The following is a 72,089-nucleotide window of genomic DNA, read 5'->3' as shown; positions in this document are numbered from 1 at the left end:
CATTCTGGGGTGACGGAGGGATCGTATCATTCGAGCCGTTTTTTTTCATGTCTTTCCGGGGGGTCTGGAGAAAGCTGCAATCAATAGGATTTCCCTAATCCTCCCTTCCCGAAAGGAAGAATCAGCCCGACGGGTATAGTTTTATATCAGATCAGTATTCCTAGGATTTTTTATTTTTCCAACAATAAACAAAGGAATTAGCCCTGTTTTATAACAAAATTGAGAACAAAATTCAAAATGGTCAACTATAACTAGGTTTGAAGATGATCTCACAATCGGCTAAAAGAATAAAAAGGTGGTGCTCTTAATATCAAAATTAGAAATGGATATGATATGCTTAACGTTTTAAGGTTTTAAGAATATCAAATTTGGAAGAAATTTTAAATATTTTTTAGTAAATCAAATAAGAACTATATACTACATAAAATATAGAGATGGCAATAAAGGCGGATACCTACAGGGCTCAATGGGACAAGAGAAAATGTGGAGCGAAGGGGGGCGAGGACAAGGGAAGTTTTTCTCCCCTCACTTTTAAACCGGACAAGTGGCAGGGGAGGATACCCCGTCTTATCCCCTGCTTTTTATTACACACACACACACACTACATAATATAATATAATTATATACATGTAATATGAAATTGATAATGTGATATTTTCTTATAATAAAATAATATAATTTTTCTTGTTAATTTATTGTGATTAAATAATGAACTTGCTGTGTTAGTTTGCCTTTTTTTTCTTACGGCATATTGTCACTAAATTATTTGAAATTTCTTATTTGACCACTAAACTTTTTATTTATCCAAAATTGTCATTCAACAATTTAAAACTTTCGTTTTGCGACTGAAAATTCATTAGTTGAGTAACTAAAAATGTAAATTATTAATTGAGTGACCATATATATATATATATAAAATTTAGTGACCAAAACAAAGAATTCTATTTAGACTAATGACTGCTTTTGCCATTTGCTTGGAACAAACTCTTCCTTTTCCGAGAAATGGCACCTTTTATTGATGATCAAAATGTGCATTCCAAACTCCACAATTCCGACGACTATATTTTCTTCTCAGAATATAATGCCAACTAAAATCAAGCACATCGACCAACAACATCGCTTTTGTGGTTTTCTTTTTTTAAAAAAAAAAACAGAAAAACAAGATATTTAGGGGTTAATGAAGAATAAAGATTGGTCCTCTTTTTTCAAATATCAAAAAAAAAAAAAAATAGAGACGTTCACTATCCCATCAAATTTGCTAATAACAACGATCGGTTGCTTGTTAATTGTTTCTATGTGTACATACATGATCGATTTGAGGCCGACTTACAAGTAAATACTTAAACTCATCCATAGCTCCAAGTGTTATTCACTTCAAAAAATCAGCAAAAATGGTCAAATTTCTCTAAATTGTTCTGAATGACGTAGTTGGGCAGACATGCATTCTAGCCCATGGCTGACTAAGTCTGAAACTGGGCCTGTGGTTTATCTGATTCGTAAATTAAATGCAGATGGGTCATCTTGGCAAATCCATGTTTGGTCTGTGGAGGACCTATTCGGCACGACCAGGGCCCATTGCTTTTCGGACCTGTGGTGAAGACAGGTCATTAGACCAACAAAAGTGTGTAAGTCACAGACCTAAATCCTATAAACTGCATGCCAAACCTTGCATGGACTGTCATTTTTTTGTGTTTTACGTGAATACTTTTTCTATATATTTTTCAATCATCTTTTTATTTCACATATATTATATCTTTAAAAGGGACAGTAGTAATTTTCCAAAAAAATTCCCTAGAAAATGCAATCCAAACGGGAAGTATTCTCAAGTACTAGAAAAACTGATAATCAATTTTTTCTTGAACTAAAATTCTCAATAGAGTAACATTCTAATAAATCAAGAGGAAAATTAGTTTCTAAAAAAATTATTTTTTTAAAAAAAATTTGGAACTTTGATTTTGGAGTTAATGGTCTAATTACAAATTATATTTCTTTTTGGAACTCTGATTATCCATGACACAATAACATAAGGACCATTGACTTTAAAAAATCGAAACGTAGAAATCGATTTTAACCACAAACGACCCATAATCTGCCTAATGGATCCTCGTTTAAGATGAAGAAGACCTTGATCGCAGATTGTTAATCATGTTTATTAGGCTTCGAAAAGTTGGTTTAGGAGTTGTTAACTCATCTGTTTAAGACCAAATCCACAATTAGATTAATTGGGAGGACAAAAAGAATGAATGCCTTAGGGAACTTCTGAGGGACAATAGCACATGCCCAAACAGCTCTTCTTAAGGGCATGCAACAGTGATTGTATTGGAGTGGGGTAACACATAGTACCAAAATATTCAAAAACAAACACAAAAGACAGCTTCCTCTAGCTATGCTCCCAAATAAAAACTGTGCTCATCAAAATAGGTTTACTTAATTATTTAGCATTGGGATAGTGTATATCTTCTTGTTTACTAATCAAGATACCAAAAAACTGAACACTTTATACCTGGTGCATGAACTTAAAAGCCACAATATTCCAAAGTGAACTGGTGTATCCAAAATGCAGACATCAAATAATGAACAAGAACAAGAAAATACATTGCACAAGCTGGCAAATAATACTTTCATGCATGTCTGCCCAAAGATGAGATACATACACATAAATGATTCCCTAGATATTTATTTCTAGTGGTAAATCAAGATTCAGTCTGCCCTTAACGTTTAGTTTGAGATTTGGTCATGTCCAGCTAAATTTGTCTAAGGAATCATTCCACTATTTACTTAACAGTTGAAGCCAAGTAATGTACTGAATAATAGTGTGCTTATGTTTTAAGTCTGACTTGATCATAATCCCTAAGGTATTAATATCAATATGGGACGTAATCGTGGACTTCTATATATCCATTTAGCACTTGTCTTAGTGTGCTTTGTAACTCCATGCATCATTTAACTTAGGATCAAGGGCTTCTGTGCAGAGTTATGTTAATACCTCAGTCCGATTTAGGTCGTTCAATCGAGTTATTTAAATCGATTTTAGGTTTTCAAAGTTGATGACTCACGTCAATCCGATTTAGGCCGATAATTGTAATTGCAAGCATTCCATGTAAATTAGGATTATAGCCATAGTATTAACTTCTTGTTTCCTACACCCTCCCCTCCAACCACACCCCTGTATCTCTTTCCACAAAAAAAAAAAAAAGTAATTAAAAGAAAAAAGAAAACAATGGCCTTGTTTGGACAGCAATTTTCTAAAGAAAAATTATTACGTTTTCCACGAATACATTTGTCAATCACTTTTTTACCTTACATATATCAAATCGTTACAGTAATTTTTCTACAAAAAATCTAGAAAAATGCAATCCAAACAAGGAACATTAATGAGAAAGAAAACTAAGATATGAAAATAGAAGAATCTTGCAATGAGCAAGAATTAGGCGTATCAAAGAGATACGCTTAAAACAAAAAAAACAAGTAGTTAATTGGGTCGATGTGGATTCAACTTCAAAAGAAGGCAACTACTCATTAATTGTCTGAAAAATAGACATGAGAAATATTATGTAGTTGATGTCAAGATCACAGAAGTACTACTATACAATGCAGATGGCCATGCACATACAGATGAATGTTGTGTATAATCTCTGTTGAAGCCTTATTTAAGTTGGGGATTGTTTGCTTGAAGAAATGGACACTTCAACCCCACAAAAAGACCTTTCCACATGTTCTTTATGTAAAGCAGACCTGACCCATAATAACCGGCAAGAATCATGATTTTGAAAGCTCCCAACCAAGGAAGAATCCTTTGTTTTTAAGAGCAAATCCTTCCTTGGAATGAGAGAGATTGGGACCATCCAATTTAAATCGGCTATAAGTGTGCAAGGGAGAATGCATTCTCACTACTGTTAATGTGCCGCTTATTGACTTTTATGTCTTTATCTTCTGTTAGTCCTCATTACACACCGCTCCTTCTTGACTTCTGTCATCGAGCCATCTAACTGATTTTTCTACCCAATTAATTGCATGGTTTCTGTAAGTCTAGTTCCTCGATTTTACTTGTGAGTTTTCCTAATTTTACTTCTCAAATTATCATTTCCATTGAGTGTTTTTGTTTTTCTTTGGAAAGAATTTACACTAAGCCTTCCAATTAAATTGCATGACTACAAATGTTATGCATATGCTACAAATTATTACGTTGATACGTGCTATGAACATTTTTCCTGATACATAACTCTAGTAATTTTTTATTTTTATTTTTTAAAAAAGTATGTTTAAGTGTCAAATTCGACGTGTGTCATGTAATATCTATTTGTTCCTCTGCATTTGCAACTATCAAACTATTCCCACTTTAAAAAGCTCCTTGCAAAAATAATCTGATATGCAGCAAATTAACATGATATTACCATGGGAGAATTGTAGTTTCTTGCCAAGTTAACTTTTCCTTTGCCCAGCTTTTACACTCTAAAATGACCTAGCGCGCGGCCGGAGAGGGAAAAGTTAATTTTTTAGCTACAGAATTTCGATTTATGGGTAAAGGGTACATGCTTCAAGTTCACTTTCATGAGTTCATCCTACTTATCAATTTTAAGCTTTAACAGAAAAAATGTGTGGATTTCCCTTAGCAAGAAAAAGGAGACAGAGACTCCAATTTTGGTTATACACAAGAAAAAGCAACTGGGGCATGCTCATTAACTGATTTAACTAAATATTGTCTCAAAAGAGACCATAAAAAGACCCTAATCAACTGCAAGAATTGACTTGCTTTATGCACAGTAAAAATGAGTGGCTCGCTGGCTGGATATATATGGACGCAATTTCTCTTTCATTTGCTTTCTTTCATTTCTCCTTTTTCAGTTGAAATGATGGTAGACGTGCTTCCTATAACAAAAGCCTAGTTATGTCCTATAAGAATGAAATGGGGCATAAACGAATTCCTTCCAGGGATAAGAAGGAAAAAATATTTTTGCGCAATTTCTTATTTGATGCAGGCCAAGAATAGGATATATTTACCAGAGTAAAAGGGCTTTTACTGTCATCACTATGTTACAAAAAGATGGACAAGTACATATAGGTAGTCAAGATGATTGATAATATATTAATAACAAACTAACAAGTGAGACTTTTAAAACAAAATTCAGTCTATGGCGCAGTTTTCGAAAATTTTGCAAATTAAACGCTTTTAAATTATGATTAATCTTTCCTATACTAACAGTATATGCACTGTCAGCGTTGGATGAATGACAATTATGCAAAACTTGAATTTCAAATTCAATTGTTGCACATATATCATGGATCCAACGGTGATAGTGTATGCACTGTCAGTATATATAAGATTTAGTCTTTAAATTATGATAATTTTGTATAAGAACTTTATGCTTAATTGTACGCTCTATGAGTCTAGGTATATTTATACATTGGAAAAGTTTACATACATTGGCGATTTTTCTCATATTGAAAGTTGTTGTCAAAATTAAAAATTTAGAATAGTTAGTTGCAGTGTAATATCTTAAAATGATGATATCTTATTAAGAAAAATATGAATGAAGAGTATTTTAGTGCTTTGTCTCAAATCACATAGTGAAAGAAAAAAAAATCACATAGTGAAGCACCTTTTTAAACTTCTTACTAGCAGTAATATGTGTTTCTTTGTTAAGTTTAAGAAAATGGAAAAACTAGGGTTTTCTCGATAGCCATTTCTTGATATGTGTACACTTTTCCCCAGCTAACATGATTTGTCCATTATAACCATCTCTATGACCTAACAACTGGAATTAGTAGGTTAACAAATATGGAGTACAGCCTTTTTCTTGATTTGTAGAATCTCCAAGTTGATCTTCTTAAGAAAACAGTATTTCTTAGTTGATTAGTTTGTGGTTTTGCATGCTTTATACACTGTATCTATACGTTGATGACATGTATAAAATGTTTGTGATAAATCCTCAAATACTGATAGTTGCACCTTCCCACTAACCAAGGATTATGTAATGTTACGATATACTGATAGTTGGCGGTAATATTAATTCTTGTTACGTAAAACCAGACCAGAAAGAGCCCATCTTTTCAAGAACCCGTGAACATTTCTATGGAAAGTATAAAAATATCAATAACATTGTCATTCTTGCCATAAAATTACACGAAGAAAAACAAAATTGCACCAAAAAAAAACATTCTAGATTAACGTTTAAACCATTAAATACATGGTCCTGTTCTAGAAATGTTCACCAATCCTATCTGGTCCTCCTCATTTTCTTTATATATATATATAGTCTAAAACGAATTCTTATTTGCCTAGTAAGCGTATTCATAAGTTTATGTTAGCGTAAATTGTATGTTTTTTTTTCACAAAGAAATTAAAAGAGAAATTTAAATCCTTTTGGCACAAAAAGGGCACCAGACGGCCATATAATTGCCAAAGGCATCAATATTGTCTCTAAATTTAATCGAGTTTCGCTAAATTTTTGAGGATTCTGTAGCTAAATTGAACTACTATTCTGCTGACTTTTTCTTCTTACTAATAGCTAGCTAGCATGGTTTGAGTGTGAGATTCGTTAAGTTTCTAATTTTAAGAAAACAAATGCTTGAGCTGTGATGTTAGCTTACAAAAATAATTGAAGTTGGCTTAACATGACACTCAATGAAGAATTCTCTCATCCACCTAAAATATATTAAGCTGCTTCCTTTGTTTAATAGTGCCATATCAAAGAAGATCTCAAAGTACATGTGTATCTCTTAAAAATATTGTTCAGGATGGAGGGTTCAATGTATATATCACCTTAGAGATGAATTATAAAACACAGTTAAATCACAATTAATCAGTACTCTAATCTCTCTCACGTCCACTAGTAGGGATGTCATGTATAGTTCAATAATTTCTTGTTAAACTTTCAGAGAAGATTTAAAACACATTTCTTTCCATCTAATCCACTTGTATAGTATTCTAGAAAATCTGCAATTAATTAAGCACTTGCTATGATAGTCTACCTAATTTAATTATTTAATAGTTAGACCAAATGACCCTAATAATTCAATTTACTTCAACCCTAGCTACAATCCATGATTTATCAGTTAATATTTCAGTCAAGGACCTCAAGATAGGACTCCTAAATTATTTAAAGATACAAGAATCTGTGGTTTGAATGGCTAATAATTCAACTTATTCAACTTCCATGTTGCCAACTGATCATATATATATATATATATATAAGTCTACTGGACAGGTATATATAGTATCTTGTTATAAATAAAAATTGGAACATCAGCTATAGTTGACAATGACAAAATAACTGAATTAATATAGCCAGCTTGCAGAAAGTCAATCATTATAATACTGCTTGCTTAATGCTCCCATAAACAAATACGTCACCCCTTTAATTAACTTGCGTTTGATTCCTCAACAAAGTCTTAATCAACCAACTAATTGAGCTACACTAATATGGGAGCACTAAAATAAGGGCTGACTTTCGAACTGATCAATGAAAGGTTAAATGTCAAATTCTCATTCCTTTGACACCTTTTTTTTTTTTTTTTAACTGTTTGTCAAATGGATGGCTTGATCACTTTATTCCTTTCGAAATTGGCATTTGACCAACATCTTTGAAGCAACAAGCGATATTATTAGAAGAGATGCATCTTTCAATAATTATACTTAAAAAATTTGTTCGGGCAATGGAGAATATGGAACTTGTTGACGAGTGGAGGTAGGAAAACCGGTCAAATTTTGCTCTTCTTTTTGTGGTTAAAGGGTCTCCATTGGAGAGGTGTATAGCTATTGTAGGCTAATTTTTGGGAGATTCCATAGCACATAATTTCAACTTCAACTACTGCTTTTAAGGTGAGGTTCGATCACTTGTATATTACTGCTATTGCTTTTTCAGTTCCCCATTCCTTAGTCTTTTAGAGCTTAAAAAATTAGTTTTTTGGAGCTTGATCATAGTCTATTTTAAGTACAATTGACCTAGTGATGCCAAAAATTGTTGGCCTAGACGATAATGATGTTGACTGCATAGACAACAATTGACATATCTACTACGACTAGAAAACTATACAACTGAACAAACTCTTGCAATTACAACAAGATCAAGATGTTAATTTTACAACCTATTATATATATTGGCATAACACCGTCAATTCTGGAAAAACATTGTTCAAATTAAAGTATCTGGATGTTGTTGAAAGAAAGATTAACATGCGAAACTATGCCCTCTAAGAAAATGCCACTCAAAGGTGTGGCATCCCTTTGTGCGTCTTTGTTCCCTAATATGGCTTTGATTTTCCAATCAACTCAACGTGTCACGGAGGCATAGTTTGCTATGCCTTTTACTTGGCAAAACAAACTTGGAGGTAATTCTTGTTTGTTTCACTTTATCATCTAATGAATTTAACTTTGTCTCAAAACGACTATCTCTTTCACTTAAATGTTAAACGTGACGCATTTTATCAATCTTATGCATGAGGGCATGAGTCATGTATCGTTTTCTCTTTTCTCCACGTAAAGAAGATTAACAGTAGTTCTTCACCTATCCCTTGATGATTCAGACATATAACCTCTTGATTGTAGGTGAATAGTCTTACTACTGAAGTGTACTTCTTCAATTCGTTGTCAAATAATTTATCGTAATTTGTAAAGCATCATAATTAGTGAGTTTTTTGATGCACAGAGATCACACCAGTCTTTTTTTCTTGGTTTTTCCCGACATCAAATCCTTTGCCTCCAAATCTATCTCAAAAAGGGAGGAAGGTAAAAAAGAAAAAAAAAAAAGGAAAAGAAAAGAAAAGGGAACTTGGGGGGGTGGATGGATGATGAAGATTTTGACATGGGGGGCCATATACCAGCAAATCCTGGGGTATATTGTTGAGGGGACCATATATATATCAAAGGGCCAATGTACACGTTTGTGTGACAAACCATGTGATAATGAGTAGCCTCGTGTAACTTTAATTTTTATTTCAGGTCCCAGCAGCTGATACACTTTTTGATTTTTTACCTTATTTCACTGGTTAGAAACTTTTTGAGTGAGTGAAACATATTATTGCAAAGGGCAAATCAAGACAGAAGCCAAAAGGAAGAGAGAAGGATTTGCTATCCATTTTAGACCCTCTTTGTTGCTGGTCTTTGAAGTCACATATGCCTTTGAAGAGAGCATGCATCGAAAAAGGAAAAGCAAAGCCAGAACAGTTGGGAACAGTACTAGAAATATTGCCCAGTTGATATAAGTTGATTGGAACTTTTTTGTATTGTCCCTGATGATGTAAATGACCCTGACAACCTTTTAAGACCATAAAAACATTTGATCCGAGATGCTTAATCAGAGATTATCAGTTGTACTTTGATTTTAAAGTTTTGAATGTCACAGTACCACTTTTCACGAATTCCATGAAAGACAATCTCCTCTTTTTGAGCTTTTTGAAGTTCTCGTTAGGTGTCTAATCTGATTAATCCACACTTTAGTCAGTACTAAATTGGGATGCACATTTATATATGTATATGTATATATAAAAGTTGCTAGAGATCAGTAGTAAAGAATTCTTTAAAAAGAGAAAACATTTATAAGCTGTGTTTGTTTAGTATTTGGTCTCGAGCATGCATGGAAAGCAGTGGAAATTCACCAATTTGTCAAACAATATGTACGTCAAGGTCCTATTCCCATTCATTACACCCCTCACAAATAAGCTTAAAAAAAAAGGGAAAACAAATTAATATATTAATCAATGGCCATAATTAAGTTTAATTTAACAAGATGGACAATAACTAAAATTCACCAGAATTACTGATGTGGTTGGATATTGAATATTTTGGGAAAAAAAACATCTCTATTTACGTTTTCCAATTAAACACCTTAATTTCTATATTTTCAATTAAGTACTTTTTAGCTTGCATATAATACATCATTAAAAGGATAATTGTGAATAATAAATAGAAGGTTTTTCCAATTACTGATGTGTCAGAGGAATTAATTTTTTTTAAGTTTACATTATTATCTTTCTCATTATATAGATAAACTCTGTATATATATATATGTGTGTGTGTGTGAACTACAATTTTGTCTTAAGCAAGGTATTTTTAACGTGTTGAAAGTATATGAGGAGGCTATCTTGATGTTCTTTAACATATTAATTTTTTATGCATTTTTTAACGTATGGTATATAAATTTATTAATTGAAGGAGAAAGTCACATTTATAGAAACTTATTTTCTGGTGTAATTCGTGAGATTTATAATGTGAAGGAATTTCATTTGTAGTCCTTCTTTTGTGCTTTTCACCATGCAGCTACTAATATGGTTCCATAGCCACTAAAAATTTTAGCAGATTCAGAAAACCTAAAAAAAAAATCATTAACTACTTGAAAGTATTTGGTTGTCGTTTTTACATGTGTATTATATTCTATTCTGATAAATGGAACAATAGAAATAAAATATTGACGAGGTCAATTACGAAAATGAGAAAATGACATGCATCATACAGCAAAGGCTAGAATCACAAACCCGAATATATAATTTAGCTGACAAAAAAATAAATTTGGCCGTCCTACCCCTACTAGAAGCTTTGGCATCAACCAAATGACAATGTTAAGTTTTTCTAATCATGCTAATCAAAATTAGTTTAATCGATCTTCACCACACTTGGATTTACTCCTAATTTGGTCTTTGAACTGCCTCTTTTCCTGGCACTCTCAAATCTGTCTTGGTAATTTGCTCACTAAAAGCATTAGGTTCTCATGGCATTTTTAAATGAACTTTTTTAGCAAGATATCCTCGGTCATCAATGTTTATTTTTGAACCTAAATTTGTTTCAAATCACCTCTTTTTCGTAGCTAGTCCTAATGGGGAAAATGCTTAATTTTCAACACGATTTTTTCAAAGCTATATATATATATATATATATATATATATATATATATATATATATATCCATGCAATGTTCTTAGTTATTTGCAAATCGTAATTATCTGATGCAACGCGCATCGCATCGATGATTCCTGTTCGAAATTAGGGTTTTTTTTAATATAGAATTAACGTGCCTAATGTGTACCATGCATGTTAAACAGATTTTAAAACCAGATGAAGACTAGATAAATGAATTTAACCGTGTCATAAGTATTGAAAACAAGAAACATCGAATTCGAATAACATACTTGAAATGGAACAGTCAATTCAAATACCACATATGAAATGATAAATGTTCTTTCAAAATAATTATGTCCGGCACAATATCTGGAGCTAGATTTATAGGTCCATAAAACATGCGAATGTTTACAAAATATTGGTAGGGTCAAAAGTGATCATGATATTTGGAAGCTGATCAAGAAACATGTAAAAGTTCCAGTGGGGTAGAGAAAAAACTGCTGGAATCTAAGACTGTTGCATGGGGCTGATACTCTTGTCCTGAACATGAAGAGGATAGCTATTATGTAGTGCCCTTCTTGCCTGCCTAAGAAGAGGTCCACCTTGATCAGTATCAGTAGCATTTCCTTTTATTAAGACAATCACTGAGACCATGTAACTGTATGATCTCATGACTTTCCTTCATCAATTTAGTAAGTACTAAGATAGGGACTAGTTGATTTTTCTTCATGAATTAATATGTGAAGGGAAATTTTTGAATATTGTCTTTCTCTTTTGTGTGTAATCAATTAATTATAGGGGAAATAGAAGAGTTGGCAAAAAAAAAAAAATGCAAGATCCATAGTATGTTGGTTACGTTTAGGAGGTAAAGTGCAAACTGCAATTAACCCTGAATTTAATAGAGCAATCACCAAATGTTGATTATCTTATTTTGGAGATTGAAAGATAAATTGAATGATTTAGGAAATGTATGTAAAGATATTTTGTGATTTTCTCTTTGTATTGCCTAGGACAAGTGTGACATTTTAATACTTAATTTATGTATACTAGCCCCTTTTTTCCTTTTTTTTTTTTTTTTTTTTTGGAAATGTAGCACTAAATCCATCCTCCCAAATCCGATCTTTTCTATCCTTCTCCTATACTTTTCTTCCCAAATAGTCTCTCACTCCCAAAAGAGCTGTTATTGTTCTCAAAGTTGAAAGAACTCCAAATCTATGATGATCACACTAAAGCATGTATACAATGATGTAACGACAGTTAAAGGCAAGTGTAGTTAAATAGATTTGCTTGCTTGATGGCATATTTAACGGAAAAGAGGAAAACGTTGGCATCCCAAGATTCAAAAAATCAAGAACAAAAGTTCACTTTTTGGCACAAGAAATTAACAAATCCAATAGTAGCCATGCATGTTAGTCAACAATCGGAAGAAATCTTTCCCTTGTGTGTCTTGAAGATTTATGCTATTTTTGATGCTTTGTTATCCAGCCAAAGTAACTTTAATTTGCTTAAAATTTTATAAACAATGATGATATATGGGGCCAATGGATTTTCTTTAAAACACATTAAAGGCCAGCAAATCAACAGACATTTAATTCAGAGTAATCAGGTGGGCAAGAAAGAGATGTCAAGTTTGGTGAAGGGAATACGTATCACCATTTGAACTCACAAAATCGCCACCAAGAAGATCAAATGCGTGTTTACTAATTAAGCATGTAATTAAATCAGGAGAGATAAAAGCTTAATAGCTTAGGGATTACACAAAAGATTTTGCTTCTCTTGATAGGAACCATGCATCTCTTGGTCATTAACTCGAATGATTTGTTAACCACAATTCATGGGAAAATATTGCTGTGTTGAACTACTTAAAGTTTAATTTATTTTCCCCTAAATTAAAGTTTAACTCATTGATATGTAACTTGCCAAGAGAACTTCTTTTGGCAAAGCAAATGCAAAATAAGGAAACTTTGATAGAAGCTGAAAAATAGGAGTAAATTGTATAGCATCAGCACTTGGGATTCTCGGTTACAAGTTTTCTGTGCCAATCGAATGCCACCTATAGTATTGTGCCAGATGAGGACCAAGAATATGAGCCTCCCGGCAACGGTGCGGTAGGGTTATCTTTTTTTTTTGGGAAAATGATCGGTTTCATCCTTCATATTTTACAAAAATATTCTTTTCATCCCTCACTTTTAAAACGAAGCAATTTTATCCTTCACATTTAAAAACTGAAGTTCTTACATCCATGAACCCAAATTTCAATCTAAATCAAACAACCAATTAACCTGATTACAAATTTTGGGGGTGTAATTGGTAAATTACTTGATTACCTCAACTTGATATTTATGTAAAATTTAATGAACTCAAAAAGAAAAAAGAAAAAATTATAACATAAAAAAGAAAGATTAATCTTTCCTACATCATCATTGTATACACTGATAGTTTTATGTACCGCCATATCATTTCAATTTAAATTTAAACACCAAAATTTATATTTATGATACACATCTAGATTCGCAAGCGGATATACTATCGGTGCATGAAAAGATTTACCCAAAAAAAAAACTCTACTATTCCAAGACAAAGAATGGCCTTTTATGTTATAATTTTTATTTTTTTGGTTTAATAAATGTCATGTGAATATGATGAAATTGACCGAGTGATCTATCAATTCTATTTCTGAAATTTATTACTGGGTTATTGAATGGTTTGATTCAGATTGAAAATTAGGTTAAGGGATGTAATAGCTTTAATTTTTAAATACCAGGGACGAATTTGCTTCATTATAAAAGTGAGGGATGAAAAGAATATTTTTGCGAAATGTGAAGGATGAAACAGGTCATTTTCCCTTTTCTTTTTCCCAGTGGTTGCCATCCAAAAGGAATCCAAGTGAAATTAGACCGGTCAGTTAATTTTGGTTCAAAGTTGTAGAGGTAGAGAAAAATTTTGTTAAATCAAATCAATTTGAATTATTAGAAAATTAAAGTACAAATAATAACAGGACACTTGGCACAATGTTATAGGTGGCATTAGATTGGCACAAGAAACTTGTAACCGAGAATTCCAAGTGATAGCATCAGAGGGTTTACAATCTAGCATCTACAGATTATGATGAGTTATATATACTTGAATTAATTATTAACCATATTAATGTTCCAAAAGTTTAATTGTATTGGAATTTCGTAACACGCTTAAATTGTTAATTTCGGTATGATGCAGCATTATAAATCTCTTTCTTATATTGTTTTTAATCTTACCGTATCACTTGATAACCATTTTGTAACAAAGTTTCGATAAGCTAACCATTTTCTTTCATAGAAAATATCAATTTGGTGTGTATTTTGTATGTCAAGAGAAATGGCTATAAAGGAATAGTAGTATATCTTTTGTATCAATTTTGCAATAATCTTTTTGGTTTTTACTTGCTTTTTTTTCCTTGTTCGAATGTAATTTTTTCTTATTTGAGGAAACTAGAAGTCATTTTTCCTCGTCTTAGAATGAGAATTTTAAATAACCACATCTAATTTTCTTTCTGTCCTACTAAAAAACAATACGAGAAAAACTAATTTGGGGCGAAAAAACTTCAATCACTTGAGAGCTAAGTCTTAGAAGCCATAATAGTTCTTTGTTGATATGCATTATTACCTTTAAATCCTCAATCAATATCTTGCATTATCGAAGTAAAATCCTTTTGACTAGAGTAGCTATTTCTAAATCGTATTATCCTTAAAATATAACGTTAATTGTAATATATTATACTTCCATTAAACTATCATCTTTTCCACTTTAGAACTTGAACTGTTAACTTTAGTGTTTCGACACCTTGCATAATCAATCTATGCCACATTGTTCAATTAGGTTGAAAATTAGTCAATTGTTCTAGTATTATTTTTGGATGGCAAGTAATTAACTTGATTTTTCACGTCAAATTAGTTTTTCTGATCAGCAATAGACAGCAGTACTGCAGGCAGTGATCACAAATTATTGTTGTATATATCCTTCCTTGTAAAGGTGGCCCCTCATTCACAGAACTCTTATAATCTTAGCAGTGTGGATTAAGTGTGACAGGTTGTACGAGATGTATTATGGTCTGTCGGGAATCTTTGCTAGCAACAAAAGACACTGGCTCCGGATTACCTGTGATCTTGTGCCCAAATTCCAAATTTCTGACGCACATTACAAAGACACACACGCATACATACATATATATATATATATACACAAAGACACGCACATACATAATATACATGTATATTGGTTTTTGTTATGTTAATCTCAGTGACTTATTTTCTTTTTTACTAGTTCATGTGATACATATATTGATTCACAAAAAGAAGAAAAAAAATTTTTTTTGGCAAAGAGCACTTTTTATGTGGAGGAATTTAATTGCAAATCATGATTTATTAAATTTAAGTTCTGAAAATAAAAAAAAATCGTTTATTAAATTTAAGTTGTCATGAGCTCGAATCTCAGTGTTTGTGAGTTTTTTCTCCGACTACATGTGGTTTAGTTTGTAATAATTTTCAATTGTAATTCCCACTATTATGAATTCATTGTAGCCTTATACAAAAAAAAAAAAAAAGAATTAAGTTGAGGAATTTGCAAATCTTGATTTGCTAATTTGGGGAGAAATTTCATTCTTGGATGGTAGTTGAAGGTCTTATCAGTTTAGAAAATAAAACGATGGTGAAATCTTTTGAGCATATATTGAGAAAAAGGGCAAAATATATGATTACCCAATTTAGCCTGATGATGAACATTTCGTCGTTGCCAATAACTACTTTTTTTTCCTTGTTTTTTACTTCCATTCTGGCCAAAAGTAGAAGAATAATAAGAATCAGGAACGATTTTCAAATGTTCTTCCACAGTGTTGTTTGCCACTACAAGAGTGCCCTTTCACAATCAAGGTGAGAATAGAAAACATATCTTGGTGAACTTTGCAAAAGACTTTAACAAATTCACTGTTAAAGATTTAGAGAAAAATACATTCAAGTTACAGTGTCTCTCTTTGCTTTAGCAATTAGTGTACCCCACTAATAGGGGTTAACTCGTTAATCTATCAATTAATGTTCAACAGTGCAAAAAATGTGTCAATCTAGTCTAGATATGGTGTTTGACTCTTTCTAGATAGAAGTAGGTGAAGAAAATGCATTGATTTAAATTAAAGTTGGGGTTTGATACCACCAAGTTAAAAACTTAAAACGGTTGGTTAACGGATGTCCAATAAACACTCATGCAGGATTTCAGATGTCAATTTTCACAAAGAGTGTATATAATATAGATCAGTGTCTGAATATAGAGGTGTAATAATTGTGATTATATATATTCACATGATAAAGTAAGTATTATAATTTAGTTGTGCTAACGAATACATCACTTACAAAAATAAATGCGTATTACTTTTATTCTAAAGTAATTAAGCTTGGAAACAACCTATGCTCATTCGGAACGAAGAACACCATTTGACTGCTTCTCTACTTGTTTTAATTATGTTTTACTTGATTTATACTCTTATTTCCTACTATCAATCAGCAGAAATCCCCATCAAAAATAAAGTAAAATAAAATAAAATAAAATAAACAACCTCCTACCCTTCAAAAGAAAAAGAAGAAGAAAACAAAGCAAATAAGTTCCTCTTTGGTGGGGTGGACAAATTTAATTTCATGGCATCTCCCCTTTTCCTTTTTCTTTGGTGGATGTCATGAATGGTTTGGATTTTCATCAAACTTTCATGATATCAAAATCGGGTAAACAACAAAATAGCATAACAAGAAAAAGGAACAAGATGAGATATGTATGTATAAAGTTCATGTGCTCAAACTGCTAATCGGTCCTAATACAAACAAACGTTCCAATTGCTTCACAACAAAACAAAAAACAAAAGAAAAAGAGAATACCGCAAATACGAAGGCAAGTACAAAAAGTAGAGGGAGTGGCTCGTTTTTTTCTCTTTAACCTACTTTTCACTCATTTCCATATTGAAGTTTGTATTATGCATGATTCAAAATGTTGAATTAGTTAATTAATTGTCTTTGGCTGAATCTAACGGATCTTTTGTCATGTAAGGTTTAATCATTAGATTCATTTTGTATTCTCCTCTTCTTGCTAAAATGCAGAAAATTAAATCGAAAGGAGATGAGGGGTCTTGCAGGCTAACGCCATTCCGAATATTGAGTTCCCAGGAATTAGAGATCATAGATCAGAGTTCAGTAAATGTAAATCGTAGAACTGAGTTGTAATATTGCCGAGCTAGCATATAATTCTACGATTATGGATCATCGATTGTAATCTTACAAAAGCAAAAGATTATAGATTACATGCAATGCCCATAGTCAGCATATCATTAACTAGATTTAGCTAAGACTAATAGCCGAAAGTAAAATTTTAAAGTAACAAAAAGTTAAAAGGGCACGAAATGGCAAAATAAGGAAAAGTACCATAGAGAATGGCATTGCCCCTTATAAAGGTTAGCTGAAAAACATCTTCTATATATGGTGCTTTAATTTCTAATCTTGTTTGGGTTAATGTGTTGCTCTAAACAATCCAATACTAACTAATAGAAGCTTCAAAAAGTACATATATGAACACAATCGTTGAATACATCAACCAAGAAAATAGTAATAATAGTAATATGAAGAAATATTTCGGTCAAATTATGTCACCATTTTGTGATCTTTCCGTGAGTTTGCAACGTTGAATTGAGAGGACTTGATCTTGATGACTAAAAGTAGTCTTCTTCTAGCAAATCTTTTGCGGGCCATAGGCGTTTACGTTTCTTTCTTCATAATCTTTTTGCAAGACCAAAATTTTTTTTTTTTCCTTCTTTATGGGTCAACGACGCTATCTTCCTTTTGGTTACCAAAGTAATCAAGTTGGACAAGAATGAAAATGAAGTTACGTTCACATTCATTGGGCAAATAGTGAGTCCTGTTTAACCAAATCTCTCATTGCATTTCTAGAGGGTCAAGATTTTCTTGTCATCCTCGGGCCATGAGATCATGGTATCCGATCTCTTGATAATTACATCCATCTCATTTGATTACATAAAAAGGATATAATTCAAATGGATTTTCACCTTTCATATGTGACATTTGATTCATCTATATGATGAAGTTGTTCGAAAATTCTAAACACGTTATTTGACCATCTTCTTTTTCTTCTTTTTTTTTATCGCATATGCACATGTTTTGATAAAGCCACTATAGTAAAGGAATTTATAAGGACAAAATTAAAAGATTCACACCGATTTCACTTGAGCAATGCGCCGCCTTCCTAAGATTGAACAAGAAACCATGACAATGAGAGCCCCTAGCTAAGAAGAAGAAAAAGAGAGAAGATGTGTAATATATGGAATTGAAAAATGAACTAAACTACTCAACGAGACTTGAATCGTGTTTGATTTGGTAAGAGTTCGTTCGAATTTGGTTCACTAACTAGTCAACTCAAATTTGAATAACATTTTATATTTGATAACATTCAAATTCGATAAAAAAAATTCGTTCAAACTCAATTAGATAAATAAACAAATCAAACTTAAACAAAATTTCAAATTCGTTAAAATAATCAAACAATCTTGAACACTAGAATATTTGATTTAATTAGACTCGTTTACACCTCTAGTAATATATATATATATATATATATATAATTTGGATTATACGCAGAACACATGTAGACATGTAAAAGATAGATTATGGAAGTAGATTATGATCCGTACTAATTGATACAGATGCCCAAATGAACAAACAAACTTTCGTTGGTAAATAGAAATGTCGTTTTAGGAACTAAGTAGTTGGGGTTAGATAACTAGCGCAATTACTTGCATTAATGGAGTTTGATAAGGGGATTAGTTGGATGGCTGTCTGAATCCCCAACTGAAGAGTTTATTTTGCCAGTACTTAAGCCACTTGACATGTGCCAAAATCATTGTATGGATTAATGGACTCATATTATGATCCCAGAAACAAATTCTGTACGTTTATGTACATTATATATATATATATATACTTTAAAATGATTTTAAGGTAAATAAATAAAACAAAACTTATGACCTTCCAATTGTTTGTAGCGTTACTTGCAGAAAGTAACCATCTAATTACAAGTATTTTAATGTTAATCATTCAATTAATTTAGTCTAAATGTGCATCATATATATACTTTCAAAACACTACAAAGAAGATGATAATGTATACAGCGCATTCACTAGTAATCTAGTTCTTGGAAAACATTTTGACATTCATGCCACATTTCAACAAAATTTCATTTATCAAGGAAGCTTTGGCAGGAAAACACCTCCGCTCATGCCAAAAGTACTCATTAGTTTTGAACTCTTTTCAAGAAAAGAACAATAAGGAAGCACTCAGGCACAAACACATGGTAACAGGTATAGTTACCTTACTAATTATGTTTTTGACAGCAAAAATTTCATACTAAGGCCGTTGGATTCATTCTAAATGTCAATCAATATTGATTGATTACAATTGTGAATGAGTAGATATATATTTTTTTACAGAAAAACAGAGAAATTAGCGTTTGAAGTCAGAATAATTTTTTTGCATTGGATGAATGACAACTATGCGAACATGTCATGAATCAAACGATGATAGTGTATACACTGTCAGTATATATAAGATTTATTCTTAATTTTTTTATGCATTCTCAGTGTATACACAAGTGGTATTGAATGTATATGTAAATTTTTTATTCAATTTTTATCCATAATAAAATACAACTACTAAAAACTTGTTTCAATAAAATTATTTAGTACTATCATGGAATAGAATACCAGCTAAATACTAGGGACTAAAAGAGAGATTAGGGACAGTAGGGGGTCATTGAGAGAGTGAATGAATGAGACATCCATAAAAGCACAACATGGGATGGGGTACACAGCTAATGGCCATGGGAAGCAAATCTTGAAAGGGAATCAAATGAAATTGCCCTCTCTTTGCACCACTCCCCACCTGCTCAAGATATGGTAAGTGCACATGATTTCACACCAGGAAAAAGGCACCATTTGCTGACATCACCTGTATCTCTTGAGAGGATTTTGCTAGGCCCCACATCAAGGCCCCCACCTCCCCGCCCCTATTCCCCTCCCAAGACTCCTCATCTTTTTCTTTTTTTCTTTTAAAATTTTTCTTTTCTGCCATTCCCAATCCCAAAACTTTCCCCCTCTTCATCGTATAAATGCCATATGGTTTCTCTCTTCACCATATTAACAGCATTAAAAAACCCATCTCCAAGAATCAGCACCCCCCAAAGAAGCCCATGTTCTAGTTCTTTCTTTATTCATTTATTGCCTTTGTATTTTATTCATTTTTGATTATTGGTGGTACTTACTGGCTAGCCTTTTGCCATTGCTTGCCTTGTAATTCAAAATCAAGTTGGAAGAAAACTTGGAGAGTATCTTTGGATGAAATCTGGTCAGATCTTGCTTTGTGGGTTGTGGATTTTGGTGGGTCTTTCTCTCAGTACATAACCATAATCTTCCCCACCTCTTCTTCCTCTCCTCCTCATCTCACCTCAGCTCATACAAAGGAAACCGACTCTATCCCACCAAAACAAGAAACCAACTTTCTCTGTCTTTTTCCCTCTTCCTCCACCTCTTACCTATCTCAATTGTTTTGGTATTGGATATTGGTGACCAGAAATGGTTATGGCAGCAGCTGAGTCCCAGTTCCATGTTTTAGCAGTTGATGACAGCATAATTGATAGAAAACTGATTGAGAGACTCCTCAAGACCTCTTCTTATCGAGGTACTTGTGGTTTCTTGATTCTTGGAAGGATGAAAACAGAGGAAGACTGATTAAAAAAAGTGTTGTTTTTTTGTTGTTTGAGGAACTTTAATGGACTGTGGCCTTAATCTTGGTTGCATTTCTCTTATTAGCAGTTACAACAGTGGATTCCGGGAGTAAAGCTCTGGAATTTCTGGGATTGCTTGGAGATGATGACCACGGCAATCCAAATCAGCCTTGTATTTGTACAAATCACAGCCAGGTGATTATTCTTCTTTTATTTCCATTTCTGGTTTGTGGGATTTGTCAGCTTTCTTGGATTGTGGAACAAATTGAAACAAATTTGGTAGTATTAGTACTAGCAGTACTTTCTTTCATTGGGGTAGACTGTAATTTTTGTTCTCTTGCCTGGGATTTTACAGGAAGTGGCAGTAAATCTTGTCATCACAGATTATTGTATGCCTGGGATGACAGGTTATGATTTGCTAAAGAGGATCAAGGTATGATGGCATTCTGGCTTTGTATTCCTTTTGTCTTCTTTTATGCTAGCTGTGCTCTGTTTGTGTCCTCCATATCTTTCCAACTTTTTACATCATTTTCCTTTCCTGGAAAATAAATAGACCTAAGCCCCTTAAGTTAGGCAGGGCAGAATTTTTCCTAACCAAAGTTGTGAGATGATGTACTCAATGTACTAACATGAAATGCTGCCCACATCTGTCCTTTTCATATGCCATTCATTTCAGATCAAAGAGAATCTGTGAAAGAAATCTTTCCCCACCTAACTCTGCATAATTAGGCGGTTGATAGGACAATTGCTAATTCTAGATAGTTTTGCCCCCTATGGTACCCTCATCATATTGTTATGCTTGATCTTATGTTTTCAATTTTTTTTTGGTAATTACAAGTTTCCTGAATCAAATGTAATGCCTTCATATGATAGGAATCTTCATCTCTGAGAAACATACCGGTTGTCATAATGTCATCTGAGAATGTCCCTTCAAGAATCAGCAGGTAAATAAGAGCACATTCTTTTATGTAATTAGGGGGCGTGGAATGTTAGATATTTGAGTAGTTCTTGGCTGATGGTGAAATTAATCCTTTGGATTTGTCTTTGTGGCATTTTCAGATGTCTACAGGAAGGGGCAGAGGAATTTTTCCTTAAGCCAGTGAGGTTGTCAGATTTGAACAAGCTCAAAACCCATATGATGAAAAGCAAGTGCAAGAATCATCAAATGCCAGAAAATCTAGAAGATCCAGAAAGGCCAGAAGAATCAACAGCAACATCATCACCATCAGCAGAAACTTCAGAGTTTCAGTCACCACAATCACAACCACAGCTAAAGCAGCAGCAGCAGCAACAATCACAGGCTAATAATAGTAATAATAACAAGAGGAAGGCTGTTGAAGAAGGGCTGTCCCCAGATAGAGCAAGGCCAAGATACAGCAATGACCTAACTGTGGTCTCTAATTGATGCCACTATAGTAAAATCCTTTTTTCTTGATTTGAGAGCTGATATGATGACCCTTTTTTTCTTCTTTTCTTTTCTTTTTCTTTTTATTTTTTTGCTTCCTGTTTTAATCATAGAATTGGTCAATACAACACCTAGTGAAATGTAGAGAAATGAGAAATGACAGAGGGAGAGAGATGCCATCGTTATGATGGGAGATTTGTACACATCTTATATCAACAAAAAGTACAAAAAAAATCCAATTTTGTTTGGTAATCTGAAAATTTGACAAAAGAAATCATACACTTTTTTGTTTTTTTTTTGGCTGCAATTTGAAATGTGATAACTGAAAACAGTTTCAGATCACTCCTGCAACCCATTCATTGGGGTTAAGACATACGTTACATTAGACAAGTACTATCTCCTTTTGTCTTAATTAGCTCACTGAATTTCATTTCCATGAGTTATTGACTTTGGCTATCATTTGAGGATAAGGTTCTTAGCTTTTTGTAATTCTGGGCCCGTTTGGCACGTGAATTTTTTGAAGAGTGTTTGTTTAAAAATTTACTGTAACTTACCGTAGAAATTATAGAAAAATTTTTGAAGTGTATAAATTTTTAGATATTTTAAAGTGTATAGTTTAAAAACTTTGAGAAGTTTTTAGAGATTATTGTAGCTAAATTGTTAAAAAACTTGTAGCAAACAAATTTAGCCAAAAACTTGCTTACCAAACAAGGCCTTTGTTTGGTCACCTGCATCTTGGAATCAACTAAATTAGCAGTTTTTTTTTTTGGTTCGTGTGTTAACCAAAATATTTTGGTCAATTGTCTTGGTTATATGGCTTTTCAGGTTTGCTTTTTACATCTTAAATTTTCTAGACGTTGCAGAGTTATGAATTACAACCTCAAACGTTAGTTTAGCGTGTTAACTTGTCAAAACGTATTTGGAGCTTTTACTCATTCAGAAATCTTATCCAGAAATTGACATCACCAGCCCACAAGAGTTTTCAATTTCTCAACTGTCACCAGTTTGATTGTAATTAAAATCAAGATATTTTTGAGATTACCACATAATGGCTTAACAAACACATTTGAAAAATTGCAAATTAGTAGATAGCTAATTCATTTTTGTTAGAAGGGCTTCAATAGTCCCTCAACTTCTATTCATGATCTCATTGGGTCCATCAACTTTTGAAAGTGTCTACTAAATTCCTCAATTTACAAATTTGTTTCTAAATGATCCTTCCAACCTAAATAAAAGAATGTATAATTCAACTTTGCCTCAAAAAGTTTGATTCATTTCTATTTTCTTCCCCTAAGTTTGAAAATTAGGCATGTCAGCCCCTTTTATTAATTATTTAATAGTTAACTAATTTGAGTAATAAAAAATGACAATACTATCCGTCTAAAAATGTATATAAACTAGCAAGAAAATAAAGAATAACTCATCAGCTAATAACAGCCTTAATAGTACCATATATTCACAAATTTTCACTAACATTATTATTTATTGTCTTTATTGTCGTCATTATAATTTTTATTTGATTTAAAGCCTAAAAATTTGAAAAATGAGTCAGAATAAACATTAATCCAAAAAAAAATGAGAAAAATTTGTAAATAGAAACAAAAGAGATTTTTTTATTTTTTATTTTATCAACTAAATTATTTGTGTAGTTAACAAGATAAATATTAATGATAAAAAGATGACAAAAGATTAAAAAAAGTTATGTTGGTATTTAATTTGTTTGTTTTTATGGTATAAAATTATTTACTTTTATTTTATCTATTTTTTATTGTCAAATATTATCATTCACTTTAATTATTAACCACTCATAATTATTATATTATAAAATCCAAAAGAACTCTCTAGTTTATTTTCCTAAATACCTGATCTTATTAGTCTTGGATTAAGGTTTATCTTAATTTATGTCTTTGTGTATATTGTTTTCAGTTTATTAAAGTTTAAATTGAACAATAATTGTGATGATGCCAATAATAAAATATAAATAAAATTGTAAAAACTTTGTAAGCGTAAGGTAATATTAAGATTTTTATTTGTTAAAGACTAATCTTTTCATTTTTTATTTATGTTTAATTTTTAGAAGGATAAATTGCCATTTCTGTCAATCAAATTAGTCAACTTCTTAATACTTAATCAAAACTGTTAAAATGCACTCACCCAAAAAACAAAAACTATTAAAAGGGGCTAACATGCCTTATTTTCAAACTTAGGGAAAGAAACTATATGTGAACTCAAACCTCAAGGGGCAAAATACAAATTATCATACTTAGATTTGGCTTGAAGGGATGATGATTTAGAACCAAATTATAAGTCAAGAGTAGTAGTAGACGCTTTAAAAAGTTAAAAGGCCGAATAGAATTATTACTAAAAGTTGAGGGACTAAATTGATTTATGCCATTTGCCCCTGTTTTTTTTTTTTGGTCAAATATCAACTTCAATATATAGCCATTTGCCCCTGTTAGAATCTCGATTCTTGTCTTTATGATTAGCCCAACCGTTGCTGGGTCGTTAAATTTTCTATAAAATTAATTCTTGTGATATATATATATATATTCTACCAATAAAATAATCTTTAGATAATTTAGATTCCAAATATTATATTTGATCAGTTTAGACTATATATATTTTTCTTTTCCTTCTAATCTCTAGTAAAAAACACAAGTTTATGACGCCTTAAAATTTTATAAAATTATTATATAACGTCAGAAAAACTTCGATTAACATTTCATTTTTCAAACATGTATTTACATATATTCTGATAAACTATTGGCCAAAAAAAAAAAATCAAATTCTATGCCTAGTATCTTTTAGGAAAAAAGTGAAGGGTAAAATTGGAACAAGAAAAATGGAGGCATCAGGCATGGAGATAAGCTGCCACGTTACAGGCATTATATATTGGCACAGTTGTGTTTAGCACGTATTGGCCTAGTCATAACTATTATTTTTCCAAAAAATCTTTAATCGCTTTTTTACTTTACATAAATCAAATTGTTATGATATATTTTTTTATAAAAACTCCTAAAAATAACAATCAAAACGGATAATTTGAAAAAAATTCCAAGTGAAAGTCCTAGGTTTGCTGGAGAAAATGGTGAAAAGGTATAGAGACGGAGGGAAGAGTGATGGCCATCTTGAGCTATTTGTGGGTCGGATTTTTATTTTTTTTTTAAAAAATAGTTATGGGTTGATAACTATTTTCATGAGTTCTAGTCTTATAATAATATTTCTGAAACCGTAAGACATTTGGTGAATAGATTGTGATCCCATGATTTTCACACTCAATCATATTGTTTGTTTAAGAATAATATGTTCATTGGTTTTCTCGTAAAAAAAATTTTACATTTTTTATGAACATATTTTTTAATTATTTTTTTACTTTACATAAATTAAATATGTACAATATATTTTTTTATAAAAACTTTAGAAAATAGCAATCCAAACCAGCAGGCTTTCCTTGATTTAGGCTCAGGTAGCCCTTAGTCTATGATTTCAAGTAGGTTCTGCAATTCCAATGAGTGGACAAAAGTAATTACTGGTCTATGAAAGAGTGGAAGAATTGAGCCAAAAGAAAGGCACCTAGTCTTGATGTCAGGAATGCCCTCTTCAAAAGGAAAGAACGCGTTCTTGTCTCGACTGGTCTGAATGACTCATTCTCATGCCTTGCACGTTCAAAAGTGAGTTCACTTTCCCTCGCTTCAACGACTAACTTCACTAGGTCAAAAACCTATCAGGCGCAGAAGATTGAGCCGGAATTAGAATGAATATAAATGCAATTCACCAAGTGGAGGTAACGGTTGACAAATGTAAGTGTGAGAGAAGAACAATAAGATACAGCCTCCGGAAGAAAAAGTGTTGCTAGTGTTGATTTTGCTTATCTTTTCAACAAGTGAATTTTAAATTTCAAATTAGATTACGTGACATATATCTGTATATCTCGTGTATCTATTGACAGTATATAAAAAATTTATCTCTAAAGTAATTGGCCCGAAACTGGGAATTCTATAACGAAAAGAAAATTTGCTGGGATATGAAATATAACAAAACTAGTAGGACGATGATCTATAGAAAAAAAAAATATTTTCATTTTTTATCACGTGCATATTTAGTTATCCAATAGTAGCAATTCTTTTTTTTTTTTTTTATTTGGAGAAGAACATCTTCATTCACTTTCTTATATCGGTGTAGGAATATAGTAAGAGTTATGGTACTATTATATTTTTTATGATATAATATAATGATCGTGTTCAAATAACATATTTTAGATTTCTTCATCTACTTTTTTTTTTTCTCCAATTAGATGGTACGGACGATTTAACCAATTTCTTCTTCTACTTAGGTCAAATGAATTCAATGTGTTTCATATTCTAATTTTAGTTATACATTACAAGAGTGTGAGTAGTCAAGGAAAAATAAAGACACAAGAAAGCAACACAACACGGAAAAATAAAGACACCAGAAAGCAACACAACAAGGCAAATAGATGATGGAGAAACCAACAAGTCAATTTTTGTTTTGTGACAAAGGGAAAAACCACAAAACGTTTTCACATAGTTGATATATTACAAACCATCTTATAATTTCTATTTATAAGTATAGAGATAGAGGAGATTGTTTTCATCGATAAAGATGAATTAGATTTCTCAAACTTTATGGAAAAATAAAAAATGAATTTGTTGCTAGGTAATTACTTTTTTTGTCATATTAAGCCTCTCTACTTTAATGCTAATTAGAAACATTTGATGCAACCCTAGTTTTGCTTTTGACCTTATTTTCTTCTTCTTTTTCCTTTTTTTTCCCTAACAATGAGGGGTTTGGAAGACCCCTACCACTTTTTTAAAGGATTAATTTCACTTTGTCCCCCCAAATTTTGGATAATTACCCACTTCAGTCCCTAAACTTCAAAATGGGACACTTAAGTCTCTAAACTTATAAATACGTCCCACTTAAGGAAAATTGTTAACAAATCCTGAATGCCGTTGGTGGTTGAAGTGTCCCATTTTATAAGGGTTTAGGAATTTAAGTGTCTCATTTTATAAGTTTAGGGACTTAAGTGGGAGGTATTTATAAGTTTAGGGATTTAAGTGTCCCATTTTGAAGTTTAGGGACTGAAATGGGTAATCGTCCAAAGTTTGGGGGGACAAAGTGAAATTAACCCTTTTTTAAATTACATCAAAACATTATATAGAAGGGGATGGACATTTTATTACATTTTTTTGGTCTTTCTCTTGTACCATCTAAATATTACATGCAAGCCAAATGGTATAATATTTTCTCCTATATGAATATAATGCTAGTACTAATAAGCTAATAAAACAAGATAGGATAGATGGAGTGGTTGGGCTTTAGCTTATTTGAATTAATAATATATAGTACTTTTCAAAAATATTTTTATTAAACAAGTTCCTATCTTTTTTGTTATCCCCACGCTACAACCAAAATGTGTTAAAAGTGAAACAAAAGTATCTCCATAATTCTTCCATCATCTATCCTCTCAAAATTATAAGTGTATTGTATCCATGCATAATCTTGTATTCTTAGTTGTAGCATTTATTATTTCCCTTACTATTAGTTATTTTTCCTGTCAAACTTCACTTTTTTTTTTAAAAAAAATAATTAACATTTATATTTCATGATAATGAGTGCTTTTGGGCCAATGGTTACAAACCCGCCTTGCAAACATGCCACAAATTCAAGAGGCTATAGAATTGTACATAACAATGTATTTCCATTTAAAACTATAAGATAATAACATGATAAAATGCAACATACTTTTAATTATTACTTAAAATTGTGTCTCACAATTCTATTCATCCAATTTCTACTATTAATTGCACTCTCAAATCATTGATTATAAAGGCTTGTTATCAAACACTCACGATTTTTTATTCCTTATCTAATTGACATAAGAAAAATTTGCATTTAACGCAGCTCCAATCTTCCCTTAAAAAATCTTTACCTTTTGAGAATTTCAATAACCTAATATTGTTGAGATGCAATGACGCCATTTTACTCAGAAGTAATTTTGTTACTGTTCCTTTTCGCCGAGATAGGAGGGTAATTTGGTAATTTTACTCGCTCAAAACGTAACACCAATTCGGCCCTCAATTGCGAGAGCTAAAACCAAACCTGTCCAAATTATTTCTGCAAGGACCACAAAGCAAAAAGACCGGGCTCAAACTTTTGGCGGGCCTTATCCAAACCAACCCAAGCAACCAAACAACGGAGCCCATCGCATTTGTCTTTTGTATTTTAATAACTTCAATCATTATTATTTATCCATCCGGCTATCCAGAAAGTAATAAATTACCTTTTCTGCGCCCATGCCATTACTTTCTCTCTCTGAAAAATAAAAAAGGAAATTTATTATACTGTCTCCCTAAATTTTCTCAAGCGTTTTTAGAATCTTTGAAAATCCAGCAGCAAAAAGACGTAGCAGTCTCCAACTCGAACACTCCAATTCTTTCAGGTGAATTTTCGTTGTTGAACAAAATCTTTTGTTCTATGATCGTTAAATTTTACGTAGACACATGTTTGCATGCGCGAGGTTAATTTAATTGCATAGGAGTCTTGTGTACAAGAATTTGAGGAGTTTCTAGGGTTTTGTATTTGTAATTAATCAGGTTTATTTGTGTTTGCTTGTGTGAAAGGTATGATTTCTTGTGAAGTTGATTTGATGTTTGGTTGTTTGATTTTTGTTTTGGTTATGATTCTGAAACCTGAATTATTCAAAGAATTTTGATTGGAAAAAGTGATTCTTTGTGAATTTTATTGTTTTTTTGGATGTTTGATTATTCAACTGTAGTGTGTTTGTCATTCTGAAACCTATATATAGTGAAAGAAGGTGGCAGTACCTGATTGTGGGCCTAAAAGTATTGCATGTATGAAATTTATAGTCTTGTATGATTAGTAGGTTGTTATCTTCATATACTTGAGCGGAGAGAAACAAAAAAGGCCCATAGCATGATTTTAATTGTGTTTTATGGGTTGTTTTCCATGGTTCTCATTGATTTATTTGCATGGAGAGCATATGACTTTGCTTGTGCTGTGGTTGTATTTCCTATCCCCCAAATCCCCTGGATTTCCTTGCTGTATATGTGTATTTAAATACTGGATAAGGATTGATGTTTGTTAAGTTCATTGAATATTAATTTCGAGGGAGTTAAAGACTGAAAACTGTGGATAAAACTTGAGAAACGGGCACTTGTGAGAACCATGATGGAAATATGACGGAAGATTGAGGATATTGTTATGAGCATTAAAAGTCTTATTCCTTGGTTAGGTATGTGAAGTGCTGATGGGTGATTGTACCGTGGCGGGGGTTTTGTTTACATGTCAGGAAAAAAGAACCCAGGATTAAATTGGAAGAGTAAAAGGAAAACTGTGATGTAGCCAGGAAAAGAAAATTCGGGACCTTATGGTTTATCACAAGATTTTAATCGAATTGAAAGAAAACGAAGTGTACATTCTTTAGGTGGGGTTAGGTATCTATGAAGAGTGAAAGAAAGAACACTATATGTTGTAAGATGTGTAATCAATTCAAGTTTGAAGATATAGAATCCAGTTTTGATTCAGATTTATGATTTTTATAGGAAAGTAATCAGGTTAATGATGGAATAACCAGGTCTTAGGCATCATGCCATCTGTTTTTTTTTTTGTTATCCAACGTCGCTTAAAAGGCTTGCTAGTATTCTTCGGTACTGATTTTATTGTACTCTATGGGAACCCCAGATTTTTAAGTAGAAGTACATTTATTGCATGTCGTGTCATCCAAAAGATGTTTTTGTAGGTAATCTTTCCAAAATCTCTTACATGCAAGTAAAAAGCACTGTTAACGTTTGACTTCCAACTTTTATGATTATTTGCATTTGGACAATTAGTGTGGGACATTTAATAAAAAGGAGGAAAATTGAAAAGGAAAAAATGAGTTTTTCTTTGTCTTTATTCTGAAAATGAAAAATCTATCTAAGAAACAGTACCTGCATACGTGTCACATCCTAAGGTTAATTAACGGAGCACTCTTGTATTTTCTCGACAATTCAAATAAAGACATCCCACAAGCATAAGGGGACAACAAAATGAAATCAAAGATATTTTTTATGTCTTTGGTTTAGGATTAAGTGGTGCTTCAAATGTTGGAATAAATAGTGCTTTAAATGTCTTCTTTGACGTTTGAAATGATGATGAAATTTTAATGGGCTTGAGTAATGGACTTGCAGATATAAAATCTGATCAGATCAATTCCAAGTTAGATTGCAGCGGGATCAGTTATTTTAACTAACCAAAAACAGAACATTATGATGCCACCTCTTTTTACAGTTTCAGTGTTGTATCCAATTTCTCTTTTGTCTTATAGGACTAACCAAAAACAGAACATGATGATGCCACCTCTTTTTACATTTTCAGTGTTGCATCCAATTTCTCTTTTGTCTTATAGGACTAACCAAAAACAGAACATAATGATGCCACCTCTTTTTACATTTTCAGTGATGACGTTCCAATTGCTCTCGTCTTTTAGGACTAAGTAATTGGCATGTTTGTTTCTGATGCAAAATCAAGGATGTTGAGCATGGGTTGATTCATAATGATTTTGTGATCCATGTTATCTTTGTTGCTATGCTCATATCAGCTACACTTATTCCGTTATTAATGAATAATGTGGATTTGCTTTGGAATAGTGCATTTTACTGTGGAATACATGAATAGCAGGTGGTATACAGTTGGTTGTCTGGATTTGCATCAAGGACATTGGAACACAAATTGGTTCATTAATACCCTGGTATGTAAGGTAAAGGACGTTAAAATATTTGCAGCATTCATCCAGCTGGAAACTTGAATTATGGCTAGTGGAGAGGATACAAAAGTTACACGTGAAGATATACAGTTGGTAAGTTGTTCAGGTTTTAGGCTTCAGGTTTCTTACCCATTTATTTGCTAAGGAGTTAATTCTACATAGTCAATTGATGGTCGTGGTATATCTGAATCATAAATATATCTCCCTTGTAGGACTTACTGTATGATTTACTCTTCTCTCTTTTTTTTTTTTGGGGAATCTTTTCCTCCTAAAGTGTCTGGTTTGGCTTGAATCAGTGTTGAATCACTTCTTTGAACTTTGTGCGACTGTTTAGGATGTGCATATTGTTCCCAACTTGTTCCAGGAGTCATAGACAATCTCTAGCATCAAGCTTCAATTCTGATTAGTTATTTATTTATTGGTTTGGTCCCTGAAGTTTTAAACTGTGGCTTTATGGTGAATTTTTTGTTTATAGTCAGTATGCAGTGACCCAAACTTAGCTTATTCAATTAGTGTATGAGCACCAGCTTGAGCACATCTCGCATTTTCTGCACTTTAGAAGAATATTTCGGCTATCATTGTACCTGTGGTTGAATGTGTTACTTTTTCCACTCTTTTGAAGGATACTTTCTGCCCTTGTATTGCATGGCTTTCATACATACTGCTGCGATGTTAAAGTGAAATATCACATATTCAGATGTATACAACTTTGTATGATATTGTGTACATTATCGTGTGAACAAAGCCATGACTTAAAAATTTCACCCCTGCTGTGCTCCTTTAGGAGATTAGTCTTGCGTTTAAGCTGAAGCACATTTGAAATTGACACAAGTTAGATATGCAAATGAGCTAAGTAAAGAGTCAATTTCTTTTTTTTTATAATTTAGACTCTCTGCAAGCTTTACATTTCATTCACTGATGTGCTTCACTTTTCCTTCCTTGTTTTGGCCTTCTTTGGGATTTTTCCTTTTTTTTAAAATAATTTTGGGGGGAGTTTTTTTGTCGACCTACTTTTCTGAAAAGGAGGAATTGTGAAAAATAATGACAAAGTGGAGCTGGCACCAAGTAATTGTACTGTTGAATTTTCTTGACAAAGACATCTTGTTTTATGCATCTGTCATTTAGCCATTTGCCACTTAGATCATAAGGCAGTCGAGCTTAACCATCCTAAGGTATGACTAGTGTCTTGACTGTTTTATCATGTGTTTCTTTCCATGTGAATGAGACCGAATGACTTCTAGTTTAATGGACTCTTTTAATTCCTACTTTTAGATGCCTGTCTTCAAGGTGTGTCATTTTTACACGTATATCTTTGATGGCAGGTGCAAAATCTTATTGAAAGATGTCTTCAGCTTTACATGAGCCAGAAGGAAGTTGTCAATACCCTTCTACATCAGGCTAAAATTGAGCCTGGTTTTACTGAACTAGGTAATGTAATTTTGTCCCTGAGATTCCTCTACTAGCATATTGTAATTGAACTATGTTCAGTATATATAAGGAGATTAATGCTTGTCCCCATGAAAGGAAATGAAAGGATTTTGTCCTTTTGGTTTCTGATGGCAAATGCATTAAGTCTCAAGTATTCTTGCTTCTTTATCACTTGAATGTCTTGACATGTCCTTTCCCTATTGCGTTGAATTCTTTTTATCCTGATGACTGATGGTCTTGAATGCTGAATATGCATATTGCCTATTTTGATGCCTGTTGAGTTTCAAATTTATTATCTCCACTATCCTTTTGTTGTGCCCGGAAAATTTAATCTGTCTAAGAAGCATATCTTAGGGGAAGGAGTTCTGTGCTACATTATAAGACAAACTGAAAATTAACCTGTACAAAATTTAAAATAGGAACACTTGATGGTCAGCTCTAGGAGGTTCTGGTTTTGATTTGATTTTTAATAAGTTCCTTTTTTTTTCATGGTTTAGTTAACGTGATTTATTCTTACAATAGCTAAGATGGTGGGATGCACCCATCTGAAATCAATGTGTATCTTCGTAATGCTAGTGGTTGTGTGAGCAAATATTTCCTCATATTGGAGGGACTTCTTTTGTCATGGACAAGTTCCATAATTCAAAGAAGGAATAAAGATGCTAACAGAAAAAGAACAAATAGAAGGATTAAAAACATGAGAGTATTTGAAAGGTTTTAATGCCATGCCACTTTTGCTTGAGACTTGGCATCCTTTGGTGAGATACGAGCTTTTATTTTTGCCCTTGCATAAGATGAATATACTGTTTTCCAAGTCATTTTCAACTCTGTTATCAGACATAAAGGGGGAAGAAAGGGGTTGCTCTTTTTTTTTTTTTTGGGGTTGGGGGGGTTGTAGAATCAGAATATACTATTCTCAAGGAAAAGAGTGAGGTCTTGTTCAAGCTTTAAGTCCTGCTTGTTTCAGGCCTTTGGAAGGGTGTTTTGCTAAAATGTGCAGTCAAAATGTAATTTCCTTGGACGCAGTTTGTTGTTAGCCATTATTTCTATCATTTATGACATGTAGGTTTTCATCTGTAGGGCAGGTTTTGGGAAGGGAAGCTTGATGGCAGTGTTCCGGAGTCTTATGGCTGGCAAATTAAACCTGAACCCAACAACCTGCCCAAGCCACCTGCAAATACAGAAGGTTGGGTCAGTTGGGTTATGGGTTTTGGGTATAAGAAACCCAAATCTTTTCCAAGTGGGTTGGATTTTTAATTGGGCAGCCAAATAAGTCAAATATAAAATCCAAGTATTCATAAGAGCAAATAAAAAATCACACACCAATTGCCATTGCCAAGCTGATTCGGGTTTCAGGAGCCTTTTGTCAGAGGCAAACGAAATACTAAAACAAATTCCAAAGTACCATACACCTGAACCACCATTTCCTGATCCATGTTTATTGCAGTCTCTTTAGATCAAATTCTGGCTACCATTGACTCTTTCTCTACTTACTTGGCTTCTTCCATATGCAAGTAGCTACTTCTCTCTTGAAACTCTCTGACTTTTTCCGATTTGTTTGTTTTCTTCTTTTCTTTTTCCATTTGTGGAAACAGGAAAAGTGGTAAAGCCAAGGTAATTCAGTAAATTATTTTTCGTCAAACCAGAATTGCTAGCCCCCATATTAATGGATGGATCAAATGCAATACAAAAGGCTTTACAGATGAATGAAATGTGAAAATCTGGTCTCTGTGTGTGTGTGTGTGTGTGAGTAGTAAACTGTGTCGGACAGAGTGCAGGTATTTTTTCCAAGCGAACGTGTGTTAAATGATGTGTTTATGAATGTAACAGTGTGAATGTTGACAGTGCATAGTAATGTATGGTGGGTCATAGTTGGGTCTATGGGTTTTGTGTTGACCCAACTAGACCCAACCCAAGATTAACCCACTTCATAGTTGGTGGCTTGGGTTATGACCCACTTGATTAAAACCCAATATTGACCTGCCCAATTGCCACCCTTAGTACTTATGTCATGTTGTTGGTCTGTGTGCTCAATCTGGACAAAAAATTTTAGTTCTGAACCTTGCAAAATTATAAATGTCAAAGTTATGTTAGATTAGTGATGGTGTCTTGCTTCTGAACAAAAACTGTTACCATGAATTTTAGTTTCCTCCAGATTGTGATCTTATAGTTGCTCAGTCTTTGGATTGATGGAGTTAATAATTCGAATGCAGATTTTCTGAGAAACTTTTCATTGTTTTGCTTTTTTCTTGAGGTTCTGGTGGGCAATTTAGCGAAGTGGTTACTTCGTAATCTTTTTTTTTTTTTTTTTTTGGCACAATTGGAAACATTGATATGCAAGGGAAGAAAATTAATGATTTTTCTGTAGCATGTGCAAATTAAGTTTTGGTATTTGGAAAATCTGGTTCTTTTAAGATCAAAGTTAGTGATATATTTTTTAATTGTTGTACCGAACGGAGCCTGTAATATTTTATTTAGAAAGTCTGGGAATTTGGTATAATAAGCTCAATTAGAATTCTAATCCAGTTTATATGTTTAGTTATCTAGAAAAATCTATGCATGCAGTTGCAGATAGAAATTTTCTTCCTGAGTGAAGATGCAGATTTTGGAGTCTGCTTAAGCCTCATACTGGTTCTTCTATTTGATTAAGGCAAAAAGAAAGTTCTTCCTAAAAGGAACTTTGGCAACACAAAATGTACAAGAATTGCTCTCTAGCTAAAGTTGATTTCATAAGGCATTTCCAGCAGGGATGCTGACCTGATGTTGTAGAAGGCTTTTTATACAGATTTTAAAAAATAGATATTACAGTCGCCATCATGTGGTTAATTTGAATCACTCCCTCAGGAAGAGGGGCCAAAATTCAAGCCTATATCTGAGATTGCCCTCCATTTAATACGATATGTATTTCTGAGTTCACAAACATAAGATTTCCTGAGCTTGGCTGTCATATTTGGTATTGTATGTATCGATGACCTTTTGCTTAGTTCAATAAGAAGCAATACAAGTTAAGTGGTATGACAAGTGATGTTTATGGAGCTCCACTAATTTGCATAAATTATAATGAATGCCAAAGCTAATTTGATTGCCTATTCAGCTTGCCATAGTTGTGCTTCTTCTTCTTTTTTTGTTTTTTGGTTAACTGTTGTGATGCATATAACATCAAGGCTTTCTTCCAGTGTGGCAAAAGCTTGAAGAAGAAAACCAGGAATTTTTTAGGGCGTATCATCTGAGGTTGATAGTGAAGGATCAAATATCAAGATTTAATGAGTTGCTGGAAAGACAGGTGGAGCTAATGAGTCAGATATGTCCAACGGGAATTGCTTCGATTCCCATGTCTAATGGCTCTCAGATTCCGTCAAGTAAGAAAGATTTTCATTTTTGACATTTTAATTTCACTTTAACCTGTGTTAGAGTGTGTCAAGTGGGGACTTTCTGGTATTCCTATTGTTGCACGTCTATTTTCTGATGCATTCGAGACAAGTTAATGAATCTACGGAGATAGGCCTTTTATTTTATGGATGTAGTCTCATGGTTGGTAATTATTTGTATTGATCTTATCAATATATCCTCCTCCTGTTTGTTAATGTTTTTTATTAACATGTTTCTTATTAATTATTTACAGAATTTGCACATTGTGAGCTGACAGTTGATAACTGTGCCTATACGGTTGTAGTTTGACTAATAGTTGGTACTATAATTTGGACAGTGAACCACAATACGGTGTGCCCTGCACCCGAACATACTGTTGGCATCTGTAAGACAGAAACAATGCACCAAGATGTGAGTACGAGTTTGCATCATACATATGATAATGGTGCATCCTCGTTACCACAAGGTATTACAACCACCATTGACTTTTCGGCCCATGCCCAAAGGATTGACATACCACCAAATATGCTTTTGGCCCAGAACTCAAATGTTGGTATTATGCAAGGGATGAATGGTGGGGTAATCAAATCAGAAGCCGGCTATGCAGGAAATACCCCCTTTATGTTTGGTCCTAATGGCAATGTCTTGGAGCCCCGTCCTGCAGTTGGAGATGTTTCTCTTTCATCTTACAATAATACAGAATCCAATGCACAACCACTAAACAGGGCAATCTTGGATCCAGAAACTACTCCTTTTGGGTTCTTGGGGCAGATTCCGCGGAACTTCAGTCTATCAGACCTGACAGCTGACTTCTCTAATAGCTCTGGTTTGCTCTCTCTCTCTCTCTCTCTCTCTCTCTCTCTCTCTCTCTCATGTCTGTGTATGGTTTCTTGATTGTGTTTTCTTCAAGTGCCCTTGTGCATGAACTTTCAGTATGAAGCTTCTTTTGGATATCTATACTCCTTTTAAAAATGTTTTAAACGTCCTTATAACTTCAATGATCTATTCTTTTTAGATATTATATTAGAGAGCTACTCCAGGTCACCCTTCCTTGCAGCAGATCCCAACAGCTTCCAGGATCCTCGTGGTAGGGGAGAACATCAAGGTGAGATCCTCGGCGAGCTTTTTCTGTTTGAGATGCCTGGTAATGCCTTGAAAATATTTTGACTGTCAACACCAACTACGGGATAGACACCATGTCAGACAGCTTCGGTTATGAAGGTTTTGAATGCGATTGATCAAATAAGTTGCATGGCACTATTTTCTAACCTGTAACATGTTATTTCCGTAATTTTTACGTGACTGTTTGTAAAATAACTTTTATAGGTCTATAGAGTATAAACCACTGCAATAATCTCTGTGAGTGGTTGAGTTCCTGGAAGGCTTTTTCTAGTTTTTGCTCCTTGTACCTTTTACTGCTGGTCTTTGTTTTCTCCTTTACCACAATAGTATAACCTTTCTTCTTCCTCTCTTTTTTCTTGTAGGCTCAATTGCTCCATAGGATAGAAGTTTTTGTACATAGTTTTTGCAAGTGAAGTTATTCAGAATTTTGAAGTAGTTATTCGTGCACGCTGGGGGAATAATGTGCTGATTTGCAGATGAAAAGTCGTTTGCTGCTGCTCAGAAAAGCTGGAGTTGCTTTTTTTTGTTAGTGTTGTGGACATCTTTGATAGAAAATTGGGTTTTGCTGGTAATGCTTGTAAATGGTAAGACTGTTTTGATAACGATTTGGTATTTTATCTTATATAGAAAAGCTGAAAGCTGATTGGTATTTTTTTTTAGTGAAAATATGGCAGGGAAAAAGTTTAGATTAGAGGCTTTTTCGAGTCGACCGCACCCACGTCAAAGCTTCTGTTAATATGATGACCTTTAATTATTTTCATCCATCAAGCAGAATTACCATTAATTATTTTCATCCATCAACAGATCACTGAATCTAATCGTTGTGACAGAACCTAATCCATCAACTTAGCTCCACAAGTCCTCAAACGAGAGACTGACCACTGAGGTAGGAAATTTTGCTTGCTTTGGAGCCATGATGAAAGATGTCTATCTTGAATGGGAGAGATCTTTGATCTCAAATGTTTCATGCCTAACAATATATGCTAATATTAAGCAAGGAAGGTCTTGAGGCAAATCCCTGAAATTGTTCATCATCAACATTATTGTACAATGGTAACCGGGGTGGCCCTCTGAATCCTGCAGCAGTTGAGTTACTCGGGACCTGTCCTCAGCGCAGTGTCTAGATCAGCAATCAAATCATTTTCATCTTCAATTCCAACAGAAATTCGAACAAGATCCTCAGTTAAACCCCTGGCTTCACGTACTGCTGCAGGAATGCTTGCATGGGACATAAAGCAAGGCAAGCTGATGAGAGACTTGACACTTCCTGTCAAATAATGAAAAGAAATGTCAATGACAAAACAAGGTACACAATAGCCTCTTATCTTACCCAAAAAAAAAAAACACATTTTGTAAAACCATCCCAAAAAAAAAAAAAAACTTTTTCATTTTCTTTTCTGGTCCCCATAAAGCAATTTTACAACTGTTAGATAGTTAACTTGTCATTCACATGTGCGTCCGTAACATGGGGGTCATTCAAGTCACCACCGTTATGCCTTATCCCATTTAGAACCCTGCCATGCCGGGCACAAGATGCATTTGGCTTGCACTATGGTTAATTTAACTATCAGATAATACTGCAAATGATCTCTATAAACAAAAATATTTCTACTGATTTAAGCATCAATCACTCAAGCAGCAACAAATCTTGCAATTCAGTTGGACCATACAACTAATACATATTGTATATAGCACATAACCATTACCCAAAGGAAAATAAAATTTTAGCATCACTGCAAGAAACTTAAAGAAAATTGAGAATATTACCAAAACTGACAGTTATGCTGAAGTACTTGGTTGTCTCGGCTACATGTTTAGACAGTGCCAGTGAGCCTGTAAGGAAGCTAAGAACAGAACCAGCACCCCTCGCCTGTAGGAGGCGTAAATATAAGGAAAGATTTACTTAAAAAAAAAAAAAAAAAGGAACCCAAAAAAGAATGGGGCTAGGATTTTATATTTAACAGTTTCATTTATCTTGACTCCAACTTTCCACTCAAATGCCAATACCTGAGAATAGTGCAGAGCATGTCCAGGATGGGAAGGAAGACCAGCATAGTTAACCTTCTTCACCCTTGGGTGGGAGGAGAGAAACTCTGCTATTTTTTGTGCATTATCCTGCAAAACACGCAGATTTTCCTTTAAAATGTCATCATATTCAGAAAGAGAATATGGCAATCACAGATGCAAAAAAATGAAGCACCTAAAGGATCTTCTTGTATCATTTCCCATTCTCAAAAAGCAAATCCGCAATGGTACTGGGTTTGTTTGGATTAACTTGATTTCAGATAAAATAATTTGCTTCACAAATTTCAACCACTTTTATCTTTCCAGTCACTTTTTTATCTCATATACATCACATTATAAAAAATGCTACAGTAATTATCTCAAATAAATCATCCAAATAAACTCTTATCCAAACAAACTCAGTGCCTTTAGATTAGCATGAATTTCCATTATCACAATATAACTGCTTTAATCATCACTCAAACTCCCCACTTGGCCAAAAGACAGACCATAAGCCCATATAGCATTGCACAACATTTAGAAGAGTACTAAATACAGCAAAACAGCAGATTTGCAAATATCTAGCAGATTGTATATACAGCTTGGTATTACAGAAAATTATCACTGAAATGCTTGGAAAATGTTTTTCAAAACAAAGTTGTGGGTATGAGCAATTTCAAGGTTTGATAAATACGCTTGGACAAGCACTATGGTTTAACGTACACATAAGATGCTAATAAAGGATGGTAGAGAAACAATCCAGAAAGGAAAGCTAACAGTGACATGCATCGAATGCCCAAAACATATCATCAAATCCTGCACAAACAGATAGATGAGCAGCACCTGCTGCTTCTCCACACGCAAGGCCATGGTTTTGATGCCTCTTAAACAAAGCCAGCAATCAAATGGAGCCAATCCTGAGCCTTCGGCATTTTGTAGAAAATACAAGCTCCTTGCTAAGCTGGAGTAGACAATATGAAATGCACAACCACTTTATCAATTATTGACAAGGAACACGAGATATGCAACATACCATGTCAAAACAAGCATAACCTACCAACACAGGAAAACACATATACAGAGAGAGAGAGAGAGAGAGAGCAGACCCAACTGGCTGCCTCCTTTTCAATTAGGGTTAGCACAGAGGTTCACCGCTCTTCTAAGACTTGTATGTTAAAGATTTCTCTTTCAAGAAAACCAAATAAAAACTATACACATTATATAATGTACAAGCAAAAGCTTCAAAAGCTAAGACTTTACATGCATTCTGAATTCTAACTCTGACCAAGTTCTAGTCCTAGGTTAACTACGTTCCACAATAAATGCAAAATCTCTGGATGACCAAGAAAAGAGGTTCCTCCCTCATCTAATAATTGTTTATGAATTCCTGCTGGAATTTTGAATACGTTTCATGGAATGAATAATTACTTTCCATATTGGATTAATGCAGTTGATTCTAGATTATCAATAAAAGCTTCTGAAGCAAAGACTTTAAGTGCATCCCGGCCTACAAATCTCCAAGCCAATTCTAATAACGGATCAAGGTATGTTAATGTACATCAAAAAGTTTCAAGCTATATGACAATCAGCAAACATATAACCACTCAGATATGTAGAACCTAATGCAATTTTCATCGTGATTAGAACTTCAGAAAAGGAAGTGATTAGAACTTCAGAAAAGGGAAAACCTTTCATCTTTAATTGCTAGTACACCAGCCATTAGATCACTGTGGCCCGCAATAAACTTTGTTGCAGAGTGCATAACAATATCTGAAATTTGATAAAACCATCAACAATGTATCCCTTTATCTAAGACTCAACAAATGCAATGAGTACCTGCTCCAAGTTCAAGGGGTTGAGATAAGACAGGGGACATAATGCTGTTGTCAACCAATAGAAGAGCACCATTTGCATGAGCCATCTCAGCTATTTTCTGTAATGCAAACAAGAGGGTCAAAAAGGAGATAAAAAGGATTACTGCTTGTTAGACAGGACCCCTCTTTTCATGGACAAAATTTATACTAACCCCAGAAGCTCATAATACAGACAAACTAAAAACTGTAGAGAAAGAGTTGGCATTTCAACATAAAAATGACTTACGCGAATATCAGAAATTTGTTGACGAGGATTTGTCGGACTTTCCATCCAGACAAGCTTTGTCATAGGGATGATTGCAGAAGAAACCTCATCTAAATTAGCTGTATCCACTCGCCTGCAGTAACCCAGATGATCAAACTAGTTGCAATTTGTAATGGACAAAGCTATCCAAAGAGATGCAATACTAACTTAACCAGAACTCCTGTCTTGGGTATTACTTGCGACAACAGTCTATCTGAACCACCATACATATCATCTCCAGCAACAATCTCCTCACCTATTCTCAAATTAAGGCAAAATACATAAGAAAGAAATGTTTCCTTGCTTTAACCACTACATAAAAACCACCTACAAGACAAGAATGGAACAAAAATCAAATGGATGGCAAACATTACTCATTTGATCATAGCTATATAAACATACACAAACTGCATTCTACAGAGCTAAAGAACACTCGGCGCAGAAACATCTGATAAGATACAAATATGTGCTGACCAGCATACAAAGAGGAAAGAGAAAGTACCAGTTCCCACAAGATGGGTAACAGCCGACAAAGCAGCCATTCCACTTGTAAAGCACAAGGCTCGATCTGCTTTATCAAGCTTAGCCAAGAGTCTGTGTACAAAGGAAATTATGGGAACAGCAAAGAGGGAATATTTCATTAATAACATCAAATAAAAAATCCATCAAATAGAGGTCAGAACCTTTCTAAAGCATCTCTTGTTGGATTTCCACTCCTTGTATAATCATAAGGGCCATACTCTGTTGCTGAAGGCTGCAAAACAGGACATATTAAAGTTCAGAGGAAATATACAACTTGAAACATGTCAATGATAAGCTTGATTTAGTATCTGCAGGTATCTGATGTGCGATAGCATGAAATGCAAATCAAGTGCAGAAGGACCTAACTATGGCAGGATCTGCAAAGGACAGGATTCATGCAACCTTCACCATGTTGTGGAAACATTATGTCCAAAGATTGATGGAAGTTGAAAACGAAAACACGAGTAAAATAGAAAAACTTCAAGCATAACCTAAAATTTGAGCGAGAATGTTATCAAAAGAATAGCTTTGATTTAAAGGAGTCCCCTTTGATCATCAACCATCCATGAGAAATACCTGCTTGAAAGTTGCTGTTTGGTACAAAGGCGTGCTCAAGGCTTCGTAGGGATCAAATTCGTTAGCAAAATTCATCAGCATTGTGGAGACACTTGGCTCCCTCGGCTCCCCTCCTTTAACATCTATATCTGCCATCAGATGATAATTCAAATCAGCAATTAATATAACTACAATGGGCAACATTGGAAATGGCACAAAGGTTGGGGAATATAGACCTGTTAAATGGTCAGCAATGCCATCAACAAAAGCTGATGCACTGACATCCATGTCTTTGTCTCTTGCACAATGCAGTGCAAATGTCTTGGAAATCAACGAGTGATTTTGCTTCCCAAAACCAGACGTATTGCACCTGAAACTCCCTGGTTTAGTCCCAATGCCCTGAGAATCAACATAGGTTTCAAGCAGAAGACACGTTTAAAATACTTTAACTGAGATGCATGAAAATTAAAACAAAAAAAAAAACCCAAACTTCTATTCTGAAGGTAGGAAACATGAATATACTTCCACACAAAGTTAGTCAACTAAGAAAAATATTTCATTGTTTTCCGAGTATTTAGGTCCACGCTCCAAGATATAAAATATGTAGTCACGAATTTGAATAAGCATGAAACTAATTTATCCCAGTTTAAGCATAAAGTTCATGCCTTTCATCACCACTTTCTCTGAGTCTTTAATTCCATTGAATCCATAACCAACAAAACCCCTCCCCCATTAATCCTAAGTTTCGCCTCCATCAACCTTCCCACAAGCCACCCCAAAAAGAAACAAACAACCTGGATATATATACATAAACCAACTGCATGCAGATAGCAAGCAAAGATAAACCCAATTCTCCAAGATTACAGTTTTATGCCACTATACACCATTTTTGAGTTTTTCAATTCGATTAAAGCAAAACCCTTTATTCTAAATGCAGTCATCATTCTTTCCCACCATTCTACCATCCCAATCCCCAAATCATTTTCCTCAAAGAGTTTTTCTTTAAATTTGCCACCATTTTCTGCCAAAACCACTTGCTGGCAGGGTTCTTAGACAACAAAAGCAAGAACTCTAGTGTCAGGGAACTTACAGGAAGATCTATAGGATCAACAGAAAATGAACCAACGAGGGATTTGAGAGACAAAGACGAAGAAGGAGAGCAAGTAGCAGAGGCCATCTCCTTGTAGCCGACTGCAAGAGCGCCTCCGACACAGGCCGTACTCTGGGTGCCTCTTGGGGTAGGACCTAGCCCTGGAACGAGCTAGGACGACGTGCGAATTCGTCAAAGACTTTCACAGCCACCTGCCGCGGTTCTCCCTTTAATCAATGTTTTAAAACCCAGACCGTCAATTGAACCGGTGAAGTAAAAGGGTCGAGATTCAACCGGTCGAACCGGTTCAACCCCGGTTCAATAAATAAATAAATATATATATATATAGACACACACCTATGCACAGAATAAGATATAAATGCTAAACCACAATTAACATAAGAGCAATATCCAACAATTAACACACACACAATTAACATAGTTATCAAACTTAAGACTATTCGTTTGTGATTTTTACTCCTGCAATGCAACCGAAGTAAATATCTTCTGCTTGTGGTTTTGTTCTTGATAATCTACACACGTATTGAAAATACTCCTATTTACTTGTCTGTCCTCAAAAGAATTTTTGACAATTTTCTCAAAGATAAGCTAAAAAAGAAAGCAAATAGCCATCTGTCCCATGTTTCTTTGGTTTAAGACTTGCATCCGTTTTTGGGTGTGTTGGCTTCAAATGACATCAGAAAAAGGATAACCCTTTTTGAAAAAAAAATTGCAGGCCATACCCAATGCTGTATGTTGTTGATGTGCAAGGAGGCACCATGAACTTAACCAACCTTAATGCTGAAGTTTATTTTCATCTGTCATGTTACTGAAGGCAGGACAGCTATTGATCTAATATTAGGAGGAGAAAAGGGAACTCTACACTTGTTTGCACCACCAAAAAACAAATAGAAGTTGAAGTTCAGATGGCTCATAGTAGTTCAGTAGCAAAATGGTACTTGAATTCATTTATAATCCTAAATTTCCAGACGAGTCATAATTCCAATCAGGTCAAGCGGAGTTAAACATATGACAGGCAAAATAACTACTTCATACTTTATTCATCAAGAATCAGCACAACACATCAGAATGTATCATTTTAGGAATTCCAAAATAGGGCGTTGCGTGGATATATGAGCTTGGAAAAACCAACAATATGTTTATTCAGTCAGAATCGTAAGCCTAATATGGTCCTATTCTCTGCAAAATAAAGGAAAACTAAGTGAGCAAAGTTGCAGAGAGTAACGGAATTTTCCAACAGGTATCCCTGTATAAGGTTTAGCAACTTCATTCTAGCTCCCTCAGCGGAATATTCTAGCTCGCTCTCAGGCAACAAATTCTCATTTTGAAAGAAATTCTGCATCCAGGGTATAAAAAGTTAAAAATCCCCAAATTTAATGTCTACACATTTGGAAATTAGCAATTTAGTGGAAAATAAAAGAACTTTGTAAATCTGTTATGCAAGAATTGCTCTTCTTATCGTCAAAGCAACCAAAGCATAATTCCAGAGATTAATGAACAACGAAAGGAAAAAAAAAGGGAAAAAAGATTAATGAACCTGGTATAAGCTTGAATTCCAGAGAGTTCGGAATAAGCGTGTGATGGCAAAAAACTTCAGGCTTCGGTGCTTCCTTTTTGCTGATTGCAAAGACGGCAAATAGAGACGGCACTCGGCACTCGGCACTCGGCAGGCAAGGCAAGGCAATTGCAGAGAGAGGAAGCGGACTGAAGTGAAGAGGCAATTTCGGCAATTGACTACGGCAGGCGAGGCAATTTCGGCAATTGCAGAGAGATGAAGCGGACTGAAGTGAAGAGGAAGACTGAAGTGAAGATTAGGGTTCAGAGTCTTTAGACACTTTCGGTCAAAATTGGAAATTTTGTCAAATTTTACTCAAAAATTGGAAAACCGCGGTTCACGGTTCGAGCCGGTATAATGGTTTGAACGGTTTTTAACGGATTTGACCGATTTTTGATCCAAGTCAACATAAATTATGAACCGGATCGGACACATGACCGATTCACGGTCGAACCAACCGATTCGGTCTAAATTTAGAAACATTGGAAAAAGGATCGGGGAAGCAGGCTTCCTCTATAATTTTTCGATGTGTATCTCAAAAAGATTTTTGTCATTATTTTTTACCTTTTTTTTGTGTGTGTGAATTCTGTGATAAGGATTGAATTGGTGTGACAGTGTCAATTTATATATACAGTATCTATTTACATCTGGCTTGTTTTCGTTTGCTTTAGATTTTGTAAAATTTAATTTTGAAAAGGAATTATAAAGAATAATCAAGATCAGTAAAAACTACTTTTTAGATGATCATAGATTTTAACATTTTTAGTTCTATTAAAAAATCTATAATCTAAATACACAAGTAAGCGAGAATATTTCAAAATTGATTAATCAAAATCTATAATCAATTGAGAACAAGCTTATAATTATTTTTGTGATTAGATTCCGACCTAAAATTGGCATATAATTGCTCCAAGTTATGCATAAAGTGTTGACATATGTATACACGCTTAATAATAAATAAATAGCCAAATTATGTAAATAATTGTTTCTTCTTCATTTGATAACAATTAATTATATTCCTTTTTCTCTTTGTTATTTATTTATAGTAAATTTCATTCGATCTCTTAATTCCAGACTTTATACTATATGTTTTTATAATTTACTAGTGATTCACCCGTGTATTTTATTATTACAAATATATATAGGTAATTAATAAAAGAATAAAAGCCATCAAAAAGCAGACAAACAGTCAGTTATTATTTTTATTTATTTGTTTATTATTTTGAGATAAGGATTGAGTTGGTGTGAAGTTGTCAATTTAATTCACAGTGACTAGAGATCTATTTACACAATCATTTCTAAAGGTAGATTTTGATCTAAAATTGATATACAATTGTGCCACATTATGTACAAACTATTGACATATGTTATTATCCAAAAAAAAAACCAATATTTTTTTTTTACCAAAATACTAATTATGGGCCAATAAACACCCCTACTTGATATTTCCCCTCTGGTTATGTCCCCTTAAATTTTCATCTCTAGTGGGTGGAGTTATGGACCTGGCAATTCTCCACCTCAACTTTGACAAATTCTAAAAATTGGCTTGAAAAACTTTAAAAATTTTAACTTTATCTAGTATTTGCTCACTCTAAAATTTCTTATATTTTCTTTTATCTTCTAAATTGTCCATCTATATTTATGAAGTAATTACATTTATAGCTTACTTCAAAAAAGAAGACATCCAAAATGAAAATTAAGTATTATTTGAAAACAAAATAAGAATCTTAAAACTTTTGGCACATCAAAGAAAAAGAATGATTTTCATTTGAATTCATTTCTCAAGAACTACAAATTTATGGTGAACAAAAATTAGAATCATATCATTGCTCCAACATTATTATTATTCCATGAAACTCTTTATAAGTTTAAAAAATAGACATAAACATTGTACTATTATTTATTTTATACACATATATGTATGTATATTGCATTTTTAAACTGTATCTTAGCTTCGCTACTGAACCAGTCATCTTGCACTGGCTATTTATTAGACAAACACCTAAAGATTAAAGAACCAACATGGCACCTTTCTCTTTCGTCATTCACTCATTTGCTCAGTTTGTTCGAGAAATTTTATCATTGTCCAAATGAATTACTTAACAAGCCCTAGTAGTTAGTTTTCGACCAATAAAAATGCTCTAAATAAAATTCTGGATCCCATTACTTCCACATTAAAAACAACCTAAATAAATTTGTGAGGGTCTTTATTCGCTTAATTGGTGCTATTTCATCGGTCAAGACTAACCACTACATCATGTACACAAAAATCAATCAATGCATGACTCTCTAAATGAGCTAATCAAATTTTGTATTATGAATCGCATATATTCTATGCAAGTTCTTGGTACATATGAAACATGAAATATATATTTTCAAAATTTTTTATGCTTATATGTAATTTATGCGGATCGATAATTGTAGTGCGATTTACTTGTTGAGCATATTTATGCTCACCCCATGTCTAACATGTTTTGCAAAATGATGAATATAAACTAGTTTTTGAAGGGAAGGGGAAGATTAGCATTGGAGAAAGAACTTAGATTGTACTAGACCTAAAGATTGGCATTCGAGCTAAGTTGATTTGACCTTTGACCTGATTGAATAGAACTCGATTCAATTTTTTTAGACATAAACACGATTAGTTTTCATTCTAAAACTTGAGATTGAACTTGAACACAAATTTAGCCTAGTTCGAGTTTGAGCCTATTCAAAATCAAATAAAAATTAAACAATATTTTTTATTTTTAAAATAGATAAAATAAACAGTTCACCATAAAAATATAAGGGACATACATGTAATTTTATCACTAAAAATATAAAATATTAAGAGCTCAATCTGGTTCGACTCACTGACTCGTCAAGTTAGTTTGAACTCGGTTAATGTCGATCTCAAATCTACTTGAACTGGTTCGCGAGCCGGCTTGAGTAATCTGTAGCTGTAGTGTGAATGGCCATTTTTTCATGAACACAAATAACTATGCGAGCAAGTGATACTAAGAAGTATGTAGTCACCATCTGGTCTAAAGTTCACCATCATTTTGAAGTAGGATCCTGAGTTAAGATTGATAGTTAAAATTTGCTGGACGATATTGAGGTTGTCTTTACTTTCATTATAGGTTCAGTAAATGTCAGGTCACAGTCGAATGTAGTCCAGAGTTCATGTCTATCACTAGTCTTTCCTATTGCACAATTATAACTACATTTTTTTTTTGTCAAATGTCAAATTCCCTATGTATGTAATGGATTACAGATACGTTTGCATAACAAATTTACAAAAGACTGGCAACTGCCAGGAAGTCATTGTGGGCCTCTCTATCAGCCACGGATTTAAGGGGGGGCTGGTGGGGGCTTAAGCCCCCCCCCCAAGCCGCCGGAAAACCCCCTATATATAGGGGATTCCGGCGGCCAGCCCAGCCCAGCCCAGCCCCCCACGGTGATCCAGATCTACCATCCTCCATGGCTCCATGAATGCTGCAGAGGAAGTGAAGAAGAGCTGGGAAGCCGCTGCCGTGCTGACTGCTGAGGAAGAAGATGACCCATTTCATTTTGAATTTTTTTTTTTTGCCCTCTAAATACAAAACGACGTCGTTTCACTTTTAGAATACTCAAAATTATTTTTAAATTTTGAGTATCTTGATATTAATTTGATTAAGATTAATTTTTATTTAGTTTATGTTAATGTAATTTAAGAATTTGAAAGATTACATTAAAAAATTTAATGATATTAAATTTAAATTAGAAATTAGTTTAGAAATTGTATAGATTTTAGGTTGTATTTAGTTTTTAAAATTTTGTTAGTTTTATATTTGAAATTTTAAGAATTAATTATGTGAATTAGAAATTTTGAATGTAAATATAAATTCAAAATTTTATGAGATTGAATTAGAGATTATATGGGTATTTAGTTGTACCTTATTTTAACTTTTTGATAATTTTATATAATGAATTTTATAAATTGAGAAATATAAGTAATATGAATTTATTATTAAATTAAAGAATTATTTATATGAATTTTAAATTAATTGATTATTGAATTGCATAATTTTATTGAATTTAACCACAATTATTTAATTGTGACAGAAAATGGAGAGATTCTTTAAACCTAAACGAGTTCGTAGTGGTGAATCTTCAAATGAGCCTAATATTAGTGAACCAGTTCAAAATCAATCTTGTGTGGAATTGAATTTAAATGATATTGTTAGTGATCCGGGATTACGAAAATCAGTTGAGAAATTTGATATTTCTCTTCGAGACCATGTCCGAAGAGAGTATTTGACTAGGGGACCTTGCCAACCGATTGGCCATATGTATCCAAAAACATCATTTGGTAAACAACATAGAAGTTTCCAAGATAGTTGGTATCAAAAGTTTGTATGGTTAGAGTATAGCATATCGAAAGATGCGGCGTTTTGCTTTTGGTGCTTTCTTTTCAAAACACAAAATAAGGGAGGTCGATATGCAGAGGATGCCTTTACAAAAACGGGATTCAATAATTGGAAAAAGGCAATGGAAAGATTTAATGAACATATTGGAGCTGTGAATAGTTGCCATAATGATGCTAGAATACAGTTTGAAAGTTTTCAAGATCAAAGGCATAGTGTGTCAAATGTGCTACGATCTTGTGGGCGCGAAATAGATATTGCATATCGCACCCGTTTAACTGCTGCTCTGGATGTGACCCGCTTTCTTTTGAAGCAAGGATTGGCTTTTCGTGGAAATGATGAGTCAACTAGTTCTTCAAATAGAGGCAATTTTCTTGAATTGTTTGAGTGGTATAGCCAGTGAAATACTGAGATTTTTGAGGTTGTAAATCAAAATGCTCCTGCAAATAATCAACTAACTTCTCCAATGATTCAAAAAGATCTGGCACATGCTTGTGCCTCAGAGATCACAAGTGTTATAATCAATGATATTGGAGACAATTATTTTTCCCTAATAGTTGATGAGTCTCGAGACAGTTCAGTGAAAGAGCAAATGGGAGTTGTTTTGAGATATGTGAACAAAGAAGGGCGTGTGATTGAACGTTTCCTTGCAATTGTACATGTGTCTGACACCACATCTCTTTGTTTGAAAGATGCAATTGATTCTTTATTCGCGCAACACGGATTATCATTATCCAAATTGAGAGGTCAAAGATATGATGGAGCTTCAAATATGCGAGGTGAGTTCAATGGTTTGAAGGCCCTTATATTACAAGAAAATCCCTATGCGATGTATATTCACTGTTTTGCTCACCAACTCCAGTTAGTTATTGTTGCTGTTGCTAAGGGAAATATCATTGTCAGTGAATTCTTTGTCTATGTCTCTATGATTGTCAATTTAACTGGAGCATCATGTAAAAGGAGAGATCAATTAAGACAAATAGAACATGATAAGATTGTTACACTTTTAGACAGTGGAGATATTATTAGTGGAAAAGGCAAAAATCAAGAAACTAGTTTAGCAAGACCAGGGGATACTCGTTGGGGATCACACTATCTAACATTACTTCGCCTATCCTCTATGTGGGCTTCGGTGATTGGAATATTGGGAAATATACAAGATGATGCCACCACTTCTGACAATAGAGGTATGGCCAGGGGTTTGATTGATAGAATGAATGATTATGAGTTTGTTTTTGCATTGCACCTGATGAAGTATTTATTGGGAATCACAAATGACTTGTCACTTGTTTTGCAACAAAGGGATCAAAATATTGTCCAAGCCATGAGTTTGATTGATACTATGAAATCTCAATTGCAAGACTTTAGGGAAGAGGGATGGCAAATAATTTTAGATGAAGTCAACAATTTTTGTGAGTTGAATATGATTCCCGTGATTGATATGGAAGACAGTATAGCAATCCGTGGCAATGCCAGGCGCAGTCGCAGAGGTCAAACCATCACCAATTTTCATCATTATCGCGTGGAAATTTTTTGTGAGGTATTATTTTTGAAATTATTATTTCATTACATTTGTTACTTGTTAGCAGATTTTCTTAGTTATTAATTTTATTATTGTTGTGATGTCAGGTTGTTGATTTAATTATACAAGAGATGAATAATCGTTTCTCGGAAGTTAGCACGGAATTGCTTAGTTGCATAGCATGTCTTGATCCAAAAAGTTCTTTCTCTCAATTCAATGTGCAGAAACTACTCCGTCTTGCTGATTTATATCCTGAAGACTTCTCAAGTAACGATTATTTATATCTTGAGTCTCAACTTCGAAATTATATTTATAATGTGCAACGCGATCCTCAATTTTCAGAAGTTGGAGATTTGGGAAGTCTTGCTCAACAAATGGTTAAAACTGGTAAAAATACAGTTTTTCCATTGGTTTATCGTCTGATCCAGTTGGCATTAGTTCTACCAGTTGCGACTGCTTCTGTTGAAAGAGTATTTTCTGCAATGAATATTGTCAAGACTGATTTGCGCAACAAAATGGGAGACGAGTGGATGAATGACTGTCTGGTTGTATACATCGAGAAGGATATTTTTGCAACAATTGAAAATGAGCAAATATTGCAGCGTTTTCAACGGATGAAGACTCGCAGAATGCAATTGCCTCCTCTTCGTTATTCGAGTGCAACAACTACCAATACTTCAAGTGTTAATCAATAACAAATTTTTGGGTATGTATAATTATATGTTTTTATTATTTTTATAATTATTGATTCTAAATTTTACTTATTAAATATATTTATTTCGTCACAAAAAAAAATTTTAATACACTTCAGCCCCCCCAAAAATAAATTTCTGGCTCCGTCCCTGCTCTCTATTAAGCCACACAGGGAAGGATTGCTTCCACCTAGTTTCTTGTAACAAGTTAATTGCTAACTTAGCTAACCCATGGCTACATAGGTTCATTTCTCTCCTAATATGAAAGAAGGAGCATTTCCAAAAAGATCAACTAAGTTGCCTGATGTCTTCAATTAGCATATCCAAAGAGGTTAGGCCTTGACATCCTATATTGATTCTATCCACAACAGCTTTGCAATCAGAGTGAATCAATAAGGAAATAACTAATGCTTTAAAGTTTAGTTATAACTAATGTAGAATTAATGCTTTAAAGCTTTGCACTTTAAAGTTTAAAGAGTACCTTTTGACATCCTATAAATGTAGAATTATTTTACCTTTAAAGAGTACTTTAAATTTCCTTTATTAAAATATAACTAATGCTTCAGAAATGTTGATCATTAGAAGAGACATGAGCCTTATTAATCCTCATAGAAATAAAATCCAATCTATCACCAAAATATTGAATTTTAACAGCCATAAACTAGTTAAAAAAAAAGAAGAAAGAGGGAAATCAATATCAAAATCAATAGGAAATAAATCAAAAAGGCACTAGTCCTCGACAATAGTACCAAAATTTGATAGATGTCGAATCTGTGTAATAATAAACATCTACTCAAATAAAATACTGATTTTTATATATAATGGTGAGCTGGATCGAATCCATAGGGATTGAATAAAAAATTTGTTTCTTTTAGAGTTCAAATTTTAGGGGATTTTATAAAATTGAGAATAATTAAATAACTCAAATAAAATGAATAAATAAAAACTAAATGATAATTTATTAAAATTAAAATAATAACAGACAAACTCTAGTCAAGAAATAATTTCGAAAATTGTTCACTCAATTGATCATCGATGTAATAATAATTTCATTTGCTCACTGACAAACAAATTATAACTATCAAATAAGCAATGACAATCAATTTCTCCTTACTGTATTGATGATTAATGTACGACCATTAACCGCTACCCTAATCAAGAAATAACCCTAGGAACAACCTTAAAGTTCAATTTATCAATTGCCTTAAGAATTAGAGAAATTCTATTCTAACCAAATAACATGCTACAAAGGTTATTTTAAATTAGCCAACGTGTCTCCTTGACACAAATCCAGTCATGCGAGTTACCACTAATTTAAAATAATTAAACAATACAGATTTAACTGTTCTAATTGATTTTAGATTATTAGATTAATTTAAATATTGGTCCCTTAATATTCAAATAATATAATAACCATGAGAAATTAAATAAGAGAGCATACTATACCAGTAAATAAAAAAAGAAAATATTAAGAGTGACAGACTTTTATGATGGGCAATTCTAGTGTGCATGTGTTTAGTATTCCTATGCACTCAGTCAATGATTCTTTGAGTATATTAAAGGAAAATTTCTGCATGGGTTTGATTTGATTGTATCATGGCTCCACTCTCAATATAATGAAGATCATTAGAAGTTAAATTGCTGGAGTTTATGACTTCCAAATTATTAGACTAAAAGATAGATTTTAGTTTTAATCTGCCACATCCTAAAATAGTTTGAATATAGTCTACTTAGGTTTCAATCTTACCACATTTTGTCCTTCAAATTTCAATACTTTCATATCAATCCCGTTGAAAATTTTTTTTTTAGTTTTACCAGAGATTATTTCGGTCCCGCAACTTTTTTTTGATAAAATATAAGTCAATATTATTAATAAATTAGTTGAAAATCGTCTAACACGATTTGCTTGATAAATTAATCTGCACTAATGTCAAAAAATACATTGAATATGTCATAGATATATTTGATCTGAAAAATTATTAAATTTAATAGAATTACAAAATATAAAAAATTACACTGTGAATCACAAATCATCAAATCTGACCAATTGAATGAACCACTCCATCGATATCTGTGTATATCTATTCCCTCAAATCTGTTATCCAACAGGTTCGAGTTCAAAACTAATATTGAGATCTGATGAGAAGACTCAAGAAATTTTGGTTCTAACATATAGATATGAAGAAACTCTAAAAGTTAAGAAAATAAATAACAAAAACAAAACAAAACTCTTACTAAGTTAGTTTAGAAGAGAAGAAAACTCTCACTAATATATCCTAGGAGAGACTTTATTAAACAAAAATAAGAACAAAGGAAAAGAAAGGGAAATGTTGGCTCAATCCTCCTATGGAGGAAAAACATTAGAGAGAAAGTTGAAGACAGGGAGATACAATGGTCCTTGATCCCGCAACTAATGCTTCAGAAAGGTTTTGGAGAATGTAATAAAATTGTAAAGCTTCAGAAATAAAATCACAAAGGCCTTAAAGTGCAAAGCTTTAAAGCATTAGTTATTAAAGAGTACCTTTTGATTTAAATGTAGAATTTAAAGCATTAGTTATATCTACTATAGTATGTAAGCTTTAAAGGTGTACAATAGTAAATCTTGACATATTAATCTAAAACCACAAAGACCTTAAAGTGCAAAGCTTTAAAGCATTAGTTATTAAAGAGTACCTTTTGATTTAAATGTAGAATTTAAAGCATTAGTTATATCTACTATAGTATGTAAGTTTTAAAGGTGTACAATAGTAAATCTTGACATATTAATCTAAAACATGAGTATCTTAGACAAATGCTAAGAGATTGCATTATGATATTGTATATGTAAGAACATACAATAATTTAGCTGGTCTGTTGACTAACTTTTTGCTAAGAGACTTATGTTAAACTAACTATGCACATGCGAATGTACTACACAGCGAAAATTTAAATATACTTACCTCTAACCATTGTTGTCAAGCACAATTGATCTCTTCTTGTATCTTTGACTCCTTCTTATCTATTCTAACAATACAAAATATGTAGAAGAAGGAAAAGTAGAAAGAGAATTTAGAATAAGGATCTTCTAGCCTACGCCTAACCCAAAAGTGTGCAATTGATGGAATACCAAAAACTATTTATAGGCTAGGTTAGGGACCCTTACTGGCAAATACAAAAATCCCTAGGGTTTTCTTCCATTAAGGAAATCTTGCCAAAATTCATAACTGAAATTAATAGTTTCTGACTAATTGATTGATTCGATTGATTAACTGATTGAATAAGATATCAATTAACAATAGATATCAATCAATCACTAATAAATGAAATATACTGATTAATTATTGACAAAATGCCAATCAATTAATCAGGATACCAATCACCAATCATTGCCTAAATGGGAGATACTAATTAATTGACAATTAATTAGAATATCAATCAATCATGTGGGTCATAATTTGCCTCTAAAGGAGGTAAGTCTTACATTCTCCCACTTGACCCACATGCCATAGTCAGATAACTAATGAGTGACTAACTGCTTAAAAAATGGCTATAAATCCTGTTTGTCACTCATCAAATTCAGCAATTATGTAACAGTTGCTTAATTAGAAAATAATAATACATGAATCATGGCGGTAATGCTCTCATGGCAAACACTTCCTTCCATGTATTACAATGTATTATACTTCCTAATCAAGTGCCTTTAAAGAACTTTATGAATAACTTCATATAAGTTATTCAGGGTCCAACTTTATGGATCACATGATCCTTACTTTATACATGAACAACAATGTGCACAAAATCATGTAAATATAAAATATCTCGAGTGTCTAGACAATAACAATAGTTTGAGAATAATAGCAAAATACGAAATGAACTATTGAGTTCCATGTGAGTTATTTGATCATTAACAACTCAGCCGGCAATCTTTAGTTGTTTGATTAACAATAATAACTCCTTACTATATACTCAATAGCTACATTTTGCTTTTCAAATAACTATTGAATACCTTATGTCGACTTGTCTATTTTGATTTCCACTCTTTCATGTATACATAATGAAAGGGTATAGTCAAATCAAATATCTATAATGGCCACAATATAATATCGATAAACTTTATACCAAATAGTAGATGTATGTGGTATAATTTCATAGCATCGTTGGTGCATTTATATTCATTCCAATGCATGCAATTGTTCACTATTATTACTTAAAAGTAATCAAAGAACTCTTGCGTGAATGTCTTAAGATAGATTAACTATCTTTTACATTCTATTTTGTGAATGTCAATGATAGAAGGATTTCACAAATACCATGATTGAGAAAAACTCTCATAGTATTACTCCCACTAACCTTAATGTATATTAATTTACTAGAAAAATTCTTCTAAGATCAAATGAAGAATAAATTAATATACGATTGGGAAGAAACAATTTAAATTGCATTCTCTACAAATGTATTATGGTGACACATGTGTATACCTAATTATCAAGAGTCACATTAAGGACATTTGTTTTCATATTTATCTAATGTAACTCTAATAGTGAGTTACTAGAGTCATAATTACTCTAAATAAAATCTCTCAAAATTTGGTAGAGATTTTGTGGTAATTTGTGACATTATTTCTGAATATGGAGATTTCTCCATTTGTACCTTATGAAAACATTACCCAATATATCCTTAAACTCTTGTAGGTATACAACCAGAGAACTTCAATTCTCTATAGAGAACATTTTTCCTCCCACTGTCTCAAAGATAACTCAACCAGTAGATTCAAAGTGGATTTATCTTTATGTGTTTATTTGATAAGGAGTTTTCAATTGATTGCTTATCTAAAATAATTAAATAATTATTTTGAGAAAAGCTATCAATTTTTCATATGCAAAGGAGTCAAATACGAATCCTTACCATTTCAAAACTCCATTCTAGAGTCAAAATACTCCCACTTACTTCATGTTCTTAAGAAATTTAAATCTCCAGTTCTAATAATTCTTGAAGTGTAAAGGAATCTAAATTTCTTGAAGTAAAATAGCCTTGTTTCCTTTGTACAGCTTCTTTATGTGCAGGTTGATTACCCTCACAAAACTGAACATAATATTTTAAACTTGATTTCCATCCATACCATAATCAAAATGGTGTTTAAACAACATTGGAGGAAATTGTTTAAGTATATACTTCAATTTCAAGGCATTACTCACAAGATATAAAGATTGTCAAAATGCTATATCCACAATTATCTCATCATTTCCTTAAGGTACATCATTTGGATGTAACTAATCAAGCATTGTTTTTTCTCATTAGCAATGCTTCATAATTAAGAAATTTATAAAATGAGCACATATAGGATAGTCCCCTAATTTTGTGAGCCTTCATTTTATTTTCTATCCCTCAAATTTCAAATTTCCTTTATTGTTTGAACACTTACAAAGGTATCAAATATTGATCCTTTATCAAATAAGAAAGGAACTTTATATTTGATGAATGGTTACCTAGTAATGAGATTACATATCTCTCACCAATAAAAAAGGATAGAAAATATTTTAGAAAATTTTAGTGTTATAATGAAACTCTTATGGCATTCATAATAGTTGAATAGTCTGCTTTACTTATGCAGTATACCTGAAATATTATAGTCAATAAATCTAAAATCTTTAAAGATTTATAATTTATCAACTCTTTATTTCCTTATAGAGATATATCTCAATCTCTTATGTTAAAATTTAAGGAGTTTTCCTAGTGATAAACATACTTGCTGCCAATATAATTATTATGATCAAGTGCAGTATATTGCTCAATTCAAAGGATAGTACTAGAAACTTTAGAATTAATAACTTTCCTATTTTCAAAATCTACTACTGGATAATAAGATTCATAATCATACCCAATAGTAATTAATTTGAAAATAGAAATTCTAAAGTAACAAGAAAATAATGTTGTTCGAAAAAATAACAGATTTTCTTAAAATGAGCAATAATACATCACTTATCTTTATGTGAACATTTTTTAGTTTCTATAAAGAAACTTTTGTTCACTTTTCATATAATTAGAAATTATTATACTAGCAGCGTAAATTGACAGCTTTAACCAATTCACCAAATATATCACAATTTATAACACTCAACAATTGAGATTTTCTTTTGAGTTACTTTCCCACAAAGTAGAGTATCAAATATCATTCTCTTACAAACAACGTTGGTCTTTATCGCTATTTGATTTAATGAGAACAAAATTACCTTTCTTTGCATTTCTTCTTTCATGAAGGTTAAGTTTCTCTTATTTCTTAACCTCTTTATCCTTTCTTAATACACGTGGTTAAAACAAGTAATTAACCATATACCTTTATGTGTATTATAAAGGTTTGAATGGCTAAGAAATTTTGCATGAAAGAATCAAGATTGAAATGCGATAGAAATAACTCAATCTCAATTTGATCAGACTTTAATTGATGATATAACAAAATTCTCAACTTTAAGAAATGAACTAAAATACACTTCAATATTTAAGTGTCACAAAAGAAAGCCTTCTAATGGTGCTAGTTAAAACTTGCAACAATTTCTTTATGGCTTTCATGCAAGATTTAACTATAAATAATTAGGGTTTGAACCCTATTTTATATGAATATGAGACAAAATAAGCAAACTATTAAATTGCTCCCAATTCTCATACTCAATCTCTATATTAGCAAATATATCCACATTATGAGAATGGTTTGCTCATTCTCATAGAAATGCTAATTTAAAACTTGCACCAAAAACAAAAGAGAATGAATTTAAAAATTAAGCTAATAAGAACCATAAAATCATTGGAATGAAACACTGAATTAACAATCAAGAACTATATCATAAAAAAGCTATGAAATTTGTACCTTGATTTTGAATCAACCTTATGTCAATTCAAATATTCAAACCTTTCTATAGAAAAAGGTTGTAAACATCCATAGAATTTACTTTACTTAATCATAAGACTAGTAATCTAGAACAATGAATTAAAGAAATAATTCGTACCTGTGGGCATAGAAATATCTCTTAATTCACTATCTAATTTACCATCTTATGTCAATTAATCTCACCAAAATAATTACCTCCCTATGGGGCCGGATAACTATCTCAATGAATTAATTGCAACTTGATATAGATGCCATTTTTTTAAAATTTCTTTAATCACTCAGCAATATGTGAAAAAGAAATGCAAAATTTCCCCAAACACCAATATACTTAAGATGTTGTGGCTACTCCTAAGTATACGGCATTATAAGAAAAATTGTCAACTAGTCAATATGTTGACTAAAAATTCATAATTACAATCACGAAACTGTATGTGATAAAAAACTTTTCTCATCAAATATTTGGGATACTGTGGCTACTCCCAAATATATAATGTAAAAGTGAAATTTTTAGCATGGCATCTTGTTATTTGTCAATAGTCAAAAAACTTTACGTTGACTAAATTTCATTGAACTTTCCTTTCCTTTTATAATCACTTAATCTTATGTGATTAAAGTTATTTACACCGTATATTTAAAATGATGTGACTATTCCCAAATAAACGATGAAACAAAACTTCTAATGAAAATTCATAGAAAATAAGTAGTCAACTCGTTGACTAGAAATCCTTGATTTTAATCACTAAGATCAAAGTTATAGTACATCAATCTTTGAGATGCTATGGCTACTCTCAAACATAAAGTGTACTAGACTTTATAAGGATAGCAAAATAGTCAAAAATCTGTATTTTGACAAAAGAATTTCATAATTTTCCTTTTTTTCTTATATTCATTTTTTTTAACCACCAGCCTTTATGTGATTAAAATACTTCATGCATCAAATAATTGAGATGCTAGACACACTTTGTAAAGGAAATTCTCTGAAATTTAAATATAACCAACTATGCTAATGTTGACATTATAATATGAGATAAATGAACACAAGTGTGGTGCACAAAATACTACATAATTTCAAGTAACAATAGGAACATGGAGGCAAACTCATTGAAATCATACCTTCAGATATTTATCTCATAATAAGGTAGCAAAGATTCAATAAACCTCTAGATCCATTCATATAAAGTTAACCAATTATCTTGCATAGATTAATATGATATTAATCTTTTGATTGTTGAATATAACAACTCTTTATATGTTTCTCGAATTGTTATATTGTATTGATAATAACAATTAATACATATAACCCTTATAATCACAAATATGTAAGTCCAAGAAACATTCAAATTACTTGCAATTATATCAGATTATTGGAGAAAATCTGGATGAATTACATAACCAAATAAGGTATGATATGAATGATACATATACATAGGATTAGTCAATAAATCTCAATTATTGAGAAAATAGACCATAGATCCCATGGCAAATTAAATTCGATTCGTTTAAACTTGATACGAATCTCTAAAACTTTTATCAGATTGCCAATAAACCATGAAATTATGAGTTGAACAACATGGTTAGAGGTTGGCTCTGATACCACATGTTAAACTAACTATGTACATGCGAATGTACTACGCAGCGAAAATTTAAATATACTTACCTCTAACCATTATTGTCAAGCACAATTGATCTCTTCTTGTATCTTTGACTCCTTCTTGTCTATTCTAACAATACAAAATATGTAAAAGAAGGAAAAGTAGAAAGAGAATTTAGAGTAAGGATCTTCTAGCCTATGCCTAACCCAAAAGTGTGTAATTGATGGAATATTACAAGCTATTTATGGGTTAGGCAAGGGACCCTTACTGGCAAATACAAAAATCCTTAGGGTTTTCTTCCATCAAGGAAATCTTGCCAAAATTCATAACTGAAATTAATAGTTTCTGACTAATTGATTGATTCGATTGATTAACTGATTGAATAAGATATCAATTAACAATAGGTATCAATCAATCACTAATAAATGAAATATACTGATTAATTATTGACAAAATGTCAATCAATTAATCAGGATACCAATCACCAATCATTGCCTAAATGGGAGATACTAATTAATTGTCAATCAATTAATTAGAATATCAACCAATCATGTGGGTCATAATTTGCCTCTAAAGGAGGTAAGTCTTACAACTTAATGAATACAATGTTATTAGAAATGGAATTCAAGCCATTTATCTAAAATCACTAGCAACAGAAACACTACCTTTATTCTAGCATTGCCATTAGATAATGAGATTTAAAGAGTAACAATAGATTATTAAGTGATTGTGAGCACTAATACTTTGTGTACAACATTACCCATTAATGTATTAAACGTGAGGTTGAACATATGATGAGTTATATTCTTAATGAAATATAATTGCTTATCTTCCATAAAATGAGACTCGCTAAATAATTAGGATCATTGTCTACTTGTAATAGGTTGAGGAATGCTATGCAAGTGTTGTCAAAAAGAATTAAGAGATGGAAAGAAGAATATCAGGAGGTTGGCAAGTTCACATTCAATAATTTTAGACTTTAAATTTACTTTTTTGAATCAAACAAAGAATAGCAAAGCCAAAAGTATTCCAAATCAACCTCGTTCTAGTACTAGGGATTTAACTAAGATATGTTTCAACTCCATATGAAAAAATATGATGCCATTTTAAGAAGACATTGTTCTAATTTTCAAAATAGTTCTAGTTGCCTCTGAGAATTGATGAGAAGTAGGCATAACTAAAATAGATTCATTGGTCAAGATTATTTCTGGAGCCATCTTGTCAACCTTTCTTCCTTTTAAGGAGAAATTCAAGCTATCCCAGCTAAGTATAGTAGAAGTATAATTTGATATGTTTCTTATTTAAAAAAAATGATTGAAGCGTTGTTCAATTTGATGATGGTGAGAAGCTAGTATGAGAAAAATACTGAACTAATATACTAAAATGCAAGTAAGAATGAGTTTCATTACCTATAATCTACTAGTATAGGATAAGTAATGAGCTTTCCAACTAGAAATCCTTTTATTTCTAGATTTCAATAATGATTAACAGTGCTCTATCATAAGCCTTGAAGAGAGTAAGAGAGTTGAAAACCTTTTTCCAAAAATTTGCAGTTTCTAGGGATGTGGCCTAATTTCGACTATAGTGTTTCAATAACAGATAGAAGATTTATATAGATTAGCAAACAAATCTAAAGTCATTATTAAATAAGAAGAGAATATGTTGCAATATGATTTCTGACTAGATAATTGCCCGTAAAAACAAGAAGAATCATCAACAAAGGCGAGGTGAATTACCCTAGGTCTAGGTAAAATTGATAAGCCTGTATTGCTTGATTAAGAATAGTATCTTCTAAAGTGTCAGAGAAATTTTGCAGTAAAAGAATGAATAAATAGGAGGACATTAGATAAAAGTCTTATTTTTTAACTATCGTTTTCAAGCCACATTACGAGTTCATGAAATCCATCGTTGACTTATTCCTTCATGACAACCTAAAGTGAGGATTATGCTCATAAGAAAATCTATCAAATCATTTGTGATCATAAGGATATAACCAGTTTTCGCATGTTTAGCTATCGTTTTTACCCCTCTGTTGCAATCATACAAAACCTATGTGTTGACTAAGTTTTCTTAAGAAATAAGGGTGACAAACTCTTTGCTTTCACTAAGATGTGATGTTGAATGGATTACATACAATTTTGGGCACAAAAATAAGATAAATCTTGAACTCCCATTTCCCTTTCCATTTCCAAATCAGAAATAACGCCCACTTGATTGGTCCTGCAAGTGGTGACCCGTTACCCTAAGCACCAATTCTAAAGTGAGGAAGAAATCTTTTGTAATTTGGTATTATTTTGAGAAATTCATCATGAAATTTTCTGTTAGGAAACATAGTGTTCAAATAAATGGAGAGTCATCCAAACAAATGTTTACAGTCAAAGGAACCCGCACTGGGGCAAATTTTCATTTGAGAGATTTTGCAAAATGGGCCCATACTGGGGCAAATTTTCATTTGTAAGATTTCACACAATAAGCCCACACTGGGGCAAAATTTTTATAGTCCATTTGAGGATTTCGTCAAAGAGTCAAGCAAGACTTTCAAATCAATCACACTGCTCCTTCCATGAGTAGTAGTTGCAATATTTAAAATAAAGTGCATGTTGTATTTTGGCAAGCCCCTGTGCAGGTATCCATGCTGAAATCGAGGAAGAAGCGTAAGTCAGAATCTTACGAATCAAGGCCTCAAGGAGGAGCAACCATGCCGTAATGCAAATCAATTGATCGGTTGCACAATAATTGGTGGAAACTGGGGCAAATTATTTTTTTGAAAAGATTCTCAAAAAATCAAACTTGAATTTAATTTCTTGTTCCTTGACAAATTTCAATTTGATCTCAGCGCCCGCTGCGCACCCTTCCATTCCCCATTCTTGACAACCACATTGAATTCACTGACTTCAACCACCGTTAGCATCGAGTCTATCTCACTAACGTGTGCGTTTCATTCAACCATCGTTAGCATCGAGTCTATCTCACTAACGTGTGCATTTTTATTTCACCACCGTTAGCATCGAATCTATCTCACTAACGTGTGCGTTTCATTCAACCACCGTTAGCATCGAGTTTATCTCACTAATGTGTGCGTTTTTATTCCACCATAGCGTGTGTGTTTCTTTTCTTCTACCACCGTTAGCATCGAGTTTATCTCACTAACGTGTGTGTTTTATTCTATCTCCGGCAGGCTCGGGTGTAATCCCACTGACCGATCATCAAGACAGGCTCGGGTTCAATCCCACTGACCGATCACCATGGCAGGCTCGGGTTTAATCTCACTGACCCGTTATTAAGGCAGGCTCGGGTTTAATCCCACTGACCAATTCATCACTGGGGCAATTTTTTTTTGGATGATTTTTCAAGTAAATCTTATATAGTTTTCTCATACATACCAGCATTTTATTTTGCATCGCCACTAGTCGTGGGTCAGTTCCACTAGTGAGCATTTTATTTTGCATCGCCGCTAGCCGTGGGTCAGTCCCACTAGTGAGCATTTTATTTTGCATTTTGTTTTCATCGCCACTGAACATGGGTTAGTCCCACCAGTGTGCATTTTACTTTGGACTCAAAAATATTAGATTTAGGAAAGTACTTGCTTTTCATAACTTTACTCACCAACAAGTTGGGGCAAGTGAGGAGCCGCCATACTTGTTTGGATAGCAAAGCTTCATTAAAGTAGAGTAAGTCCCTAAACCCAAGTCCACCATTCTCTTTCCTATTCGCTAAATTAGTCCATTTCTTCCAATGCATCCTTTTTCGCCCTTGATCATTTCCCTACCAGAATCTGGCCATTATCCCACTTAACTCTTTGCATAGGCTCTTTGATAGTTTGAACACTGACATAGCATAGGATGGGACTGCAAGAGCTACTGATTTGAGCAGAACATCTTTCCCTGCATTACTCAGAAGTTTACCTTTCCAATTCTGGATTCTAGCCATCATATTTTCTTTAATGAACCTGAACACACTGTTTTTGGACCTTCCAACAACTAAAGGTAAGCCCAAGTACTTTTCTTGTGAAACCTGTTGGATTCCTCCTAACTTCTGCAGCATCTCCTCCTTCTTTCTACTGCCTGTGTTTTTGCTGAAAAAGATTGCTGATTTGTTAATGTTAACTTGTTGTCCAGATGCTTTTTCATAGCACTCCAAGATTTCCTTTATATGTCCTGCTTCATCACCATTAGCTTTACAAAAAATAAGGGAATCATCAGCAAAAAATAGATGGGAAACAGATGGGCCTTGTTTTGCAATTTTAACTCCTGTAATTTGTTTGTTTCTGATAGCATTATTTAGGAGGTTAGAGAGCTCTTCAGCACAGAACAGAAACAGGCACGGGGAAAGGGGATCTCCTTGCCTAATCTCTCTAGAAGGACTTACATACCCTCGCTTAACACCATTAACATTGAAAGAGTAAGACACAGAGGAAAGGCAACCATGCATCCATCTAATCCACAGAGGGGCAAACCCCATTTTACTGAGAATGGGTATAAAGAAATTTCTATTTGACTCTGTCATAGGCTTTGGACAAATCAAGCTTAATGGCCATGTACCCATCCCTCCCCTCTCTTTTAGACTTCAACCAATGCATGCACTCGTAAGCTACTATGACATTGTCAAGTATTTGTCTATTTGGGACAAAAAATGCTTGGGAGTAACTAATGCAAGAGTTAAGAAAAGGCTTGAGCCTGTTCACAAGAATCTTGGAAATGATTTTGTAAAAACATTATATAAACTAATAGGCCTAAAGTGAGCAAGGTTGTGAGGATTGTCTATTTTAGGAATAAGGGTATTCAGGGTCTCATTGATAGCTTTAGAGAGGAAACCAGTATGTAAGAAGCCTTGGATAGTATCCACTACATCTACTTTAATGATATTCCAAAACCTTTGGAAGGAAACAGGGGACATACCGTATGGGCCAGGGGATTTGTTTTGGTACATATAGAACACTGCAATTTTGATTTCCTTCTTGGTTACAGGTTTGGTAAGTTGCAGATTCACCTATTCAGTGATAGTCTTGGGAATACCATTTAGTATCTCATCAAATTCTGAAGGCTTCGAAGATGTGAAGAGTTGGTTGTAGAATTGAGCAATTTCCTCTCCTATTTCCTCATCAATTGTACACCACCCTCCCTGGTCTTTCTCAACCTAGATATTCTGTTCCTTTTCCTTCTGCCACTCACACAAGCATGAAAATATGCAGTATTCTTGTCCCCATTTTGAAGCCATTTGGTTCTTGCCCTTTGGTTCCGAAAAAGTTCCTCTTGCTTATAGGCATCAGAAAGCTGCTTCGTAAGCAGTTTAACGGCTTCTTTATTGTTATTCCCATGCCTGGTCTTTGTAGCTTGTATTTCCTCTTTGATCCTTCTAATTTCTATCTTGCTATTTAGATTCAGCGATCTGTTCCAAGCTGAAAGGGTCATTCTGCATTGTTTAATCTTCCTACTGATTCTAAATCCTCTAGACCCCACTTGATTTTTACCCCATGTCTCTTGGATTAGGCCTTCCACTTCCCTGTATTGGAGCTATTTGGGATCAAAATGAAATCTTCTTTTTGGTTTCTTGACCCTAAGCTCTATCTCTAAAAGGAAGATATCGTGATCAGATGCCTCAATCTCAATATGAATCACCCTAGCATCTTTGAATTTTTCACACCAGTCCACACTTGCAAGAGCTCTGTCCAGTCTCTGTTTTATCTAGCCCTTCCCTTCCCAAAGGTTACTTCAAGTCCATGGGAGGCCCTTAAAACAAACATCCAACAACTTATTTTTGTTAACGAAATCTTTGAAATCAGAAAAAGTCCAGTTGGGACGCACTCTATCCCCCTATTTTTCTTCGTTGGAAATTATGTCATTAAAGTCCCCAATAAAAACTTTATTATTACCCCAAATTTTGTTCCTACTATACAAAATATCCCATTGATTTTTCCTGATTTTATCATCAGTACTAGTATAAACAAAAATGCATCACCAGTTACCAGTATCATTATCAGAGTTCAAAAAAAGTTCAATGGTAAAAAGGGTAGATAAAACATTAACTACCTTTGTGGAATTTTTCCAAAAAACTGCAAACCCTCTAGCTTTACCAACAGGGTCCACTAAAACCATTCCCTCGTATCCTATTTTCTTTTTCACATTCAAAAAAAATTTTTGATTTTTTGTTTCACATAAAAAGATAATATTAGGGGAGTGGAGGTGAATTACTTCCTTAAGACAGGGAGCTCTCTGCCCCTCGACAATTCCATGCCGCAACCTTCATGTGAACTTGAGAGACCAATTTAGGCTGGCTTTCATGACCTCAAATTCTAGTATACTAACATACCCTTGCTTCCGTTTACATCTCTTAGCCGTGACCCCATGAATTTGCATGTGGTTGTCCTCTTCGTCCTTCTCTGATAATCTCCTTTTTGCAGCTCAATTGGAGTTTCACTGTTCATGTCAATATCTGAGAAATGTATCCTAACCACCTGTCCTTGTTGCCCTTTGGCATCTTTCCTAGCTACCCTGATCTACTTTCTGCCTTTATTTTTCATTTCCTTGACGACGGTTGTTGGCTGATTACTCCTTGGTTTGCAGCTGATGGCTCTGGGGCTAAGTTCATGAGAGAGAGTTGTTCTTCTTCCTTTTCGCTAGTTTCATCCAAAATATCCATATGTTTCACCGAGTCCTGTTTTAACTCCTCCTTGTTTTGTGGACTTTTTGGAAGCCAGGCTACAAATTGGGCCTGGGCTTTTGTTACCTTTGACTTCCCCCTGAGCCTTCCTGCCCCCTTCTTGTTTTTTTGTGTTTTCAGATGTAGGCTTACTTTACTTGATTTTCGCCCCGCCCAAATTTGAAAATTGATTTTGGATCTTTCATTCCCTTTCTTTCCCTTACATGATAGAGTCATCTTCCCACTCTTGCCTGACTATCTTCAGTCCGCCATTGTCAGGTCTATTGGTGCCCAAACCTCTTGTCTGGTTAATTATGTAGTCTCCTTCGAACAGAAGTCTCTGGGCAGCAAAGTTCATCGTCTCTTTTGGTTCTCTAGGAACATCTGACTGGAGCTTTGTTCTCTTTTTTGGGGACGCTCCTTTGGTTTGGGCTCTCATCCATGCTCCATATTGAGGTTTGGAATTTCCCCTGGTTGTCCTTGATTTGAGACTGCAAGATTTGTCACTGTGGCCAATTAATCAGCATCCATAGCAAAAATTCGAACACTTTTCATACCTAAAATCCACCCAGATGCTCTGCCCATTTAATTTCACCACGGTTCCTCTTAACAGGAGAAATGATGTGTTTACCACTACTTTCAGCTTCATGTTTCTCCCTACCTTGCTGCCACCCATTGGGATGATAATACCCTCCACATCCTCAAAAATACCACCAATCTTTATCCCTATTTCCTTTGTGAGCCAATGTATTGGCAGGTTCTATAGTTGAACCCAGATGTGCGTCAATTGGAACGCCTCCATTCGGTGATCTATGCCCTCTACCCACGGTTTGATGTTGAGAAGTTGGTTGTTAATTGTGTATGGTCTTCCATTCGGCACCTTATCCATATCCATCACTTCGGAGAAGTTGAATTGAAACAAATTTGCCCCTAGTTCAACTGCCACCATATTCCTTGGAAATCCCCACACTTGGTTGACAAAGTTTTTCACTCCTATGAAATTAACAATTCTTTCTCCCATTATACTACCAAAGAGACTTTTCCTGCATTCCTCCTTACCTATATCCTCATCTACACCATCAAGGATAATTCCTGAGTTTTCTTTGTTGGATAGATCAAATCTATCAAAAACTTCTACCAGTTTATCAGCCATGACTATGGTGAGATATCTAATGGTATTCCAGACTTCTCACCCGATGAGTTTGCTACTATACCAACTCCTCCTTGTTAGTCATGTCTTTTATAGAATTGTGATCTCCGTTTGGTTTGGATTAGCCTGTTTTTCAAATTTTAGTTTTTCAAATACAATATTATATTAATACACAAAAAATAATTCAAAAAACATATGATTCATATAATATATCAAAAATAACTCATAAATATACCAAAAAATTTTTTTAAAAAATAAATTCTACAACAATTTTTACCTATCACCACCCCTTCCTTCCTTTTCCCTCTCCTCCCTTATTTTCTTCCCTCTTCCTCCTCCTTCCCTCACAACTTTTTGGCCGCGATCTTGAGACCAAAGGCCTCATTCTTGCCAAGACCAGATTGAGAGGGAGGAAGGAACGGGGTGTGGGGGAAGGGAGGGGGAGGTAGGAGGAAGAGAGAAAGGAAAGAGAGGGGGGAGGGAGGAGGAAGAAGAGGAAGGGGTGGTTATGGGTGTGTAGAGATAGTAGCGGCGATGGTTGTGAGTAGTAGTATTAATTTTTAAAAAGTAACATAAAAATATTATAATTTTAAAAGTTATCCCAAAATATATTCCAAAAATCCCTCTAAAAATCATAAAAAATATATCTATAGTAAAAAATTTTCATATATACTGTTATAATAAAATATTTCAAAAATACCCCAAAAAATAGCTAATCCAAACGCAGCCCTTATTTATTAGCCAACATAGTTTTCCATCTTTTGCCAGCATTCACATAGTAGATGTTGTGACTCAATTTTGTTTGCATCTTCTCAGGAAAGTCCAAACTCCAAGATCGTGTGATTACGTCTCTCTTATCTTTTGGGGATATTTGCTCTTACTATTTTGCTCCACTGAGTTATATTTTGATGATTTTGTACATGCAGCAATGCACCATCCATAATAAATGAATTATACGTTTTTGGACTCATAAATTAATGCAATGTAGAAAGCATCCTAGTCTAGATTTGATGACTTGGCGAAATAGCCTTGTAGTAGTAGTGAGTAATCATACATACATTGGGGTTAATCATAGAAAGTCCTCTAAGATGTTGACGGATACGGGGCAGGAGCGGTCGTCAGGCCGACCGCTCCTGAACGATCTCCTCACAATAAAAAATGTGAGGAAACAAATGAGCCAAGTCAGGAAGGCTCATTAATATCCAAAAACGACGCCGTTCGAAATAAAAAAATGTTGACTTCCAAACGGGAGCAAACGGAAGAGAAGTATATTTTGAAATTCAAGTTGAAAATTTGAAATAGCCGCAGAAAAAAAAATTGAGAGAAGAGTCTTGGCGTGCTTCTGAAGGTAGTCTATTCTGGCCAACCGCTCACTGAAGGTAGAAATCTGAAGTTCGGGTGGGATTCAACCTACTGGGTGTTTCTAGGTGAAGTGGGTATAGTCTACTTTGATGAAGGAAGCAATTGACAGAAAAGTGAGTGGAGAGGCAAGCGGCAAGGTAGAAGCAAACAGAGACGAATCCAGAGTTTGTCCGTAAAACTAAATAGCAGAAGCAGCTGTGGTCTTCAACTGGGTATGAGAGTGTTGTATCCATTTTAAATGCGTGCAAGACAGGCGGTAAGGTAGAAGCAAACAGAGAAAATTGAGCATTTCACGAAGCCAAATTTTGTTCTTCAACTTAATAGCAGAAGCAGCTACGCTTTTCGACTTCATTGAAACGTAAAGTGTATTAGCAGACCAAGATAACGTGAGTGAACCATGTCAGTAATTGTGGCCAATCATTTGTCACCCAAATGCACATCTGTTAAATGAATGATGAAATTAAAGTCACTGAAGACATAATATGAAGATGATAGAAGAATAGTGAAGTTGTACTGTATTTGTGTGTGTGTACCATATCTGTGTGTGTGTGAGCATTCAACTTTTCAATGATGGACTATAATGGGATAGTAGTTATTGGAAGACCTAGGAGTATGTATTCAAATAAACCGTCGAACGGAATTAGGGAAAGATGAGAGAAACAAAGTCACATTTAACAAGTGAATTAATGTACATCCTATTATAAATTAGTTACATATTATAGCCATCGTATTACAATTGATGTGAATCATTGTGCATGTAGTAGTTGGTCCATGGTCATGGGGCAATATTACTTTGCCTCTCTCCTGACCATGCAGTATGTATAAAATGGAGGCGTAGAGTTGAATGAGGTGAAGCAGAGGAAAAGACATATATGTGAATAATAAATTGGTGAATCTTGTGTTGTAAGTAAATTACATGATGTAAGAAATATATTACAATGTGTAGAAAGTGCTTGTCTGGCCCTCAAAATGTAGAAATAGTAGAAAATGCGGAGTGGACTTATGCGGTTGTCATTAACGAATGACATAAGATCCAGTGAGTTAAAGAATCTAGAATCAAAATATAATCACCAACGTAGATATACATACAGTTAAAATAGACTTACATCGTGTGACCAATACATTATAGTCCATATAACTTAGTGTACATGAAATTGTATTTGTACATAGATAAAGTCGTTGTCTTAGAGTAAAAGTAAGGTAATGTGAATCATTAATCATATTGATAAGCATAATAACAGGATTTGGTATACAAGTAATATGTGATTCATAACACATTATGAATGGTAATATACATTCATGCTGTCATTTATGTACATACTATTCATGAAGTGTTGCAAATTAGAGTGTTTGATACATAATTGGTAGGAGCAGAAGTAATAGATTGCAGCAAATTGACAGAAGCTCGGACCCCTGAGTTAGGAATGGAGTTCAACAGTGAAGAGGATGCGTACAAGTTTTATAACAAGTATGCCTTTAAAATGGATTTTAGTGTACATAAAAACTATCTGAATAAAGACAAAGACTGCTTGACCACGTCTAGGAGATATAGTTGTTACAAGGAAGGTGTGAAGCGCAAGTACGAAGGTGATGTGATGCCAAAGAGGACACGAGCGCCGACGAAAACAGGGTGTGGAGCTAAAATGGTTATCGTGTTGCTAAGAGAGACAATGAAGTACCGTGTGCATGACCTTGTTTTAGAGTATAACCATGAGTTGCACATTGCTTAATGTTCGCACATGGTGCCATCACAAAGAAAAGTGAGCGAGACTCAAGGATTCCAAACTAAAATAAGCGAGGACGCTGGGGTTTCATTGAAACAGAGCCATAAGCTTATGGAAAAGGAGGCAGGTGGGATGGGAAATGTAGGATATACTTGGAAAGACCTGAAATGATATCTTCATACTCGACGGGAAAAAAGTTTGAAATATGGAGAAACAGGTAGCATGCTGAATTATTTTCAAGAGTAAACACTGGAGAATCCATCATTTTTTCATGCCGTACAGCTGGACTGTGAAGAGCAGATAACGAATATTTTTTGGGCTGATGCAGGAATGTTAATTGACTACAACTTTTTTGGAGACGTAATCACATTCGACACAACGTACAAAATAAATAAAGAATATCTGCAACTTGGAGTGTTTGTGGATTTTAACCAACATAGATAAATTGTGATATTCGATGCTTTCTTTATATATGATGAGACTATAGATTCTTTCAAGTGGGTGTTTGGTACATTTCTAGAAGTAATGTGCGGAAAGCGTTCAAATACTATACTAACCAACCAAGATCAAACCATGGCAGCCGCTTTTTCAGTTGTCATGCCAGAAATATTTCACGGTCTATGTACGTTTCACATAAGGCGTAATTTTATGAACATCTTGGCAATCATTACAAGAAAAATAGTGATCTTTCATATATGTTTGGTGGTTGCATGTATGAGTTTGAAGAAGTGGAACAATTCAATAGGGACAATCTTGAAAATAATGAATCACTCTTCGGATTGTATCGAATTCGTGATAAATAGATAAGGTGTATAATGAAAGAAAGATGAACCGCGGGAATGCGAAACACCCAACTTAGCGAAAGTCTAAATGCAACAATTAAAAATCATTTGAAACTGGGCCATGACCTTGTACAGTTCTTTAGACATTTCAATCGGGTTGTTGATGAAAAGAGACACAATGAACTGATCGCAGAATATGAAATGAGGCAAAAACTCCCCATGGTAGGGTTAAGGCAAACACCTTTGTTTGTGCATGCATCAGAGACGTATTCACTAACCGTATTTGTTGCATTTCAAAATGAATATGGCGAGTCAACAGCTATGGTTATATTGAGACAACAAGATACAGAGATATTTGTGGAATTTGCGATCATGAGGTACAATGGAGGATCTGAAAGAATAGTGATATTTAATCGGAATGATCTTAGTGTACGTTGTAGTTGTAAAAATATGAGAATGAAGGCATTTTGTGTGAGCACGCGTTGATGGTATTTGATATCGTGGGTATAAAAATAATTTCTCTTGAATACGTTAAGAAGCGATGGACAAAAAGAGCTCGGGTTGGAGACTGTTTTGATTGGCGAGAATGGAAAATTGTGGCAGATCCAAAAGTAATGATTTCAACTCGTTATCGGGAACTCGCTCCAACCATGATTAAGGTCACAACTCGAGCAGTAATGTCGGAGGACACCGGCAAAGTAGTAATCACTGTCATATCCGATTTGGCAAAGAGAGTTAAGCTCCTCCTCTCAGAAAGCGAAGAGCAAC

At 33.6% G+C, this 72,089-nt stretch overlaps 5 protein-coding genes and 1 long non-coding RNA gene across 9 annotated transcripts; 5 read left to right on the top strand and 1 right to left on the bottom strand.

Moving 5' to 3' along the window:
* Positions 1–19,962: 19,962 nt before the first annotated feature.
* LOC113694518 (two-component response regulator ARR9) lies at positions 19,963–22,291 on the top strand. 2 transcript variants are annotated; one of them, XM_027213340.2, is made up of 5 exons: positions 19,963–20,588; positions 20,720–20,829; positions 20,990–21,067; positions 21,508–21,578; positions 21,694–22,291. In XM_027213340.2, exons 1-5 carry the CDS (start codon positions 20,483–20,485, stop codon positions 22,037–22,039), a joined length of 711 nt encoding a protein of 236 aa, XP_027069141.1. In that variant the 5' UTR covers positions 19,963–20,482; the 3' UTR covers positions 22,040–22,291. The 2 variants fall into 2 exon arrangements, with proteins under 2 accessions (XP_027069141.1, XP_027069142.1); XM_027213341.2 differs by having other exon boundaries at positions 19,964–20,588; positions 20,723–20,829.
* Positions 22,292–28,306: 6,015 nt separating this feature from the next.
* Positions 28,307–37,398, top strand: LOC113695421 (uncharacterized). 3 transcript variants are annotated; one of them, XM_072055562.1, is made up of 8 exons: positions 28,307–28,502; positions 30,743–30,920; positions 32,150–32,255; positions 35,432–35,614; positions 35,962–36,090; positions 36,190–36,450; positions 36,640–36,729; positions 37,109–37,398. In XM_072055562.1, exons 2-8 carry the CDS (start codon positions 30,873–30,875, stop codon positions 37,123–37,125), a joined length of 834 nt encoding a protein of 277 aa, XP_071911663.1. In that variant the 5' UTR covers positions 28,307–28,502; positions 30,743–30,872; the 3' UTR covers positions 37,126–37,398. The 3 variants fall into 3 exon arrangements, with proteins under 3 accessions (XP_071911663.1, XP_027070318.2, XP_027070319.2); XM_027214517.2 differs by having other exon boundaries at positions 28,308–28,502; positions 35,962–36,450; XM_027214518.2 differs by having other exon boundaries at positions 28,308–28,502; positions 30,740–30,920; positions 35,962–36,450.
* A 122-nt stretch (positions 37,399–37,520) lies between these two features.
* LOC113695420 (cystathionine beta-lyase, chloroplastic) lies at positions 37,521–44,858 on the bottom strand. The gene is made up of 14 exons (XM_027214516.2): positions 44,594–44,858; positions 43,036–43,262; positions 42,182–42,344; positions 41,967–42,094; positions 41,552–41,622; positions 41,371–41,462; positions 41,037–41,124; positions 40,851–40,962; positions 40,587–40,683; positions 40,439–40,520; positions 39,594–39,711; positions 38,754–38,861; positions 38,514–38,616; positions 37,521–38,013 (listed from the first exon to the last, which is right to left on the bottom strand). Exons 2-14 carry the CDS (start codon positions 43,120–43,122, stop codon positions 37,838–37,840), a joined length of 1,425 nt encoding a protein of 474 aa, XP_027070317.1. The 5' UTR covers positions 43,123–43,262; positions 44,594–44,858; the 3' UTR covers positions 37,521–37,837.
* Positions 44,859–48,697: 3,839 nt separating this feature from the next.
* Positions 48,698–49,399, top strand: LOC140009767 (uncharacterized). Its single transcript, XM_072056074.1, has one exon. The coding sequence runs from the start codon at positions 48,698–48,700 to the stop codon at positions 49,397–49,399; it is 702 nt and encodes a 233-aa protein (XP_071912175.1).
* Positions 49,400–49,462: 63 nt separating this feature from the next.
* On the top strand, positions 49,463–50,274 carry LOC140009766 (uncharacterized). Its single transcript, XM_072056073.1, has 2 exons — positions 49,463–50,183; positions 50,252–50,274. The coding sequence occupies exons 1-2, from the start codon at positions 49,463–49,465 to the stop codon at positions 50,272–50,274; spliced, it is 744 nt and encodes a 247-aa protein (XP_071912174.1).
* A 226-nt stretch (positions 50,275–50,500) lies between these two features.
* LOC113696528 (uncharacterized) lies at positions 50,501–51,001 on the top strand. The gene is made up of 2 exons (XR_011817043.1): positions 50,501–50,536; positions 50,626–51,001. It is a non-coding gene; the product is annotated as an uncharacterized lncRNA (long non-coding RNA).
* Positions 51,002–72,089: the final 21,088 nt, after the last annotated feature.

The sequence above is a fragment of the Coffea arabica genome, chromosome 6e, assembly GCF_036785885.1.
Source record: "Coffea arabica cultivar ET-39 chromosome 6e, Coffea Arabica ET-39 HiFi, whole genome shotgun sequence".
NCBI lineage: Eukaryota > Viridiplantae > Streptophyta > Magnoliopsida > Gentianales > Rubiaceae > Coffea > Coffea arabica.
Note: the sequence above shows the minus strand (reverse complement) of the source record. Positions and strands in the feature narration are given on the sequence as shown.

What these genes read in the sequence shown, in the direction of transcription:
- LOC140009767 (XM_072056074.1), top strand. Translation starts at nt 48,698, where the DNA reads ATGGAGAGATTCTTTAAACCTAAACGAGTTCGTAGTGGTGAATCTTCA.
- LOC113694518 (XM_027213340.2), top strand. Translation starts at nt 20,483, where the DNA reads ATGGTTATGGCAGCAGCTGAGTCCCAGTTCCATGTTTTAGCAGTTGAT. An exon ending in TTTGTACAAATCACAGCCAG is followed by an intron (nt 20,830 to 20,989) that starts GTGATTATTCTT and finishes GGGATTTTACAG; the next exon opens with GAAGTGGCAGTAAATCTTGT. An exon ending in ATTTGCTAAAGAGGATCAAG is followed by an intron (nt 21,068 to 21,507) that starts GTATGATGGCAT and finishes TTCATATGATAG; the next exon opens with GAATCTTCATCTCTGAGAAA.
- LOC140009766 (XM_072056073.1), top strand. Translation starts at nt 49,463, where the DNA reads ATGATTCAAAAAGATCTGGCACATGCTTGTGCCTCAGAGATCACAAGT. An exon ending in CACCACTTCTGACAATAGAG is followed by an intron (nt 50,184 to 50,251) that starts GTATGGCCAGGG and finishes CACCTGATGAAG; the next exon opens with TATTTATTGGGAATCACAAA.
- LOC113695420 (XM_027214516.2), bottom strand. Translation starts at nt 43,122, where the DNA reads ATGGCCTCTGCTACTTGCTCTCCTTCTTCGTCTTTGTCTCTCAAATCC. An exon ending in AAGACAGGAGTTCTGGTTAA is followed by an intron (nt 40,963 to 41,036) that starts GTTAGTATTGCA and finishes GGGTTACTGCAG; the next exon opens with GCGAGTGGATACAGCTAATT. An exon ending in TGCGTGTGGAGAAGCAGCAG is followed by an intron (nt 38,862 to 39,593) that starts GTGCTGCTCATC and finishes CGTGTTTTGCAG; the next exon opens with GATAATGCACAAAAAATAGC.
- LOC113695421 (XM_027214517.2), top strand. Translation starts at nt 30,873, where the DNA reads ATGGCTAGTGGAGAGGATACAAAAGTTACACGTGAAGATATACAGTTG. An exon ending in GCCTGGTTTTACTGAACTAG is followed by an intron (nt 32,256 to 35,431) that starts GTAATGTAATTT and finishes GCTTTCTTCCAG; the next exon opens with TGTGGCAAAAGCTTGAAGAA. An exon ending in TGACTTCTCTAATAGCTCTG is followed by an intron (nt 36,451 to 36,639) that starts GTTTGCTCTCTC and finishes TATTCTTTTTAG; the next exon opens with ATATTATATTAGAGAGCTAC.